This window comes from Stegostoma tigrinum, chromosome 16 (assembly GCF_030684315.1).
Source record: "Stegostoma tigrinum isolate sSteTig4 chromosome 16, sSteTig4.hap1, whole genome shotgun sequence".
NCBI lineage: Eukaryota > Metazoa > Chordata > Chondrichthyes > Orectolobiformes > Stegostomatidae > Stegostoma > Stegostoma tigrinum.
In genome coordinates this window covers 1,351,143-1,423,231 of record NC_081369.1, presented here as the reverse complement: position 1 = coordinate 1,423,231, position 72,089 = coordinate 1,351,143, and positions in this window count along the sequence as shown.

Below are 72,089 nucleotides of genomic sequence, written 5' to 3'. Positions count from 1 at the left end.
AAATGTTTTTACATTAGTGATTACTGTTTGCAGAATAGCTTGAAACCTTCACTCCACTTTGGAAGAATATGGGCTTATTAATGGTAGACAGAATGACTTTAAGAGGGGTGGACAGCATACTTCACACATTTGATTGAATTCCTTGAGGAAGTAAAAAAGACAACTGTTAAAGCCAGGGCAACAGATGTTGTCTGCAAGGACTTCAGCAAGGCCTTTATCAAAGTGCCCCATGCAAGGCTGTTCCAAAAGGTGAAGGGATATGGGATCCATTAGCTCATAACATGATCAGTAGGTGAGGAAAATATAAGTATGCTGATTAACAATTTTGTGGGTGTAACAAAGATATGGAGAGCCACAGATAGTGAAGAAGATTGTCAGAGGATCGAGCAGATAAAAATCGGCTGAAGACTGGAGAAGAGAAATGGCAGATGGCATTTAATTGGACAAATGCAAGGTAATGTATTTTGGAAGCTTTAATGCATGAAGAAAGTCTACAGCAAATGGCACAATACTTATAAGCATTAATATTTCGAGGGATTAAGACAGACAGGTGCACAATTCCCTAAAAGTGGCAACAGGTGTGGATAGGGTAGTTGAGAAGTCATATAGCTTCCTTGCATTCATCGGGCAGAGCACGGAGTAGAAAACTTGGTAAGCCATGTTGCAGCTGCAGAAAACCCTCATTAGGCCATACATGGAACATAGAACATTGCAAACAGTCTGGTCACCACACTACCATACAGCATGGACATAAATCCTTCAGTACCAACTCTCCCATGCTGAATAACACTTCCAGACTAAATTGGTCCCACTTGCCTGCATTGGGCCACTATCCCTCTCAACCTTTCCTAATCATGTAAATATTCAAATATATTTTAAATGTTATAACAGTACCTGAATCCACAACTTCATCTGCCAGTTCCTTTCACATACAAACCACCCTGTGAGTGAAAAAGTTGTCCCCTGTGTTCCTTTTCCATCTTTCTTCTCTCACCTTGAAAAATATGCCCTCTCCCTTTGAATTCCCCGAACATACACACGAGGCCTTTTCTGTTCATATTATCTCTGCCCCTCATGACTTTAAACACCTGTATAAGTACAAACTTCAACCTCCTAATCTGGACATGACCCAACCTGTCTTTGGAGACAGCACAGAAAAGCTTTACCAGGATATTGTGTAGTTTGGAGGACATTAGTTATGAGGAGAAATTAGACAAAACTTGTTTTCAGTTGAACATTGGAGGCTGACGGGGTCACCTGATGGAAGTTTAAGCACTGTTGAAAACATTCCTACACTGTTTATCTGAAAGTTTGAATATTGGGATCCTGCAGAAAAGTAAACAACTTAAATCACTGACTGTGCTGAGACAACAATTTGACGTTTAGTTATTGTATAAACCTCGTGATAGAGGAATTAACCTGATAACCCTCTCACAAAAAGAAGACCCAAGTGACTATACAAAGAGCAAGTTCAGTCCAGGAGATAGTAAGGACTGCAGATGTTGGAAGTCAGAGTTGGGAAAATGTGGAACTGGAAGAGCTCAGCAGGTCAGGCAGCATCAGACTCTTTTCTGATTTAAATGCACTTTTTCCATTATTTTATCCTGAATAAAGGAGTGGATTGCTAACTCAGATAAGTTCCTAGGATCAATATATAACTTCCTTGCACCATTTCTCCCATTCATTTAACGTATGCAAACCATTAATGTTCAATTGGTTAAGGCCTCCAAACAAATATTGGTAAAATAAACACTAAACCCTTTGCAGGGACACTCACATATTCACACTCACTTGGTTCAATACTTTTTCCTACAAATAAATTCGAAAGTTGATTAGTCTGCAAGAATTGAAACAAACTGTGTGTCCAGAAACCATTTCCAGCAACAATCTGGAGCAAAATACATTCAATCTGAAAGATCTCATAGAAGCAGACAGTGAGCAGGAAGTTGAAATCAGCAGCAGAGGTATTGACTGCAGTTAAAAGAAATTTGTGCTGATCTTTTCAGCAACTCAGCATAATTCTGATTTTGAGAATGATATTCACTCAGCCGGGATGACAATAAGACAGTAAAGTTGATTCGGAAGGGTCTTCTGCTTCAAACCAATGTCTTGTTCTCATCAAAGAGGGAAAGCAGCCACAGTGTATGTCACAGTGATAACAGCTATTGGTTAAGGGATAATATTTTACAGGATCGACCAGGGCCCCATTGGCTGAGAAAATCTTCAAAAAATTCTGTCTAACCTTTCCAATTGATTCAGCTCAGGGTTGAAAAAGTAGAAAATACTGCAAACACTTTGCAAAGTCATTGAGCTGAAATCTGAACTACATCTCCCTCAACAGAATACAACTTCCCTCAACTGTGATTTTAAACATAAAACAACATAGAATATAGAACATAGAACAGTACAGCACAGTACAGATCCTTCCACCCACAAAGTTGTGCCAAACTATTATCCTATAAAGATCAATTTATCCTGCATACCATACATTTTACTGTCCTCCATGTGTCTTTCCAAGAGTTGCTTAAAAGTCTCTCAAGTATTTGACACCACTACCACAGCCGGCAGCACTTTCCACATGCCCACCACTCTCTGCGTGAAGACCTACATCTGACATCTCCCCTCTACCTTCCTCCAATCACCTTAAAATTATGTCTCTTCATAATAGTCATTTACACACTTGGAAAAAGTCTCCAACTATCCAATCTATCGATGCCTGTCATCAGCTTGTAGGCCTCTATCACGTCATCTCTCATCCTTCTTCGCTCCAATGAAAAAAAGATTGAGCTACCTCAACCTTTCCTCAAGTACACATGCCCTCCAGTCCAGGGATCATCCTGATAAATCTCCTCTGCACCCTCTCTAAAGCTTCCACATCTTTCCTATAATGAGGTGACCAGAACTGCACATAATATTCCAAGTGTGGTCTAACCAGAGTTTTATCGAGCTGCATTTTTCACCTCACAGCTCTTCAGCTCAATTCTCCTGCCAACAAAAGCCAACAGACCATATGCCTTCTTTACAACCCTGTCAACTTATGTAGCAAATTTGAGGGATCTATGATCATCGACCTAAAGATCCCTCTGTTACTCCACACTGCTGAGAATCCTGCCATTAACCCCGTATTCTGCTTTCAAATTCAACCTTCCAAAATGAATAATTTCATACTCTTTTGGGTTCAATTCCATCTGCCACTACTTTGCCCAACTCTGCATCCTGTCAATGTCCAATTGCAAACTACAACGGCCCTCCACTTTGTCCACAACTCCTCAACTCCACCAACCTGCACGTCATCGGCAAGCATACTAACACAGCCTCCCACTTCCTCACCAAGTCATTTATAAAGATCACAAACAGCAGAGGTCTCAGAACAGATCCATGCGGAACAGCACTGGTCACCAAACTCAGGCTAAATACTTTCCATCCACTACCACCCTGTGTCTTCCACTGGGCAGCCAGTTTTTTAAACAGACAGCCAAATGTGCCTGAATCCCATGCCTCATTTTGAGTAGTTTCTGTTTTTACTTCAGAATTCCAGCATCTTCCACATTTCACTCTTGTTGTAGGCTCAGAGCTTTTTGCTTTGTGAGTTCAAACAAATGTTCAAGAGTTAATTCGATGAACGAAGTTTGTGAATTAAAACCATTCACAGTGTTCGTCTAAACTGATGTGACAGTCTAAAAGCAAATTAATGAAACAAGTTATGATCAAAAACGCTCATGAAAAATATATAAAACATATAAAATCAAAAGTGTTCTTGTCATCATTTCTCTTGATCACTACTCGGCTCTTTTGTTCTCCGTTTAATGTTTCATTTGTACATCCTGGTTCGGTAACACAGTTTGATCTAATTTTTTTTGTGAATCCTAACTTTTTCCATGATAATCTCTGAAAGTTTATTCATTTAAAGAACTCCTCCTGTCAGTTCCCCTGTTTTATGGCGCATGCAATCTCTCCATTTTCTTCTGTCACGGTCACTTCTTTAAACGAGTTCAATTGTTCACTTATTCTTCACGAGCTCACTTGCTCCTTTTGGTAGTGGTAATAATGACAAAAAGAAATAAATGAACCATCTCATGGGTGATGCTGCTGGGGTTGTAAAGGTGTATCCAAACAAAAAAATCATTCACACCACAACTCTGTTACTCATGACCTCAGTGAGCCCAATCCTCCAGTACATTTGTTAGTTTCTCTCCACCATTCAACTCTTCTATTTCGGAATTAATGTTTATCCTGATGCTATATGACTCTTTCAGACACTTTTGTTAAAAGAACTGTAATTAATTTTACTTATCCACATGGATAAGGAGAACCACCAATTCGACTGGGGCAACACCAAAATCCTCAGACAAGCTACCCAGGGACAGGCACGGGAATTCCGAGACGCCTGGTGCTCCACGAAGAAAGGCATCAATAAACACATAGAACTCGACCCCGTATACACTCGACTACGGAGGAAAATCGGAAGTGAGGCCATCCAGCTCAACGGGCCCCAGAACTTAAAAACCAGGTGGGAAAACAGACTGGCGCTTCACCGGAGCCTGCACTGATGTTATTATCCAGCAGGGTAACAAAACGTCTGCAGAACAACAAACCAGCTCGGCGAGCCAACCAACCACAGCATCCACAACCCAAGTTCCAAATCTATGCCAGAACATTAGTAACTGTAACTAATATCAATGATCGTACAGCCAAAGTGTATCCCTGCAGGACATGTTTTGTGTGTATAAATGACAATCATAGTTCCAGATAACCTTGGATTGCTTTTGAATCAGCTCTAACTGCTTTCCTCTGAGTGCGAAGTATCTGTTCTATCCATTTCCAACACTCGCTGATGTTGAATTCATTTACTGCCCTGTACTTGGGGCGATTGGAGTGCCCAGTAAGTTACTCATACCTGTTTGGCATTGTGCAATCAGACAAATGTTTCTGCTTTGACTCAGCTTTAATGCATAATTCAGGTGCAAATTGTGCTCAAAACTCAGTCAGAATACAAGATTGCGTCTTGTCACGTTTTCTTGCAAAATTACGTGTTTCTGCTTCGAGCACAAAATCTATCATGAGGCAATATTATGTTGAATTTAACAATATACTGCCCTTGGCAAATTAACTATTAACCATTGTGAGATATTCAAGGCAATTCAATCAAAATATTTTGTTTTAACCAAGTTAACATTGCGCTTATTATAAAATATAATTATTGGAACAATGATTGACTCATTTCATGCCTGTGTACAACCCTGCTTTAAATAGCTGTAAATGATTTAAAATTATTTGATAAAACTATTTACCAGTTAAGCTGACATTGATAACAGTGATGCATCACTGGTTGTGTGAGCACAGAGAACGGTGAATGAATGGTCAATGCAGTTTATCAGTTTTACCTCATTCTCTGCCTTGCTCTTGACTTCCTTGTCTATATGACTTGCTCCTCCTCTCAGCTGTACCAGCCTCAGATTTATCTCTTTGGGTCCCAAACCTCTCTTCCTGCTTCCCAGTTTAAAGTCTCCACAATTGCCCCGCTTACCTGGATCTCATGCTACGTTCGTTTCACGACTTCCAAAGAATGAAGAAAGGAAGCATGGAAAAATTATCCCTCATGGCTAACAGACAAGGGTGGGACATAAAATGTATTCTGAAGAATAAGCAGGAGCTCAGAAAGCAGTATCTTGTCATTCAAGAGATATGAACATGTTGCGGGTGACAAACCAACTAGTCCTGATGACAAGCAGGATGGAGGTCCATTCATAGAAATGGCAGCCTAAGTGACCAGGACAGACATGATGAAATGAACACAATTTGTAAGGCTGACATTAACGAGCTGAATCCATTCTGGAGGTGATTGTGTGTCACAAGTACTACACCCATATGGTCAGGATAGTGCTTTGGTATATCCTTATCTGACGGGCATTCCATCTCAAAGGGCAGGCTATCAAGAAAAAATATTGATCAGGATCAAAACCTAGATTTTTTTTGTTCATGTTCACCATTTTATTTTCTAACATGCATGAATAACACAGAATTTGTGCTTTGTGTCCTGCTCCTTTGCTTAACCTTTCTTTCTACGCTCAATACCAGTTGTATATTATTCATCAGTCTGTGTAGAATGAAAAATATGAACGCACATGTCGCAAAGTGTGAAGCTGGATGAACACAGCAGGCCAAGCAGCATCTCAGGAGCACAAAAGCTGATGTTTCAGGCCTCGACCCTTCATCAGAGAGGGGGATGGGGAGAGGGTTCTGGAATAAATAAGGAGAGAGGGGGAGGTGGACTGAACATGGAGAGAAAAGAAGATAGGTGGAGAGGAGAGTATAGGTGGGGAGGAAGGGAGGGGACAGGTCAGTCCAGGGAAGACGGACAGGTCAAGGAGGCGGGATGAGGTAGGAGGTAGGAAATGGAGGTGCGGCTTGAGGTGGGAGGAAGAGATGGGTGAGAGGAAGAACAGGCTAGGGAAGCGGAAACAGGCTGGGCTGGTTTTGGGATGCAGTGGGGGGAGGGGACGAGCTGGGCTGTTTTTGTGATGCAGTGGGGGAAGAGGAGATTTTGAAGCTTGTGAAGTCCACATTGATACTATTGTTGCCGTTTCTTTACTATTCAAATGGATTGTTGTTCTCTTTTTGACCTAGGAGTTAGCCTGGCAAGGTTCAAATTGGAATGGCTTAGACACAGAGGTTGTTCGGTCAGCAAAAGGCCAATTTGAACCAATTCTGATATAACTTTCTCAATCATTGAAGCGATCCAAAGAAACAGTCTAAGAAGAAAAAGCTCCTCAGCTTTTGATGGCTGAGCCCTTGATTAATTTGCAAGTGTACAGTGATGCAAGACAGTCAAGGTATTTTGTTAAGGACTGCACACTTCCTTCACCTAGTTGCCCCCGGTCCACACCTCACCACCTCACCAACCCCCACACCCGACCCCAATCCTGAAGACTCTATTACCTCTGAGTGGTCGAATCAGGTTGCAGCAGACAGTAAATTTTCTAACAGAAGGGTCACCTGTGATTCAAACCCAAACAGAAACAGTGCAGCGTCTTGGCAGAAGAATCAGGCAATGTTCATCACCATATTAGATAACTGTCACATTGTCTGCCTGGAGATACTGACTAACGCCACAATTTGTCTGATACTGTAAAATGTCTTTTTTTTTATTCGTTCCCAGTATCAGGGCAACTCTGGCTAGGCCAATATTCATTGCTCATCCCTAATTACACAAAGGACAAACATATTGCTCTGGATCTGGACTCACACATTGGTCAAAGCAGGTAAGGTGGCAGTTTCCTTCCCTAAAAGATCTTAGTGAACCAGATAGATTTTTGCGACAATCGACAATGAAATAATAATCAGCATTTGACTCTTAATTTCAGATATTCATTGAAGTCAAATTCCACCATCTACCTCAACATTACCTGGGTCTCTTGAATTAATGGTTCAATGACTATACCATGAAGCCATTGCCCCCTCACTCACCTTTTAAGTTTGTTAACATGCCAAGTGAACATACCCAGCTCCAGCTCTCTACAAATAAAAGCATAGTACTGTGGCCACTGGAAATCTGAAGATAAAAACAAAGCACTGCAGAAACTCAGAGATAAGAAAATGTGGAGCTGGATGAACACAGCAGGCCAAGTAGCATCTGAGGAGCACAAAAGCTGACATTTCAGGCCAGGTTTGGCAGCATCTATGGAGAGGGAACAGAGCTCACGCTTTCAGTCTGATATGACTTTTCTTCAGAATGAAGTTCGATAAGCCCATTCACCCTTAATATGACACCCATATCTATAACTATGTGTTGAAGGGGATGTATAAGGTAGCATATTAGATACAGGCCATCAGGAACAATTCAACAAAAGAAAATGTGAATTATTTTACAAATTTGCATAAAATGTGCACATCACATAGGTACAGATTTCATGCAAATGGAAAGAGGTGTGCAATTTTTCATTTGTGTGAAACTTCTCATTGTACTGTCCTGTGACATTCATAATCCAAATCAGAAACCAGGCCAAATAAGGAATGATTCAAACAGGCCTTCAAAATCCCTGTTCCTTCAAAGTCACTTAAATGGAAATCATAAAAAGGGATTTGGGTATATTCGGATTCCATGAAGTAGGGGAATGGTTGTGAGGGATTTGCTCCATCTGGACTCCTCAAGGTTTTCTGGTACTGGGTTTGGAACCCATTCACGGATTAGAGTTGCTCAGACCATTCTCCAGGTCAGACATTTTCACACATGCGGAATCAGGCAATTTCTTGATTAGAAGTGTTTGTTAAAAGGGCGTTAAGAAAAGGACTGTTGATGAAACATTTCCTTGTTGATACCATTGACATTCAGTCAAAGTTGTGGAAATTGCCGAGCTGCGATGGGTTGCCCTCAAAGAAGAAGCCTCTCTTCCAAAACAGCACAAAGGGAAAGAAACATAAAGGCCTGAGGTTCAACCATTGCTGAGATGGGTGATTCATGCAATCACCCAAACAGAGAACAAAAATAAACCAGCTCACCTGACAATGTCCTTCCTTTCCAGTTGACAGTACGGTCCTGAGTATTCCCACTTCACACATCCCGGGGAAACTCCTGAATGGACCTTGGTTACACAAAATACTCTTAAGCTCCTGTTTCAAATTTGAGAAACGGATTCTTGTTGTGAAAGTCTAAGTTCTATATGTGACCAGTGATTCTAGTGTCAGATACAGGGCTACTGTTTGAGGATACAGTCACAGCGGTGTGACAACTGATCTTCCATTGTTTGGGAACAGGTTCTGGATATGAACAGTTTTTGGATAAGAGGACTGGCTAGCTATGAGGCCCCTTCCCTCTGGCTCAGCATTCAAAAGGATCACAGCAATTTTCAGAGTATGCAAAGTGTGGAAGACTTCTGGTTTATCCTTAACATTAATGTAGCTCAGTGTTGGCAGCTCACACTGGGAGCCAGAACTTGAGACTTGGGCACATAAGGAGGCTGACACTACTGTGCCATGCAGAGAGACTGTGGCAACGTCTTTGACTCATTACTGAGAGTTTACAGCACCAAACAGGCAGTTCTGAGGACTGCTGGAGTGACAGTAACAAGGGAGTACAGGAGCATTTAAGCAATGATAATGAGGGACTACTGCACTGTTGAAGAAGTGATGCTGAGGGAGCGCAGTATTTTTAAACAAGTGTTGAGGGGAACTGTGTCAGGAAAGAGAAAGGAAAACACTGAAGGAAACCTGTATGACTAAGGCAGTGCTGTCCTGTTGTATGGAAAGTTCCTCAAATGGACAGAATTTACAGTAGATTCTCAAACTATGCAACATACTGATCAAGGTGTAGAGCTAGAAGGGAAAAACTGACAAAGGGTGTCAGGGAGAGAAAAACAGAAACAGAAAAAAAAGAGGAAAATCAGGAGACAGAGTTCACTAAAATGACAGTGAGAGAGACAGAGAGTGAGAGGATGAGGGGAGGAGGGATACGTAGAGTGAGAGAGGAGACAATAACAGGGAAGGAGTGAAGGGCAGAAAGAGCAACAAGCCTGAGTGTCAGGGAGACAAAGAAACATGAATGGACAGAGGGGGATGAGAGAGAAAGCTATTTTTCTTCCTGTTGCATAAAGTAAAAGGCTGAGCAAATCAGAATCGGAATAATCTAAAATCTCTCATCGTCGTAAAGTCACTGCAGTTCCTGAAAATTCAGTCGTTCTGAGAAAGGGTCATTGGTGCAAAACGTTAACTCTGATTTTTTTCTTCACAGATGCTGCCAACCCTGCTGAGCTTTTCCAGCAACTTCTGCTTTAGTTCCTAATTCACAGCATCAACAGTTCTTTTGGTTTTTATGTAGCTCAAATTATTGTTTGTATTCCATCAGATATTTAACATTGTGAAAATGATTAATTCATGAGTGAAAAACAGCTGGATAGTTACAGAGTTCCACAGTTGGGAGAACTAACTTTGAGCAGAGAGACCTACAAATTAAAGAGATGCAATGAGTGTAAGAATTAGATGCTAATTATCTTATGCCAACGGAGAACAGAAATAGAAGTAAAACAGGAAATGAAGTATTATCTGTTCTTAGTCCTCATTAAATAAGAAACCAATTAAGCCAACACTTTGGAGGCAAGAGTAAAAACCAAATCAACAATGTTATGTTGGTAAATCTACCCGAAAGATCAATTTATTAAACTGAACAGTACATGAGACTAAGGTAAGTTTTTGAGATAAATTTCATTGAAGAGATTAAAATAAAATCTATTTCATGAACATTATATTAAAAATGTTAAGTAAAGAAAAAAAATAAAGAATGGGAACAAAAACAGTGCGTTGGAAAAACAGAATAAGGGGTATCTGATCAGTGCCACTATTCTGGATGATCATACCCGGAGGAAATGCCAATTCTGCTCAGTCACTGAGCTGATAAATAAAGGGATTACACAAATCGTCCATATGAGAATTTGACAACGTATGACACATACAGCTGCAGCAAGAGGGGAGTTTGACTGATAGTCATCAAGGTTCGGGTAGTCCAGTGGAAGCCTAAACTTAACATATCCATGTTGTTTTTCTTTTGTTCAGTTGGAAGTTTGTGACACATTCAATAACATTAGTGTGACTGCAGACTTCAGTATTTTTCAACAACAGATGCTCTGCTTACAACGTTAGGGATAGACAATAGCTTCAGGCTTTTTTAACCCTGTGTCATTAATCCAAAGACCCAGGTCATGTTCTGAGGATAATGGTTCAAATCTGACGCACAGCAGATCGTGGACTTTGAATTGAATGAAAATCTGGAATTGAGAGTGTGATGAAGATGTTAAATCCATTGTCAATTGTTCGAAAAATCCATCCAGTCCACTAATGTCCTTTATGGAATGAAACTGCCATCCTTATCTGGCTTGGTTTCAGTGCAACTCAGAGCTACCGGAAGGTGACTGACTCTTAACTAGTTTCTGGACAATAAGGGATGGGCAATAAATGCTGGAAGATTTGAGTCGATTTGGAGCTCGGGTTGTTCACATTGTGGTTGGTTGGTTCGCCGAGCTGGTTCATTGTTTTTCCACAGACGTTTTATTGCTCTGCTGGGTAACATCATCAGTGCAGCCTCCAATGAAGTGCTGTTGTGTTTTCCTGCCTGTTATTTAAACTCTGGTGTCCGTTGAGCTGGATTACCGCACATCCGGTTTTCCTTTGCAGTGGAGTGTATATGGGGTCGAGTTCAATGTGTTTGTTGATGGCTTTCTTCATGGAGTACCAGGCTTCTTGGAATTGCCATTCTATTCTCTGCTTTGCTTGTCCCCAGATCTTGGTGTTATCCCAGTCAAATTGGTGGTTCTCCTTATCCATGAGTGTAGAGATGATAGAGTATTGGTCGTGTCTGTTGGCAGCCAATTGACCTTTGTGCACCCTTGTTGTTAATTTCCTGCTTCTTTGTCCAACATAGTGTTTGTCAGTCTCTACAAGGAATCTTGTGTATGACATTGGCCCTGTCCCTACTGGATAGTGGGTCTTTGGTCCAGGTAAGCAGTTGGTGAAGGGTTGATGTGGGTTTGTGTGCTACTCTGATGCCCAGTGGTCATAGGAGTCTTATGGTCAGTTCTGACGTGTTCCTGATGTAAAGTAGAGTGATTACCGTGTCGGGGTGTGTAGTATCTTCTTGGTGTCAGTCATGTAATAGGCACCTTCTGACATTAATGCTGGCCTGGCCAGTGGCGCCTTCATCCCAGGAATGAATAAACTAAAAAGTGTTATTTCAAAGTTTTTTTTTTCTCAGTCATTTTTTGACCAGAAGAATGACAGACACAATTTCCAGCCAAAAGGAACAGTTGCTAAATCGAGACAATTTCAAATGACTACCAATGGAACAGGATAATATTCTCTCAGAAGGTAATGCAGCTTTGAAGGTCTTGGAAAAAAATTCAAGACAGGTCATTGAACATTTTTAGAATGTAGGTAGATAGATTTTTGTTCGGCAAATGAATCAACGGGTATCAAGGAAACATGGAGATATGGAACTCAAAACCGACAGAGATCAGTCGAGATCTGATTGAATGGTGGAGCAGGTTGGATGGATGTAATGGTTTAATTTTACACCTATTTTGAATGCTCATATGATTTCCAGTTCACGTTGTCGCTGTGGAAAATTATTGTCTTGTGAAATTTCCATGTACTTTTCCTTGGCAACATCAACAATGCTATTTGGTCCTTTCAATCTGTTCTGGCTCCGTGCTCAAGCTCTGAAATTAACCCACCATTATGCTATTTCTACTTAGCCCTGAAAAAGACAGTGGTAGCTTGTGGTAGCTGATCACAGTGGGGATAGAGGCCATGCTCTTGGATTAAAGTTCAATTCCCAAAGCAGCAACTGGCATTTCAATTCAGTTCACCAAACATTGCCATGAAAGCCTTCAGCTGGACTGTGGTGAATCTGTGGAACACTTTTCTAGTGAAGGCTGTGGAAGCCAAAACACTGACTGTATTTAAGTCAAAGATAGTGAGGGTCTTGCTTATTCAGGTGGTCAAACTTTACAGAGATATGTCTCTCAATCCCATTCTCCTACCCTACCAGCCATGTTCAAATGGTGGAACAGACTCGATGAAACAGATAGCTGAATTATGCTCCACTATCTTATGATTCTATGGACTTATTAGCCATGGAAGGAATGTTTGTCATGTGGTCAAACAAGCTGATTGTCATTCTACATACCCTTCTCATGTCCCGAATAGCATATGGTAAGAGTAGCTGGAACGGCTGGTCAGCAATCCCACAGAAGAAAATTGTATCACATTGCAATGACTTGCCAATTAATGGGGATTAATCTGGGAGAAATCCATGGCCCATTCTGAAAAGAAGGATGGCAGAAAAGACAGATATCAGTCAATATTTTCTGTCACAGCTTTCATGACACATTGTTCAGATTATGGTTTTTGTATTGTCTCAGACATTTAATGTTGTAAAAATGATTAACTCAAGCAAACAACAGCTTGACAGCAATGGAGCTCGAGCACAGATGGCCTGGAAACAACAGACGTGAAGAAGAGTTTACCACTTGTAGGAGAGACCAGGACCTGAAGGTACAGCCTCAGTGAAGGGATGACCACTCAGAACTGCAATGAGGAGGAATAATTTCAACCAGAGGGTGATGAATCTGTGGAACTGAATTCTACAGAAACCAGTGGTGTCAAAGGCATTGATAGTGTTGAAGACAGAGATAAATTTTCCTTTTAATTGGTAAGCGGATTAAAATTTGCAAGTAGCAGACAGGGGAATGGAGTTGAGGAAAAGTATCATCCATGACAAATGATGGAGCAGATGCAATCAGCTAACTGGCCTAATTTTGCTCCTGTATCTAATGAAATATTTGCACTTCAGAAGGGTGATATTTGTCATTTAAAATAGTGTGGTGCATCGTCATGGAATTGAGCAATGTTATTGGGTTATGGGTGGATTTTTCTTGTGTGTATTGAAAATGGCAGGACAGTTTCAGATATAATATTTAAGCTAGTATGGCATGAGATAAGTTGTAACAATAATGACTATCTGATCATTCTTCATTTGTGTTTGTAATATCAGCAAAGCTGTTTTGATTGCTCTGCGCTTTCAGATACATAGCCTTAAGATTTCCTTTCATTATTTTGGAAGGTCTAGCCTTATCTGTTGTTGCATTCTCAGATTTGTAGTTTTATCTCCCCCTGTCACGGACTGTTTCTAATTTCTCACTCAGTGTTATTCTCTGGTGTCTTGTCTCTGTCTTTGATTTCCCATCACTCTCCAAGTTGCTTTCATTGGCTCACTGTTTGGTCTAAAGCCCTCTGCCCTGGCCTAACTATGTGGTTCATGGATTCACCATTGTTCAGCTCAAAATCATACCCGTGACATGGCCCTTCTTTCACTCGTACTGGTGCCAGTGCTCCATGAACCAGAACATATTTATATTTGGGCCTTGCCTTCACTTCATTAATCCGAATGTATGTGGCTCAGGTAATATTCCAACAATTGTAAATTTGGCCACCAGACCATCTGAAACTATTTCCGTTTAACACTGCTGCAGTGGTGGTTGTCCTGGATCACACTGGTGTCCAGGGGATCTCATATAATAACAACATGCCTCATGTCTTACAAACCTCAATAGAATGCAGTGAAGTAATTTATTAATGCCTCTTTTCAGTACTTAGTAGCATTATAACTCAAAACATTGCATGCAATAAGCTTTACTCCTTTTGAATGGGATAAACATACAAATTATCATGATCAAACACGACTATCAGTCAGCATTACTATTGCTCAAACCTTATTTTGATAACTTTTATTCATCTATTCAAAGAGATTCTGGAGATCAACGAGCAAAATATCCATCATCAAATTGTAACTTTGCTTTCCGAAGATGTCAGACGTTGATTTCTCTCAGAACATGTCTGCTGTGCTCCTGGATAGCTCCAAGAAGCAATGCTGACTGGCATTGGTTTTCCAATCATTTCATCCTCAACTGGCATTAACTGCCTCCATCTTGCTTATCTATAGTCCGGAACCTTTCGAACATGTAAAAAATAATTATATGAGCACTTGCTATGGCCAAATGCTGGAAAATAGGATCATGATAAATTGCTGTTTTGGAATGGCACAGGCACAGTGGAATGAAGGGTCTTTCGCTGTGCTGTGGATGTCGATAACAGTATGGGTCCTCTCTGTGCTTATTCAATTGACTGAATGCTTGTGTAATCCTTCAACTCACTATTCTAACAAATACAATCTGTGTCCAGATCTCTTTGCACACTATGGATGGCATGGTGGCTCAGTGGTAAGCACTGCAGCCTCACAGCGCCAGGCACCCGGGTTTGATTCCAGCCTCGGGTAACTGTCTGTGCGGAGTTTGCTCATTCTCCCGGTGTCTGCGTGGGTTTCCTCCGGGTGCTCCGGTTTCGTCCCACAGTCCAAAGGTGTGCAGGTTAGGTGGATTGGCCATGCTAAATTGCCTGTAGTGTTCAGGGGAGTGTGGGTATAGGGGGATGGGTCTGGGTGGGATGCTCCAAAGGACAGTGTGGACTTGTTGGGCTGAAGGGCCTGTTTCCACACTGTGGGGAATCTAATCTATTTAACTGATACTGACTTCCTTTCGGTCCTAATCTCACTTGCTTCCCTCAGTGGTATTGACTGCCTCTGGATCTTCATGTCACTTGCTGCCAAACCCCACTGTCTCTTTGAAGCTTCCAACAAGTTGTATTAAACATTTTTTCCAGAAGATCAACATGAATTCTGATAATGACAAGATGACAAGAAAGTAGTGCTCATAGTTTGATAGCTTTGACAATCAAACTGAAATGATATTTGACAACTGTTTTTAACTGCTCTCGGAACTGACTCTGGGTCACTGTGTAGATGCAAGTGTTTGTGCAGGTACTGAGGAGCTGGAGCAGGTATCCAATTGCAGTCACAGTGGGCGAAGGTGGAGATGAACCATACACAAATGTAATTTGCTGATGGATGAAACATGTAACATTGGTCATCCATAACAGGATAAAACTGCCTGAGATAGAAAAGAGTAAAATGATGGACTTTCTGCGCCTTTCCATCTCTGGATCACCAGGACCCTCCCTCTCAGTTTCCATCCAGAGTCTCCTTCGGGCTTTACTTGCCATGAAGATGTGTCTGACTGTCAGGATGTTAAAGAGAATGATCAGAAGAAATGGGACTAACGGAGTTTGGAAGCAACGGAGAATTACAAATACAGTCCAGAAGATTGAAGTGTAATAATCTGCTTTTTTGATGCAAAACCACTCCAGGTTATTGAAGGTGTATTTAGCTCTGTATTTGAAGAACCAGGGAATGCTTTCCAAACAGCCCAACACACTCACTGTCCCATTATCCACGAGTGCTGTTTTCTCACTGCAGTATTTTGTCCTTAGCTTCTTACAAAAACAGCCACAAATCGATCAAAGGTGAAAGCAACCATCAGCCATACTGAACACACTGTGGAAGCAAATATCAGCACTTCGACCAAACTACACACAAAAGTAATGTCCAGGAAAGAAACTGAAAGTAAATGATAAACCATCTCAACACGACATCGGTGATGACAACCAGAAGATCTGCTGTGGCCATGGCCACCAAGGAATGATTGACACATTTGGAGACCCCATAGGTTCTGCGAGATAGAATTGTAATTGCCATCAAATTAACTATTAAATAAAAGGTGAAATTTACTGCACAAATACAATGTGTCTGTGCCAGAACATAAAGTGCAAAATTTGCACAAATGTTATCTGAAAATCCCTATTTGTGGCATATGCTTTCTTGGTCGGAAAAATGTAAGTGATTATAGCTAATTTTTGAAAAAAAGACAGACAACTCTTTTGAAATTGCACATCGCAGTATTTCAGACATCAAACAGACGAAGATCAGAATGTCTGTTGGATCCAATTTAATTCCATTATCAGGAAATACCACATTTTGTCCTGAGGTATTTTTTGTTGGCCAAAGAATTATTTCTGGTATGTCGATGCGAGTTGCAGTTTGGGACCTTGTTGAGTTTGTTGGATAACAGATCCAGAGATTGAAAATGCCACTGGAAATTCCTGTATGCCTGGGAACATCTGAAAGGCCTCTTTTATCTTGGAGAGTTTAGGTGGTCCTGCTGCAATTAAGTAAATAGTAACTGAAGAAAAATTAGACTATTGAGAATCGAATCTGATTCCTGCGCAAACTAAACATCTGAATTCACAAATTACAACAAACAAAAAACTGTTCCATCTCCAAATGCACGCACATGTGCACACACAATCTCCCCCGAACCCCAGAGAAAGCTGTGAGCCTGAGTCTACCTGTACTCTCAACTCAAGGATCCAGCACACCTACTACTTCAAGACACAGCTCCTGCAGCATCCGAGTCCAGATTCCCACCCTCACCCTGCTCCCTTCTCCGATATCTCCCATACTTTCCCCAGAAGTGCATTAGGACGCCAGTACCAATATTCCCCACACATACTTGAGACTGAACAAAGTCCGATCACTTGAGCTTCCAAGCTCTTGATCCAGACTGACACCATGTCACCAGTTGCATGGGGTCCAGGGTGTACTCGTGAGATGGATTGAAAACTGGCCAGGCGACAGGAGACAGAGAGTTGTAGTGGAAGGGAGTTTCTCAAAATGGAGAACTGTGACCAGTGGTGTTCCACAGGGGTCTGTGTTGGGGCCACTGTTGTTTGTGATATATATAAATGATCTGGAGGAAGGTACAGATGGCCTGATGAACAAGTTTGCAGATAACACTAAGATTGGTGGAGAAGCAAATATTGAAGAACACTGTTGGAGAATGCGGCAGAATAGAGATAGATTGGAGAGGTGGGTGGAGAAATGGCAGATGGAGTTCAATCCAGGCAAATGCGAGGTGATGCATTTTGGAAGGCCCAAGTCAAGAGCGAACTGTATGGCAAATGAAAAAGCCCTGGGGAAAATTGATGCACAGAGAGATCTGGGTGTTCAGGTCCATTGTACCCTGAGGGTGGCAATGCAGGTCGACAGAGTGGTCAAGAAGGCAAATGGAATGCTTTCATTCATCGGACAGGGTATTGAGTAGAAGAGTTGGCAGGTCATGTAACAGTTGTATAGAACTTTGGTTCAACCACATTAAAAACACTGCATCCAGTTCTGGTAACAAGAGAACATAGAACATTACAGCACAGGAAAGCCCTTCGGCCCTCAATGTTGTGCCGACCTGCCAGACCGATCTGAAGCCCATCTAACCGACACTATTCCATGTACGTCCATATGCTTGTCCAATGACGACTTAAGTGTACTTAAAAGTTGGCGAATCTACTACCATTGCAGGCAAAGCGTTCCATACCCTTACTACTCTCTGAGTAAAGAAACTACCTCTGACATCTGTCCTATATCTTTCACCCCTCAATTTAAAGCTATGCCCCCTCGTGCTCGCTGTCACCATCCAAGGAAAAAGGCTCTCCCGATCCACCCTCTCTAACCCTCCGATTATATTATATGTTTCAATTAAGTCACCTCTCAACCTACTTCTCTCTAATGAAAACAGCCTCAAGTCTCTCAGTCTTTCCTCATAAGACCTTCCCTCCATACCAGGCAACATCCTAGTAAATCTCCTCTGCACCCTTTCCAAAGCTTCTTCATCCTTCTTGTAATGCGGTGACCAGAACTAGACGCAATACTCCAAGCGCGGCCGCACCAGAGTTTTGTGTAAAAAGCTAAGTGCATTAGGACGCCAGTAAAAAGTAAAAGCTAAAACACTGTATGCCTTCTGAACAACCCTGTCAATCTGGGTGGTAACTTTCAAGGATCTGTGTACATGGACACCGAGATCTCTCTGCTCATCTACACTACCAAGAATCTTACCATTAGCCCAGTACTTTGCCTTCCGGTTACTCCTACCAAAGTGCATCACCTCACACTTGTCTGTATTCAACTCCATTTGTCACGTCTCAGCCCAGTTCTGCAGCTTATCCATGTCTCTCTGTAACCTACAACATCCTTCATCACTATCCACAACTCCACCGACATTAGTGTCGTCTGCAAATTTACTAACCCATCCTTCTGCGCCCTCATCCAGGTCGTTTCTAAAAATGATGAACAGCAGTGGACCCAACACCGACCCTTGCGGTACACCACTAGTAACTGCTCTCCAGGATGAACATTTCCCATCAACTACCACCCTCTGTCTTCTTTCAGCAGGCCAATTTCCGATCCAAACTGCTATATCTCCCACAATTCCATTCCTCTGCATTTTGTACAATAGCCTATTGTGGGGAACCTTATCGAACGCCTTGCTGAAATCCATATACACCACATCAACCGGTTTACTCTCATCTACCTGTTTGGTTACCTTCTCAAAGAACTCAATAAGGTTTTTGAGGCACGACCTACCCTTCACAAAACCGTGCTGACTATCCCCAATCAAATTATTCTTTTCCGGATGTTTATAAATCCTATCCCTTATAACCTTTTCCAACACTTTAACAATAACTGAAGTAAGGCTCACAGGTCTATAATTACCAGGGTTGTCCCTACTCCCGTTCTTGAACAGGGGAACCACATTTGCTATCCTCCGGTCTTCTGGCACCATTCCTGTAGACAATGACGAGTTAAAGATCAATGCCAAAGGCTCGGCAGTATCCTCCCTGGCTTCCCAGAGGATCCTAGGATAAATCCCATCTGGCCCAGGGGACTTATCTATTTTCACACTCTGTAGGATTTCTAATACCTCTTCCTTGTGAACCTCAACTCAACCTAGTCTAGTAGCCTGTATCTCAGTATTCTATTTGACAATATTGTCATTTTCTAAAGTAAATACTGTCAAAAAATATTCATTTAGTGCTTCCCCTATCTCCTCTGACGCCACACACAACGTCCCACTACAATCCTTGATTGACCCTAATCTTACTCTCGTCATTCTTTTATTCCTTAAATACCTATAGAAAGCCTGAGGCTTTACCCTGATCCTATCCACCAACAACTTCTCATGTCTCCTCCTGGCTCTTCTGAGATTTCTCTTTAGGTCTTTCCTGGAAACCTCATAGCCCTCAAGTGCCCTAACTGAGCCTTCACATCTCATCCTGACATAAGCCTTCTTCTTCCTCTTGACCAGAGACTCCACTTCCTGCATAAACCACGGCTCCCGCGCTCTACAGCTTCCACCCTGCCTGACAGGCACATACTGATCTGGGACACACAGGAGATTTTCCTTGAATAAGCTCCACATTTCTAATGTGCCCATCCCTGCAGTTTCCTTCCCCATCCTATGCTCCCTAAATCTTGCCTAATCTCATCATAATTGCCTTTCCCCCAGCTATAAATCTTGCCCAGTGGTATACACCTATCCCTTTCCATCACTAAAGTAAACATAACAGAATTGTGATCGCTATCACCAAAGTGCTCACCTACCTCCAAATCTAACACTTGGCCGGGCTCATTACCCAGTACCAAATCTAATGTGCCTTGTTGACCTGTCTATGTTCTGTGTCAGGAAGCCCTCCTGCTCACACTGGACAAAAACTGACCCATCTATAGGACTCGAACTGTAATGTTTCCAGTCAACATTTGGAAAGTTGAAGTCCCCCATGACAACTACCCTGTCTCTCTCACTCCTATCGAGAATCATCTTTGCTATCCTTTCCTCTACATATCTGGAACTATTCAGAGGCCTATAGAAAACTCCCAACAGGGAACCCTCTCCTCTCCTGTTTCTAACCTCAGCCCATACTACCTCAGTTGATGAGTCCCCAAACATCCTTTCTGCAACTATCATACTGTCTTTGACCAACAATGCCACACCTCCCCCTCTTTTACCATCTTCTCTGTTCTTCCTGAAACATCTAAATCCCGGAACCTGCAACAACCATTCCTGTCCCTGCTCGATCCATGTCTCTGAAATGGCCACAACATCGAAGTCCCAGGTACCTACCCACTCTGCAAGTTCACCCACCTTATTCTGGATGCTCCTGGCGTTGAAGTAGACACACTTCAAATCAACTTCTCGCTTGCCGGTGCCATCTTGCGTACCTGAAACTTTATTTTGGACCTCCCAAATCTCAACCTTTTCTATAGTCAAACTACAATTTTGCTTCCCATCCCCTGCTGTATTAGTTTAAATGCACCCAAATAGCCTCAGCAAATTTCCCCCCCACCCCAAGGATATCGGTACCCCTCTGGTTCAGGTGAAGACCATCTTGCTTGTAGAGGTCCCACCCACCCCAGAAAGAGCCCCAATTATCCAAGGATCCAAAACCCTCCCTCCTGCACCATCCCTGTAGCCATGTGTTCAACTCCTCTCTCTCCCTATTCCTTGCATCACTCGCACGTGGCCCGGGCAACAAACCAGAGACAACAACTCTGTTTGTCCTAGCTCTCAGCTTCCATCCTAGCTCCCTGAATTTCTGCCTTAAATCCCTATCTCTCTTCCTACCTATGTTGTTGGTGCCTATGTGAACCAGGACTTAGGCTGCTCCCCCTCCCCCTTAAGGATCCCAAAAACACGATCAGAGACATCGCGAACCCTGGCACCTGGGAGGCAACACACCAACCGTGACTCTCTCTCGTCCCCACAGAACCTCCTATCTGTCTCCCTAACTATGGAGTCCCCAGTGACTACTGCTCTGCTCCTCTTCTCCCTTCCCTTCTGAGCAGCAGGGACAGACTCTGTGCCAGAGACCTGTGCCCCACTGCTTTCCCCTGGTAAGTCGTCCCCCACAACAGTATTCAAAACGGTATACTTATTGTTGAGGGGAATGGCCACATTACCAAAAGGATGTGGATGCATTAGAGAGGGCGCAGAGGAGGTTCACCAGGATGTTGCCTGGTCTGGAGGGCACGAGCTATGAAGCGTGGATGAGTGGATGAGGATTATTTACATTAGAAAGACGGAGGTTGAGTGGGGACCTGATTGAGGTCGACAAAATCATGAGATCTGGACAGGGTGAATAACAGGAAGCTTTTTCCCAGAGTGGGCGTGTCAATTACTAGGGTCACGATTTCCAAGTGAGAGGGGAAAAGTTTAAGGGAGATATGCGTGGAAAGATATTTAGGCAGAGGTTGGTCGGTGCCCGGAATGCGTTGCCAGCAGAGGTGGTAGAGGTGGGCACTATCGCTTCATTTAAGATGTATCTAGACAGACACATGAATGGGCAGCGAGCAGAGGGATATAGATCCTTGGAAAATAGGCAACAGGTTTAGAAAGAGGATCTGGGTTGGCGCAGGCTTGGAGGGCCGAAGGATCTGTTCCCGTGTTGTGATTTTCTTTGTTCTTTTTTCTATTTTCTATTCCATCAGCACCTGACACCATCTGCCTTGCTGTCTTAAACAACTCTTTCCAGCTATCAGTCATGACCCTCTCACCTCAGCTCTCAGCACCTAATGCGGCTGGCATACCCCTTACCTTGTACCCATCTAGCACCCTACCTATCTCAAAGTTACCTCCCGAGCACCCTGCCCTGTACGTAACTTGCATTTGACTTACTTGGTGCCTTTCCCCTGCACCTACTTAAAATTTGTACCTCCCTGCGAATCTACCCCCTCCTCTCCTGATATCCACCTTTTGTATGTTCTGCAGTTTGAATCTGCTTTCTATTTCAACTTAGTTTGGTCAGAAAGTGACCTGTATATGATTTTTTTTTTCTTTTAATCTTTAACATGGTGAGAGCGTCGCCGGTTAGGCAGCATTTGTTGCCTAATCACAATTGCCCAGAGGGCAGTTCAGGGTCAACAACATTGCTGTGGGTCTGGAGTCACATATGGGCCAGACCAGATAATGATGGCAGTTTCCAGCCCGAAACAGCATTCGTGAGCCAGATATGTATTTCTGAAAATTGACAATGGATTTCTGATCATCATTAGGTTCTTGATTCCAGATTTTTCAAAATTGAATTCAAATTCCACCAGCTGCTGTGGTGGGATTCAAGCCTGAGTCCCCAGAATATTATCTGGGTCTCTGGATTAACAGTTTAGTGATAATAGCACTAGCACATCGCCTCCCCTGTTATTTTGTGTTATAATATTCCATACATGGTAACAAACTCCTTGCATCAGTGTTTTTACATTTCCACCACGCAAAACTGACAAACACAAGTTGCTTTTTCGAGTTTTCCTTCAGAACATCCAAGCATAATCCGAAGGAATATCTATGCAAACGATGACGAATGCTCAGTTTGAAACCACTGGCCTCTCTTTTTAATTTGACAATGATATCTTTCAGTATTTCAGTTTGTCCTAATTTGGATTGCTCAACAGCAATGGATAATTTCCTTCTGGATCTTTTAAATATTTGCAATTATTTATGACAATTTCAACACCATTTTTGATTGTGTGATAAGGTCACAGCATGGATTGTAGTTTCTCGGACTAATATCACAATCTATTGACTAAGGGTGGAACAAACTTAACCTATCTTTTGGGTTGAGAGTCAGTTGGCTGGACGGCTTGTTTTCAATGCTGTGTAATGCAAAGTGTACCCACCAGTCCTCTGGTGCTAACTATATATCTCAGGAAGGTTGGGAACATTTGTTCATTTACACAGCAGTCACCATCATGTTCCTCTCACATACCTGGATCTATTTGAGCTGATCCTGGTGATGAATAAACTTGAAGTGAACCAGCATATCTGACATCAGTTCTTTGTCAGTGCTTTTCACTTGTTGTAAATTAGTAAACCTTCCTCACTTCTTCAATCGATTCTGCTACAGCCAAGACAAGGAAACCAAGGGCCTTTATAACAGCCTTCTCAATTTTCTTCCCATCCTCAAGATATATTTCATATTTATGTCCTTACTTTCCAGAGTGATTTTAAGATTCTACAATTTGCTTCCAAGTAGTTGATTCTATATTTTCTTCCTGAGACCACTTGAATTGAAATAATTCACACAGAACATTGGTCTCAATCCTAATTACAATCAGTTTGAGACCTGCCCCAGCCTGAAAGGAAACCAACCATATAGCAGAGATAGTAGGAACTGCCAACGCTGGAGAATCTGAGATAACAAGGTGTACAGCTGGATGAAGACAGCAGACCAAGCAGCATCAGAGGAGCAGAAAAGCTGATGTTTCAGGTCTGCACCCTTCTTCAGAAAAATTTCCCAGACCCGAAAGTCCTGCTCCTCTGATGCTGCTTGGTCTGCTGTGTTCATCCAGCTCTATACCTTGTTGTCATCAATCATACAGCAGTACATTCACCTTTCTCTGTGCTCACACAACCATTGATGCTTCACTGTCATCAATGTCCGATTAACCCGTAAATAGTTTTGTCAAACAATTTTAAATCATTTTCAGTTATTTAAAGCAGGACTGTACACAGGCAATTGTAGTTCCAACAATCATATTTTCTAAGAAGCACAATGTTAGCTCAGTTAAAACAAAATATTATGCTTTGATAGTCTTGAATATCTCATGACGGTCAGTAGTTCATTTACCAATTTACCATTGTTAAATTCAGCACAATATTGGTTCGTGATAGATTTTGCGCTCAAAACAGAAACAAGTAACTTTGCAAGAAAACATGACAAGATGCAGTCTTATATTCTTACTGAGATTTGAGCAAAATTTGCGGCTGAATTACATGTTAAAGCTGAGTCAAAGTAGAAACCTTTGTCTGATTGCACAATGCCAAACAGGTATTAGTAATTTACTGGGCACTCCAATAGCCCCAAGTACAGGGCAGTAAAAGAACTCAACATCAGCGAGTGTTGGTAACAGATTGAATGGATACTTCATATTCAGAGGAAAGCAGTTATAGCTGATCCAAAAGCAATCCAAGCTTACCTGGAACTACGATCATCATTTATACATACAAAAGAGATCCTCCAGGGCTACAAATTGGGTAGATGATCAATGGTATTAGTTCCAGTTCTTTTAACAAACATATCTGAAAGAGACATATAGTATCAGAATAAATATTAATACCGAAATACAAGAGTTAAATGATGGAGAGAAACAAACAAACACACTTCAGTGTTCGGCACACTGAGGCCATGAGTAGCAGAGTTGTGGTGTAAAAGATAGTGATGTTTTATCTCTTGGTTGAACCTTTACAACCCGAAAAGCATCTCACATCAGATAGATCGTTTATTTCTTATTGTCATTATCACCACTACCAAAATGAATGATGAGCCAGTGAAGAGTAAGTGAACAATTGAACTCACTCAAAGAAGAGGCAGTGGCAGAAAAAAAGTGAAGATTTTCCATGAACCAGAAAACAGGGTAACTGACAGATGGAGTTCTTTGAATGAATAAAAATTTCGAGATTATCATGAAAAAGTTAGGATTAATGCTAAAAAAAATCAGATCTCAATACATTACAGAATCAAATCTAACACAGGATGTACAAAAGGAACATTAAAAACTGAGTGCAAAAGATCAAGAGAAATGATCGTAAGAACACTTGGTTTTGTATGTTTGATTTAAGAGTTCAGGAGTAATGGAGTAACTGGTAGTTTACAAGTTTAGTTACCTTGTTATTGACAAGGCATTCATGCTATAATATGAATTCATGAGAATTTTTGAACTTATTTTGTTTCTTTAATCGGCTTATAGGCTGTAACTTACCAGTTTCGACAAACCCTGGGAATGGCTTTAATTCAACAACTTTGTTCATCCAATTCACTCTTGGCCAATTGGTTGAAATCCCAAAGCAAAAAGCTCTGAAGCGACCTTAGAAGTGGAATACAGCAGATGCTGGAAATCTGAAGTTAAAAAAAACTACTCAAAATCTCAGTTGAGTGAAGTTATAGTCTGTTGACGGAGAAGTAGTTTAAATTTCAGCTGAACAATTTTTCAATGTGCTTCCAGTATTTTCTATTTTAATTCATCCTGACTCTAATCAATTGGAAAGATTGGGCAGAATTTTTTGAAGATTTTCTGAGCCAACAGAGCCTTGGTAGATACTGTAAAATGTTATCCTTTAACCAATAGCTGTTTTCACTGTGGCATACATGCTGCTTTCCCTCTTTGATGAGAACAAGACATTGGTTTGAAGCAGAAGTCCCTTCTGAATCAACTTTACTGTCTTATTGTCATCCCAGCTGAAGTGAATATCATTCTCAGAATCAGAATTATGTTGAGTTGCTGAAAAGATCAGCACAAATTTCTTTCACCAGCAGTCGATACCTCTGCTGCTGACTTCACAACTTCCTGCTCATTATCTGCTTCCATTAGATCTTTCAGACTGAGTGTATTTTGCCCAGATTGTTCCTGTTCCTGTTGCTGGATACACTGTTTGTTTCAGTTATTGTACTTGAATAAACCCTTGAATTTCTGTGCAGGAAAAAATATTGAATTGCGAGTGTGAATATGTGAATGTCCTTGCTCTGGATTCATTATTCATTTTACCGCTACTGTTCTGGAGGCCCTGCTGTGCTCAGCATTTGTGATTTTGATATGAGGAGGTTGTATATTGATACTAGAAACTTATCTGAGTTGTCAATCCACTCCTTTATTCAGGACAGCGATGCTACATTCTGCAATAACTGAGATGATGATTGTAGAAATACCATTTGAAGCAGAATGTAAATGTTATAACCATTATATTTTAAAATCACAAAATCTGGATTGACAAAAAAGGGTTCACTGAAATTTCTGCTTTTCCTTCCAATTCATTGTTACATCAAGAATTTTACCCAGAGGTATGAATTCTTATCTTAATTTACAAAGTGAAGTGCCTCAGAAATTTTAAGCCTGACCCCAGTGACTCAACAGTAAACGAATCACATAATGGAGGTTTTTGTATGCCATTGTGTAAACCTACATGATATTTATACTGTCCAAACAGTGAAGAGGAGATCACATACTTCTAATCGCTCCCAGCTCTAGCAACAGTAAGCAGATGGTATCATAGAGAAATGTACTGCATTGCAGAAATCAGTTCCGTATCTGGGGGTGAAATGTACATCAGTGCTTTATTCTGTCTGTCTGTAAACAATAATTGAAGCATTGAACACAGTAAATATTAACAAGTTGGATGTGGATCAGTGCAGAATTTAGTTGGCACAGTTTTAATGTTGGGGGCTGCACTTTCAGGAAGAAAATGTGAGAAGAAATTGCATTTGGAAGGTAATGCATCTTTGCAAGTTTCAGGAGGCAATGGAAGAGGGATCACTGAATATTTTCAGAAAGGAGGAAGATAGATTCTTCTTAGGCAAATGAATCAAGTGTTGTCAAGGATGCACCGAGGTATGGAATTCAAAACAGCAACAGATCAGTCATGATCCACTGAATGGCAGAGCAGGCTTGAGGGGTGGAATGGTTTATTTTTGCACTTACTTTGTATGGCCCTATGATTTTCAGTTCATGTCACCCCTGTGAAAAATCATTGTCCAGTGAAATGTCCATGTACTTTTCATTGGCAACATAAACAAGGCTATTTGGCCCTTTGGCTCTGTTCTGGTTTTTTAGTCTAGCGATGCAATTAATCCGACATCATGCTGTTTCCACCCAGCCATTTCAATGGACAGCAGTAGATTCGGGAGGGGGAAATTGGGATACAGCGCTAGAAGCCATGCTCGTGGACGCAGGTTCGAACCCCAACACAGAAAGTGGCATTTGAATTCAATTCACAAAATATTACCTTTAAGGCTTTCAGCTGGACTATGGTGAATCTGTGGAATTCTTTGCCACAGAAGTCAGGTCGTCAAATTTGACACGGATAAGGCAGGAAAATGGGATTGAGCAACATATCAGCCATGATAGAATGGTGGAACAGACTTGATGGGCCAATTGGCTGAATTGTTACTCTAATATCTTATGGTCTTATGGACTTATTCGCCATGGAAGTCATGTTTGTAACGTGGACAGACGAGCTGATTGTCAATCTGCAAATCCTCCTCGTAAGACTGACAGCACGCAGTAAATTTGGCTGAATCTCCGAGTCAGCCACCTCTCAAAAGAAAATTGCAAACTGTTTCAGGGATTTTCCAATAAATGGGGATCATTCCAGGAGAAATCCATGGCCCAACACTCAAAACAAGGGTGTCAGAAAAGACAGACAGAGGCATATATCAGTCATAAATAAGTCATTTCTTTTACAAGTTTTCACTGCAATATGGTCTGTGAAAGTTCTCATGACCAGTTGTTCACATTGTAGATTCTGCGCTGTCTCGGACATTTAACATTGTGAAAATGATTAATTCAAGAGCAAACAACAGATTGATAGCCACAGTTACAGTTCTTTCAACAAACACGAGAGAAATAGAGCATCAGAATAAACATGAATTCTGAAAGAGAAGAGTTGAATGATGAAGGCAAATAAGGATAACTTGAGGATTGGGTACACTGAGGTCATGAGGTAACACAATGTGGTGGTGTGAAAAACAGTAGTCCCATTTTGTTGCTGGTTAAACCTCTGCAACCCCAACACAATCTCAAATATCAAATGGTTCATTTATTTCTTATTGTCATGACCAAAATGAACAAGTGAGCAAGTTAAGAAAACAAGAATAATTAAACTCTTTCAAAGTGTCAGTTGCAGAACAAGCAGGTAATATTCCACGAAGCAGAAAACAGGGTCATTAAAAGGTGGAGCTCTTCGAATAAACATTTAGAGATTATCATGAAAAAGTTCAGATTCACGTTAAAAAAACATTCTAACTATGCTACAGAACTCAGTTTAACACGGGAAGTACAAAAAAAATGTTAAACTGAGAGCCAACGACACAAATATAGATCAAGAGAAATGATCATCAGAACACTTTTGATTTTATACATTCAATTTAAGTTTTCAGGAGTCACGGAGAAGCTGCTGGTGTGCAATTTTATTTGCCTCATTTGGACAAGGTTTTCAAGCCTTAGTAAGAATTCATCACAACTTCCAAACAAACTTTGTTTAGTTCATGGCCTTACAGCCTTCACTTGCCAGTTTACACAAACATTAGGAATGGCAGAACTTTATCCATCCAGTTAACTCTCAGGCATTTTGTTGACCTCCCAAAGCAACAAGCCTTGCAAGAGCTGAAAAGCTGAAGTACGAACAAAAGCTCCTCAAAATCACTTTTGAAGCTAGTTCTGATCTGTGGAAGGAGAAACAGCTAAGAATGCAGCTTAGTGACTTGTCAAAATGTTTCCAACATTCTCTGTTTTCTCCATTAGCCCTGACCCGAATCAATTGGACAGAATTTTTGAAGGTTTTCTAAACGAATGGAGCCCGAGTAGAAGCTGTAACATATTATCCTTTAACTAATCATTATCACTGTGGCATAAGTGATGCTTTCCCTTTTTGATGAGAACAAGACACTGGGTTGATGCACAATGCCCTTCTGAACCAACTTTACTGCTTCATTGTCACCCCGCCCAGAGTGAAGAGCGTTATCAAAATCAGAATCACATTGACTTGCTGGAAAGATCAGTACAATTTTTTTACACCATCAATCTATACCTCTGCTGCTGAATTCTCAGCTTCTGGACCATTAAGTGCTTCCATTAGATCTTTCAGATTGGCTGTATTTTGCTCCAGATTGTTTCTGGAAATAGTTTATGTACACACTATTTATTTCAATTCCTGCACTCTGATGAACCTTGGAACTTAGTTGCAGCAAAGTGTCTTGAGTTATGTCAATGTGAATGCCCCTGGCATGATTAAGCATGTATTTTCCCACGATAGTGAATGAGCCCCCAATCTGTTATGAAGGGGAGTTTAACCCCCTTCTGAGAACTAAACCTGAAACACCCAAAGGGGAGCACTTTGCTCTAGAGACTGTAAAAGGAATGTGAAAAGTGGTGTAGAGATAGTGGGAAATGTTGGAAAATCTGTGATAACGAGGTATAGAGCAGGATGAACACAGCAGGCCAAGCAGCTTTAGAGGAGCATGTAAGCTGATGTTTTGGGTCTGGTCCAACTTTTAAAGAGCTACACGATGATTCCCTCTCCCCGACCCCTAGCATTTTGCAAACATCAAATTCGAACTTACTGCCTCCTCGTACACAAGTACTACCCAACTTCACAACAGTGGTCTGAACAGACAACAAGAATATAGGCAGAAGAAAGATAAATGTTCTGCATTGTAAGAACAAGAAACTAGGCACCAAATTATAAAATGTGACAGTTAATAAATTCTGGAATGTTACTTCAGTCACATACAAATTGGAACAAGGCAAATAGGATTAAAGAAGTGAATGCAGGGCCCAACTACTGTGTAATATGGTTCATGGAGCACGTCAACCAGTATTGGGAAAGAAGGGGCTAAACCACAGGGATGGTCTGCAGCTGAACAATGGTGGGACCTGTGCTGCCTTGAGCCACATCATTCAGGAAGTGGAGAGGGTGAGAAACACTCCAGAGGACAGACAGACAGAAACTCACCGCCAGGATACATGAACACCAACTCGCAGAAAAACAGCACAACCAACTCTCCCTCGTTTCAATACTCTCCAACACAGAGTGGTATCAATTTGAGTGGGACAAAGTTATAGTCTGAGGACAAGCAAGACAAAGACAAGAATGAGAATTCATAGAGACATGGCTTTAAACCACTGATTCAATTAACAAACATGCTGAAATCGACCCCATCTACCGACCACTGCGGTACAAAACCAGAAAGAAGACTGCCCACCATGACAGACTGTACCATATAAATTCAGAGCGGGACAGAACAACAGCGCTTCGACGGAGGCTACGCAGCACAGACGATGTCACCGAGAAGAGAGACAAAAGATTTGCATGAAAACCAGTCACATCAGTGAACCAACCAAGGACTACAACCCCAACCTGAGCTACAGATCCTCATGAACATATTAAAGAGCTTTAAACCAAACAGTGAGGCAAGGAAAGCAACTTGGAGAGATATTGCAAATCAAAGAACAGAGAGAAGGCAGCAGAAAATAGCATTAAATGGGATAATTATACGTTGACCATAACAGGATGAGATAAATGTACAAGTTTAAGAGTACATCAACAGCTTGACATTCTCAAACAATGGAAGGCAATCTACAGGCTCTGTATCTGAAAGCACATACCTTTCAAAAACAGATGAGCTGATATTACAAAACAAGGTATGACCAGCTCATTATTATTATAACTGTTGTACTATCTCAAAAACATTCCAGCCACATTCAATACTCATCCATCCATAATCCCATTAAAGTGACAATCTCATGACATGCATCACACTATTTTAAATGGCGAATCTCACCCTTACCTGGGGTAATTATACAAAAAGGTACAGGAGTATTATGGTGCCATTTGGCCCCCATCAAGTTTGCTCCATCATTTGATAAAGTATGATATGTTTCTCAACTCCTCTACCTTGCCCACGACCTGTAACTTATAATTCTCTTCCCAATAAAAGAAGCCATCTCTCTCTTAAAGACACTCAATGGCTTGGAATCCATATCCTTCTGTGGAAATGAGTTTCACAAATACACCACCCTCTGGCTGAAGAAATTCCTCATCTCAGTTCTGAATGGCCATCCCTTCACTCAGCAACTTCCGTTTTTGTTTCAGATTTCACCGCAGTTCTTGGTTTTTCTTTATTTTGAAGCTTACGGCTTTGGCAATCGCCACGAGTATAGTATATATGATGAGAGTCAGAAAGTTAAACTCACGGTTGAATGAGTCAAAGACACTATACTATGGGAGTTTAAGAGAGAGGTAGGTGAATTACAAGCATAAGCTGAGTTGAAATGGCCAACAATTAAGGAAAACGTATTGATAAATGGAGTAGCTGAGGACAGAAATGCACGAACTGAAGGTAGAACGGGGTGAAGATATTTTGAGGAAGGATTTGAGGTACACAGTATTGAATAAATAAGATGTGTGTGTGCCTACAGAAGGAACAAAAGGAATAAGATTTACTCAGATGTGAGACCGTGTGATGCAGACCACCCAGGCATGGAGGTACTTTGGGGAAGTACACAGCCTTTCATAAGCAGGATCAGGCGACCCATATCTTTGTTGTCCACCTCGTGCCAGGGTGAGGGACATATCGTACCAATTAGAAAGAACATCAAAGAGGGAAAGGGGAGATCAGTTATTGCAATCTGCATGGGGGCCAATAAATATAGGGAAGAAAATGCAAGATATTCTGTTTAGAAAGCAATAGAAATGCAGGAACAAGAGCAGGCCATTCAGCTCTTCTCGCTTGAGCTATCATTCTAGACTAAAGCTGATCAATGACATTTTCTCACACGATCTCCATTTCAATGCGTGCCGTTCATTTCCTGAAATTCATTGATTTCTGACTTGCGCACGCTTACTGACTGAGCTTCCATAATCCTCTGGGATAGAGAATTCCAAAGATTCACCAGCCTTTGGGTGAAGAAATTCCTCCGAGAAATTTTAAATAGCCTGCCACTTGAGGCAGAATCCAGGGGAAACATCCTATCTCCGTTCACCGAATATACCCAAACGATAATTTTGTACAAAAGCTCATGGGGTGGGATTATTAGCAGTGGCATGCGTAAATTGTTGGCAAAATAAACAGATTTCAGAGGTAACCTTTTTTTAAATTCATACATTCACAGGATGTATGCATTGCTGACTTCCGAGGGATATTTTGTGCTTTGGTAAGAGGACAGCAATAGATTTACTAGAATGGCCACAATCTCATTGAAGGACAATTGGAATTGAAAGACTAAAGAGTCTACATTTTATTTGTTCTTTGATTGTGGAAATGTTAGCAATTGTCCATTCCAAAAGTATCCTTCAGAAAATCGTTATGAACCATTTTGCTGAGCTGTTGCAGTCCATGTGGTGCATCTGCAAGTACAGCCACTGTACTATTGGGGAGTGAAGACCAGAATGTTTAACCAAAGTTTAGTTCAGTGCAGTTTTAGTTGCTGACACTTAAAATTTTAAAAAAGGGTATTTTTCTGGCTGGTCCACTGATATTCATATTCAGTCTTGATCCTGAGTGGGATATCGAGAATGGTATTCAGCTGAATTCTTAATTCTGGGAGATAGCCCTTTAGTCCTGAAACAGGTCAGGAGAATGGTAAGAAAGTTGGGTGAAAGGAATTCAGAACTCAGTTCGGGACTGGGCACAAGGGATGTCTTTGGGCACAGGGTGGGGTGTGTGCTGGCAGGAAAATGATATCCAAGCCACAGCTAACTCGGCTACGAGTTATTTGAATGGTGCAGCAAACGTGTAGCTAGGGCTGAATGGCCTCCTTCCAAATGCTGTGTACGTTGTGCTCACCAGCAGCCAGCACTTCACACCATTCCCAGCACATTTTCTCTCCCTGCAGCCCAAGTCATTCCCCCGTTCACCCACTCAGCTGCTGTTTCTCTCTTTCTCCCACTTTTGTCTTGCCACCCCCCCACCAACCATTCCCAACACCCTTCCTTCCAACCAGTTTTCCCTCCCTGTCTGGCTCACTTTCTCTCTCCTCAAACGTCTTCTCTACCCTCTGCCAGCCCCCTTCCTCCACCCTCAAACCCTTATCCGCATGGACTTCCCTCCCCATCCGCCCCACTTCCACCCTGTCTCCTCCATATTCCTTGTTGTCTCTGACTCTCTCTACCTCCTTCCCCAATCCTCTCCACTCATCACCCCACAGCCTCTTCTCCCCTCGAATCCAACCACACGTTCCTCCATCTCCCATCCATCCCCAGTCCCCTACCTCCTCTCTCCTCATTCCCACTACCGCTCCCACTCCTCCCTGATTCTCTCCTCCTGTCATCATCCTCTCCATTCCCCCACTTCTTTCCCTCTCACTCTACCTGTCTGGAACACTCTTCCCGCTTTTATTGTTGCTTTACCCAGCCTTTCCCAGCCCTTATTCTCTCACTAGTAGCCCCTTTATCCTTGCCCACTCTTTCATTTTCCCCACCATTTCAGTCTCCGCTCTCTCAATCTCCCCGCCTCCATTTTGTCATTCACCAACTTCGTTCTCCCATGCTCCTGTCAATCCTCTTTCCTTCCTCCCCTGCCCCCTGTTCTACCTGCACTCCAGAGGTCACTTACTCTTCATGCCCTCCTGCCTCCCAAGTGTCTTTCTCTGGACTGTGCCCACTTTGTTTCAAACCTTGCACCCTCAGTCACTTGCTGTCCCTCCCCAGCTCATTTTCTCTTCCTGCTTCCTTTACCACAGCCCTGTTTCTCTTCCATCATCTTCCTACTCTCTCCCTGGCCCCCCATCTCCCCCTCCTCACACTGCTTCTCACCTTTCTCCCCTTTAATCTCCTCTTCCTTCACTTCTTCCTCTCCTCCCGAGCTTTTCACTCCCTACTTGGCTCCTGCAAACCATGCCATGTTTCGTGCTCCCTCTCATTGAAGCACTGAGCCCACCCCGACATGTTCGTGGTGGTGGACAGCTACTGGAAAGCACAGAGAGTTCATGAGAACAGCGTCTCCCCTTGTGCCCCTTCCAGTGCAGTTGGGGGCTCAAGAGAACAGTAACCCTCCCCACACCACAGGTGTTATGGGAGCATGGACACACCCACAGCCAAGCCGTGTGGTGATGGAGGAAACCATGGAGACTGTGGCAAGGTTACGGGAGAAAGGTCACATCTCTGCTGCTCTAATTTCCTTGATATACAGTGGTCACTGATTCTTAATACTGATCGGTCTTATCAAGATTAGATTAGATTAGATTAGGATTTATTCATTTGTCACATGCAATAAGTATAGGAATACATAAGTACAGCCAAAAGTGCACAAAGTTGCCATTCATTGGTTTGCAAAAACCAGATCTACGAGATATAACAGAGCCAAAAGTTAAGCACGAAAGAAAGAAGAGTCCAGATTTCAGAGTCCCACGTCCCATCTCCACAATGATGCAGGCACTACTCCAGGTGCTAGAATACCCGGGGGGCTGCCGTTGCCACTGCCATGAGATAGGCCTGCTCTCACTGCCACTGCCTCACCGGCCCGCTATTGACGCTGACTGCCACTGCCTCACCAGCCCGCTCTTGCTGCCTCACCAGTCCACTCTTGATCCACCGCTGTCAATCTGGCTCACACTCAATCTGCCATTGCTTCAGGAGAGGGCCCCCATGTTCAGCTCCCGCCAGGCAGCTCCCAGCAACAAGTCATTAGACTCAACCTCACACTATCCAATTATACTGAATGTGCCATGTGTTGGCCCACTCCATCAGCGTGTCTGAATCACACCGCAACATCGCTGCATCCTCCTCACAGCTTGCCTTTCTACCCAGGTTTGTATCGACTGCAAATTTTGAGATATTACATTTAGTTCCCTTATCTAAATCATTAACACATATTGCAAGTAGCTGGGGTCGTAATAATGATCCCCCCAGTATCCCACTAATCACTGCCTGCCATTCAGAAAAAGACTCATCTCTCCTTCTCTTTGCTTCCGGCCTACGAATCAATTTTCTAGCCAACGCAAACACACTAACACAATCCCATGAATTTCAATTTTAGCATTTTTAATCTCTGCTTTGAGCTGCTATTTTTTTTCAATCAGGTTTTCAAGGTTTAAAGGGATAAGGCTGGAAATTGTAGTCTTGTCAGGTCAGCCATGGTTCCTTTGAATGGTGGAGCAGTACTGATGGGCCAAAACAATTCTGTTCCTACATCTTATAATTCTGTGCCCTTCATTTTGTTGCATTTTTCCTGTGAAGTTCAAGTCAACTTGAGGTACGACACCTGATTTACCTAAACTGCACTCAGTTCAGTATTTATACATAGAACATAGAACAGTACAGCACAGAACAGGCCCTTCAGCCCACAATGTTGTGCCGACCATTGATCCTCATGTATGCACCCTCAAATTTCTGTGACCATATACATGTCCAGCAGTCTCTTAAATGACCCCAATGACCTTGCTTCCACAACTGCTGCTGGCAACACATTCCATGCTCTCACAACTCTCTGCGTAAAGAACCTGCCTCTGACATCCCCTCTATACTTTCCACCAACCAGCTTAAAACTATGACCCCTCATGCTAGCCATTTCTGCCCTGGGAAATAGTCTCTGGCTATCAACTCTATCTATGCCTCTCATTATCTTGTATACCTCAATTAGGTCCCCTCTCCTCCTCCTTTTCTCCAATGAAAAGAGACCGAGCTCAGTCAACCTCTCTTCATAAGATAAGCCCTCCAGTCCAGGCAGCATCCTGGTAAACCTCGTCTGAACCCTCTCCAAAGCATCCACATCTTTCCTATAATAGGGCGCCCAGAACTGGACGCAGTATTCCAAGTGCGGTCTAACCAAAGTTTTATAGAGCTGCAACAAGATCTCACGACTCTTAAACTCAATCCCCCTGTTAATGAAAGCCAAAACACCATATGCTTTCTTAACAACCCTGTCCACTTGGGTGGCCATTTTAAGGGATCTATGTATCTGCACACCAAGATCCCTCTGTTCCTCCACGCTGCCAAGAATCCTATCCTTAATCCTGTACTCAGCTTTCAAATTCGACCTTCCAAAATGCATCACCTCGCATTTATCCAGGTTGAACTCCATCTGCCACCTCTCAGCCCATCTCTGCATCCTGTCAATGTCCCGCTGCAGCCTACAACAGCCCTCTACACTGTCAACGACACCTCCGACCTTTGTGTCGTCTGCAAACTTGCTGACCCATCCTTCAATTCCCTCGTCCAAGTCATTAATAAAAATTACAAACAGTAGAGGCCCAAGGACAGAGCCCTGTGGAACTCCACTCACCACCGACTTCCAGGCAGAATATTTTCCTTCTACTACCACTCGCTGTCTTCTGTTGGCCAGCCAATTCTGTATCCAAGCAGCTAAGTTCCCCTGTATCCCATTCCTCCTGACCTTCTGAATGAGCCTACCATGGGGAACCTTATCAAATGCCTTACTGAAGTCCATATACACCACATCCACAGCTCGACCCTCATCAACTTTTCTAGTCACATCCTCAAAAAACTCGATAAGGTTTGTAAGGCATGACCTACCCCTCACAAAGCCGTGTTGACTGTATTTGATCAAGCCATGCTCTTCCACATGGTCATAAATCTTATCCCTCAGAATCCTTTCTAACACCTTGCAGACGACAGACGTGAGACTTACCGGTCGATAATTGCCGGGGATTTCCCTATTTCCTTTCTTGAAGAGAGGAATAACATTTGCCTCTCTCCAGTCCTCAGGTACGACTCCAGTGGAGAGCGAGGATGCAAAGATCTTCGCAAGTGGCGAAGCAATTGCATTTCTCGCTTCCCAAAGCAGCCGAGGACAAATCTGATCCGGGCCTGGCGACTTGTCAATCTTAATGTTTGACAAAATTTTCAGCACATCAGCTTCGTCTATCTCTATCCATTCCAGCATGCACACCTCCTCTTCAAATGTTTCATTCACTACAAAGTTGGTTTCTTTCGTAAAGACAGAAGCAAAAAACTCATTTAGGGCTTCCCCTACCTCCTCAGGTTCCACACACAAGTTCCCTATGCTATCCCTGATCGGCCCTACTCTTTCTTTGATCATTCTCTTATTCCTCACGTAAGTGTAAAATGCCTTTGTGTTTTCCCGGATTCCTTCTGCCAAGCCTTTCTCGTGCCCCCTCCTAGCTCTCCTCAGACCATTTTTGAGCTCCTTCCTTGCCTGCATGTAATCCTCTCTCACTGAACTTGACCCTAGCTTCCTCCACCTTATGTAAACTACCTTCTTCCTTTTCACTAGAAGCTCCACCGCTCTCGTCATCCAAGGTTCCTTAATCTTATCCCTTCTTGCCTGTCTCAGAGGGACATATTTCCTCATCACTCCCAACAACTGTTCCTTAAACCGTCTCCACATGTCTATAGTTCCCTTACCATGGAACAACTGCTCCCAGTCCATGCTTCCTAACTCATGTCTAATCGCATCATAGTTTCCTCTTCCCCAATTAAATATCCTCCCATTCTGCCTAATCCTCTCCTTCTCCATAGCTATGTAGAATGTGAGGCAGTTATGGTCACTATCACCAAAATGCTCTCCCACCACAAGATCTGATACCTGCCCCGGCTCGTTTCCGAGCACCAAGTCTAGAATGGCCTCTCCCCTCGTCGGCCTGTCAACGTACTGCGTTAGGAAACCCTCCTGAACACACCTTACAAAAACAGCTCCATTCAAATCTTCTGCTCGAAGGAGGTTCCAATCAATATTAGGAAAGTTAAAGTCACCCATTACAACAACCCTACTGCGTGCACACTTCTCCAAAATCTGTCGACCTATGCTTTCTTCATGCTTTAATTCAACAACTTCAGAGCATCAACTCTTCACATTTTGATTATTTACTTTTCTGGAAAGCTCTGGCCTTAATTCATAAATTCACGTATTTTCATTCAGACAGATCAGTTTTTTTTTCTGCCATTCCCACTGCTTGTATTTTCTTGAATGACAATTTTGTATTTTAACCTCTCCTGGCTCCCACCCAATCCCAAATTCTCTTCTGGTTTGTTCTCCACTGTTTCAATGGCATTAAACCCTTGTAATGCTACATATATTCGTTCGGTTGTAAAGAATAGTCAGATTTGACTTGAAACATTAATTCTGTTTTTCTCCCCACAAGTATCTGCTGCATATTTCTTATTCCAGTTCACTCTTGGCTGGTCTCCTGACTTGTGCTCTCCTTAAAACAGGACTACTCCAAAAGATCGTTGCACATGCCTCAATCATCACAATGCCACTAAGTCAACATAGAAAACAGGAGGAGGCCATTCAGCTCTTCGAGCCTGCTCTGCCATTCAATATGATCACAGACAATCATTACTCAATACCCTGTTCCCACTTTCTTACCATTAGCTTTGATTCCTTTATCACTAGGAACTACCAGCAACTCCTTAAAAACATACAATGCTTTGGCCTCAATTGTTTAATAAGATAGAGAATTCCACAGGTTCACCACTCGCTGGGTGAGGAAATTTCTCCTCATCTCAGTCCAAAATAGTTTGTTCCATATCCTCCAGTCGTCGGGAACATCCTTTCTGTACTTAGTCGTGTTCGAATTTTATGCGTTTCTATAAGATCCATCTTTATTCTTCTAATCCACAGTGAATACTGTCGTAACCAATCCAGTTCTTATCATATATCAGTCCTATCATCTCACGAATCATCCTGGTAAACCTTTATTGCACTCCGTCCAGAGTCAAAACAGAAGAAAGTACAGAATTAAATAGATGTTTTGGGGTTTTGGTTTCAACAGTGTGGGATTCAGGTGGCCAGGATCACCACTGGTGTGCACTGCATAGAAAGGGCACACAAGTGGTTAGATCCAGAGGAATAAACCTATCAAAGGGATTTGTGAACCTTGGAGGCCATAACAAAGATAAAGCTGAGTTGAGACCATGAAATTATTTCAACTGAATGATAAAAATTTTGATTTGAGGGTATTGGTGAAATCAGAAGTAATATAGGGGGCGAGGTGTTTGATATGAAAGGGGAAGCAAGTTGGTCGATGTGATGAATATGTCGCAGTTCAGAGAAGATATTCCACAGTGCAGCACCTGGGAAACTGAAGAGTTTCCCTGATGGTGAAATTGGAGATGAACAGGAGGACAGAGTTGGAACTGCATCAGTATATTGGAGAGCAGTCAGGCTGATGGAGCTTACAGAAATAGGAAGGGACAATGTCATAGAGGCCTCAGAAACACCAAGGAAAATATTCAAATCAAGGTTTTACTGGAAACCAATATTGGCAAACGGATGCAGGAAGAATGGTAACTCATGTGAGCCAAGGGATGGAGAATAGGAAACACAGCAGGGAAACTTTAGAAACATGGATGAAACATGCTGTTAAAATGTCTGCAAAACAACCTACCCGCTTGGCCCGCAATTCAACAGCCCCAGAGATGAAAATTTCCGCAGAAGAGAGGCAGTGGCAAGTCAAAGATGATGTTGTTTTGGAGGAAAATGTGAACGGTTTTTGCCATTGCCCATGTCTGGGATAAGATACTCAATTCCAGATCAAAGGAAGGGCTGAGGTTATGGATATTAAACACATGCACAAGGAAGTGGGAAGGTCCTTGATGGAGAATCAAAGGAGTGAGAAGGTTGAAGAGACTGTAGCAGGGTCTTGGGATGACAGCTTCAGCCATCTCAGCAGAATTAATTTTGTTTTGCTTTAAAAGTTAACAATACAACTTAAAAACGCAATGCATGCAATCCATATATTAGAGAATAAAGAACAAAGAAAATTACAGCACAGGAACAGGACCTTCAGCCCTCCAAGCCAGTGCTAATCCAGATCCTCTATCTAAGCCTGTTGCCTATTTTCCAAGGATCTGTATCCCTCTGCTCCCTGCCCGTTCAAATATCGGTCTAGGTATATCTTAAATGAAGCTATCAGGCCCGCCTCTACAATCTCTGCTGGCAACGCATTCCAGGCACCCACCACCCTCTGTGTAAAGAACTTTCTGCGCATACCTCCCATACACATTTCCCCTCTCACTTTGAAATCATGACCGCTAGTAAATGAGACCCCCACCCTGTCTGTACCTTTCATGATTTTGTAGCCCTCAATCAGGACACCCCTCAACCTCCGTCTTTCTAATGTAAATAATGCTAATCTACTCAACCTCTCTTCATGGCTACTGCCCTCCATGCTGGGCAATATCCTGGTGAACCTTCTCTGCACCATTTCCAAAGCATCCACATCCTGTTCATAATGTGGTGACCAGAACTGTATGCAGTTTTCCAAATGTGGTTGAACCAAAGTCCAAAACAATTGTAACATGACCTGCCAACTCTTGGACTCAACGCCCAGTCCAATGAATGAAAGCACGTCATATGCCTTCTTGACCACTCAATCCATCTTCAGGGGACAATGGACCTGAATACCCAGATCACTTTGTGCATTAATTTTCCCCAGGGCTTTTCCATTTAGCACATAGTTCACTCTTGAATTGGATCTTCCAAAATACATCATCTCGCATTTGCCTGGATTGAACTCTATCTGCCATTTCTCCACCCAACTCTCCAATCAATCTATATTCTGCTGCATTCCCCAGCAGTCCCCTTCACAATATAATACTCCACCAATCTTAGTGTCATCTGCAAAATTACTAATCAGACAATCAATACCTTCCTCCAGATCATTTATGTCTATCACAAACAACAGTAGTCCCAACACAGATCCCTGTGGAACACCACTGGTCACAGTTTTCCATTTTGAGAAACTCCTTTCTACTCCAGCTCTGTATCTCCTGTTGCCCAGCCAGTTCTCTATCCATCCAGCTCATACACCCTGGACCCCATGCGACTTCACTTTCTCCATCAGCCTACCATTGGGAACCTTATCAAATGCCTTATTAAATCCATGTATTTGAGATCTACAGCCCTTCCCTCATCTGTCAACTTTGTCACTTCCTCAACAAATTATATCAAGTTGGTAAACATGACCTTCCCTGCACAAAACCATGTTGCCTATCAGTAATAAACCTATTTTCATCCAAAAGAAAAGCTATTTGATTATATTTGCCTGACGTTGACTGGAACTGCAGATACTATATTTACTGGTCTAAATGTTTGTTTGAATTGTGGATATATATCCACAGTGTTTCTTTTTTCAAGATACAAATAAAATGAGGTGATTAAGAGCAATCAGTGCTGAGAACCAAATCCCATGTACAACCAGCATGTTGATGGATGAATGGAATGAATGAGATTAGGAAACTGACCTCTTCCACAGTAACATTCAACACTGGAGCCCCCCACAAGGATTTGTCCTCAGCCCCAGACTGTACTCATTGTACGCCTACAACTGTTGTTAAATTCCAAATGATGCTATCTAAAAATTCACTGACGACAGCACCGTAGAGAGACAGAGGTCTAACAACGATGAGCCAAAGCACAGAAGGAAGATAGAGGGTTTGGTGATGTGGTGCAATGAAAACAATCTGTCTCTCAGCATCGGCAAAACTAAAGAATTGATATTAACTTCATAAATAAAGGATGCCATCCATCTCCATCAAGGGAACTGAGGTTGAGAGAGTGAAAAGCATCTAGTTCCTGAGAGTCGACAACCGATAACTTGCGCTGACCTTCACATGTAAATGCCACAGTTAAGAAGGCACAACAACGCCTCTTCTTCCTCAGGTGGATCAGGAAACTTGACATGTCCAGAAGGCCCCTCACCAACTTCTGCAGACGCACCATTGAAAGCATACTGTCCAGATGCATAACAACCTGGCAACGCAACTGCTGTGCCCAGGAGCGTAAGAAACTACAGAGGGTGGTGTACACAGCTCATACCATCGCGGAAGCCAGCCTTCCATCCACAGACTCCATTTACACAGCTCACTGCCATGAAAAGGCTGCCAACATCATCATACACCCATCACACGCTGCTAATGACCTCCTACAACCTCTTCTGTCAGGCAGAAGATACAGAAGCTTAAATATATGCACAAGCAGGTTCAGGAACAGCTTCTTTCCAGCTGTTCCCAGACTCTTGAATGGACTATGGCCTCAAAGAATCTATCATGCAATGTATCATGTATATCTTTAAGTTTCTTTGATCTGAACATCCTTTGCTTGCTGTGATCTGCCTGTACCATTCGTAAACAAACTTTTCACTATATTTCAGTCCACGAAACAATAAAAATCAATCGTTATGGTATAACTAACTTTTGTGCTTTCCTGGCATTTCACATAAACCAGCCAATATCAAGTTTGGAACTGTTTACATCTGACCTACCATCAAGGTTTTTGATTTTTACATCAGGAAGTGTATATATATTGTTTTTTTATATATATATAATATATATATATATATATCTTTCACTCATTCTTAAAAATAGCCTGAGTTTTGCCCCTTGTCCTTCACAATTTGTGTCTGTTGTGCAGCTATTCTCTAAAGTGCTTCTATTTGCACCTGGACAAGATCTAGAGTTATTTCTCAGCTTAAGGATTGCTCCCTCCCATTTTCATTCTCAAACATGCTCAAGCATTGAAACTATTTTCGAAAATATAGCTTTTCAGTGTCTCCACAACTGCCCTCTGGGTTCACAAGACTGATTTAACATTTCCAAAACTGACAAGTTTTCATAACATCAGAGAATGTACAGCACAGAAGCAAACCATTCGATGTGTCATGTCAACGTCTGCTTTATGAAACAATGATCAAATTTTGCTCGTGCTATGTTCTTTCCCTGCAATCGTCCGACGTGCTGTCAAATATTCATCCAATTCTCCTGCATTCTTCAATGCTTCCATTACCCCTTTTCATGCAGCTCCTTCAATATTGCAGCAACTAGCTGTATAAAAAATGCATTCATGCTGCCTCTAACTCTTTGGTCAATCCCTTTTAACCTGTTTCCTCTGGTGACCAAAACCCCTTCCAATGGTAAGTAAAATCCGAAAGAACCGGTGATGCTGTAAATCAGGAACAAAAACAAAATTGCTGGAAAAGCTGACCAGGACTGGCAGCATCTGTGAAGGAAAAAACAGAGTTAACATTCTGGGTCCCGTGACCCTTCCTCAGAACTGATACGTGGAGACAGTTTCTCTTTTATTTAATTCATCAAAATCCGATCAACACTTCACTCAAACTTATCTGCTGTAATGAGATCCATCTTCACTGCTGTTCCAGTCTCCCTAAGTTATTGGTACTGTCCCAATAACTCTCCCTTACACTACTTCCAAAGTTTTCAAATGATTTGTAAAATCTGGTGCACAGAATACTTTTCAGGTCGGACATTACATGAGTTTTGTTTGTATTTGCTCACAGAACGTAAGCATCACTGGCTCGGCCAGCATGTACTGCTCATACCCAATTGTCCCAAAAGCCCATTAGCAGTCAACCATGTTGCTTTTTGTCTGGATTCACACGTAGGCAAGAGCACCTAAGGGCAGTAGATTTGTCGGATTAGATGAGATTTTACAACAATCGACAATGATTGTATTTTTTCCATTTTTTTTCCTGACTCCTTCCTTGTTGACTTCAGATTTCACCATTTGCGATTGTGGGATTTGAAGCCACTTCCTCAGAACATCATTCTTGGGTTCTGGATTAGTAGTTAAGTGATATTATCACTACAGCTCCAGCTCCACTATGGTTAGCAAAATATTCTGGCATGTACACTCTTACCCTCTATTAAAAGGGTTACTTGACTTTATTACGAACTTCTCAACTTGCCCTATCATCTGCAAACACTCATTCACATACGTTTTCAAGTCACGACTCATATTGCCAGCTTTAATAATATTTTAATGTCTTATATTGTATATAGCCATTCTTTCTGCCAAAACTAATCACATTACACTTGACTGCATTATTTCATTGACACTGTTTGCCCATTTCTGCACACCATCTATGAAGCACTGAAATCTGACATTAATCTCTTAATTCTTACATTTCCAACCTGAGTGAAGCCTGCAAACCATGAAATTAAGATAACGAGGTGTAGAGCTGGATGACCACAGCAGGCCAAGTCGCATCTTAGGAGCAGGAAGGCTGATGTTTCAGGCCTAGACACTTCATCAGAAATGGGGGAGGGGAAGGGGGTTGAGAAATAAATAGGGAGAGAGGGGGAGGCAGATCGAAGATACATAAAGGAGAAGATAGGTGGAGAGGAGACAGGCAAGTCAAAGAGGTGGGGATGGAGGCAGTGAAGGTGAGTGTCATTGGGGAGGCAGGGAGGAGATAGCTCAGTCTCGGGAGGACAAACAGGTCAAGGGGGCTGGATGAGGTTAGTAGGTTGGAAATGGAGGTACGGCTTGAAGTGGAGTGAGGGGATAGGTGAGAGGAAGAACAAGGTGGTGGGGGGATGAGGCGGCTGGTTCTAGGATGCAGTAGGGGTAGGGGAGATTTTGAAGCTTGTGAAATCCACATTGATATGCAATTGTTTATTGTGAATTGAGCGTCAGTGTTCTGCAAAGCAATCCACAAGCCTCCAAGATCATGGAGAGAATACTTGGAAAATGAAGATATCAGATTTATTGACATATTAAAAGGGCATTTCAAGGTCAGCAGCATTGGCAAGTTTTCTGTTCAGCAACATGATCTTTTTCAGTACAGTTCACCAAAATGGTCAAAATATTGCAAAGCACAAATTATGTTCAGTGAAAAGACAACTTCTGCGAAACAAAACTGGACATTTTCCCAGATTCATTTAATCACCAATGAACTTCTCAGCCTGGTCAAGTTATAATTAATTATTTGAAATAGTCTTACACATGGCTTGTACCACCACATCAGAAACTGTTTGTTGTCTTACGAAAACTATACAACATTACAACTTACAACTACATCAAGGAATACCATAAATATACACATGTGTACATTTTGAGAATATCATATTAGAATATCAGATTGTGACAGGTGACAGCAGAGTTTGTTTTCAGAGATATTGAACTGATTTGAACAAACGCTTGATACACTGTTCACAATCAGCACAGCCTCAAACATCATTTGCACCTAGATGATGGATAAGATGAATTGAAATTCGTAGCTTACTGGAAAATGCGAAAGCCCCAAACACAGGATAGTAAATGACCTCAACATCTGCAAGAGTGGGTAGTGCAGTGACAGGATATTTCACGTTCTGCATAAAGCAAAGCCTGCAACAGATACCTCGAGCTGGGACCAACTCAGGGAGTATTTATGCTTGCAAAGCACATCCTCCAGGGACACAATTTGGTTGAATGATCCTTGATGTTACATACAGTAATTTGATGAAACAGCTCTGAGAGGCAAAGGGGTTTTTTAAAAAAATGTGTAGAAATTGTAGCGGTAACACAGGGAAGGGGTTCCAGACTAAAATGCATGCATAAATTGTGTCAGAACAAAAATTAGGAGCAGGAGAAGCCCATTCCTCACCCCTCAGGCCAGCTCCATTTTTTGGTAAGATCACAGCTGATCTGAACATGGTCCCAAAATTCCCTTTTGCAATTTGTACACTGACACCCAATAGCTGTTTTCAATTCCAATCCGCCTGATCTAGAATGAACTGCACTCAAAGGGCCCACTTACACTGATTTCAGGGGAAGGTAATTCCACACATTAATGACCTTGTGAGAGAGAGGGAGGGAGAAAGATCTCCTGAGCTTCATCTTAAACATAAGACCTCTTCTTCCTAATCCAGGACAACACAGTGTGGAGCTGAAGGAACACAGCAGGCCAGGCAGCTCAGAGGAGCAGGAAAGTTGTTGTTTCAGGTCAGACCCTTCTTCAGAAGGGCCCCAACCAGAAAAAGTCAACTTTCCTGCTCCTCTGATGCTGCGTGACCTGAAATGTTCCTCCAGCTCCACACTGTGTTGTCTCTAGCTCTAGTATCAGCAGTTCTTACTATCTTTTCTTCCTAATCTGTCTTTTCCAGCTTTAGTCTCTCCCATAATGTGAAATATTCTCTCAGGATATTTCAATAAGATCACCTTTCGGTCACCTGCTCAGAGGTGGTCCCAGCAATGCAATGCACAACTGCATCAAAATTTCATACTTTTGTCTTCCATTCAACTGGCAATAAACAACAATGTACTACTGGCTTTCATAGTAATTAAGTAATCGTGTTAATCTTCATCAAGATGGAGGTTTCTGCTGACTAATTCTCTGGGTGCCTCAAACTTATCAGAGGAAATAGCAATAGTGTGAGGTGAGCTGTCTATGCTAAATGGTGGAGTGTTACTGAAAGGGATGACAGTGCATAGGCAATGGCAAGCATTTAAAGATCACATTGAGGAGCTGGAATAATCATTCAGCACTGTCTGGCACAAAAATAAAATGAGAAAGGTAGTCTGACCATGGCTAACAAGGGAGATTAGGAATGAAGCGTCACCGAGACTTGATCAGAAGTCACGCAACACCAGGGTTTATTTGAAAACACAAGCTTTCGGAGTCTGACTACTTCCTCATGTGTGAGTGAGAGAGGCAGTATCAGACACTGAATTTATAAGTAAACGATTAAAGGGCCACACCACTGATGAGGATAAACTAAACAAACCGAAGATTCTATTAAATCTTTAATCAGTTAGAAGGTTTAATTGATTACTACGGATATGTCAATCCCCAAATATCTTTCAAGTCACTGCCGTGAGATGACAAAAGGTTTTATTAGTGTGAAGAAGAGGTGATATTTTAGGTTGGACAATGCATGTTCGGTGTGAGGCTTTGTTCAGAATCTGTTTGTGATCTGGTTTGGAGACAGACTGGTTTTATTTCTAAAGGAGGAATTTACACCACCTTGTCTGGAAATTGTGTGCCTTTTGCGCAAAATAGAATGTATCTGCACATTCAAATTCACCCCAAAGACGTACGTGTGTGTGTGTGTGAGTGAGAGAGAGAGAGAGAGAGAACAACGGCCTTGTTAACGTTTGGCAGTAGTCTGAAAACACACACACACACACACACACGTATCTCTGGGGTGAATTTGTATGTGCGGATGCAGTCTATTTTGTTGAAAAAACACACACCTTATAGTCAGTCAATGTGATGTTTTATAAGTTCCTACTTTAGAAATAAAACCAGTCTGACTACAAACTGTAACAGGAACAGATTCTAAAAGAGGCCTCATGCCTGACATGGAATAGTAAGGTGTAGACCGGGATGAACATGGCAGGCCAAGCAGCAGCAGAGGAGCAAGAAAGCTGACATTTTGGGCCGAGACCCGCCTTCATTTTAATGTATCTGTTATATGTACCTGTGGCACTCCAGTAATTGTCTGCTGACCATAAAACGGTTTACTTTCCCTCCTGTTTGGTCCCTGTCTACAATTTAAGCCTCCATCTCTGTTAATATTTCTTCCATGTGCCATTAATTTGAATTTTGTGCAGTGAGATATGATGTGACATCTTATGACGCACATTTGAAAATAAATAGGCCTGCAGTGCATTTTTTTCTAATTTAAAAAAAGCATGTTTAATAAGAATGCAGGACAGCAAGGCCATAAATCAATCCCTGCACATTAATTCCAAATTTCATATCACGCACAGACATTGCGACCAATCTATCTGCACTGAACCGTCCTCAGTGTTTGAATAAAGTCACAATGCAAAAACTCTTCCAATGAGTTTTGGGAACTTGTTTTTAGAAAAGTATAGCAGTCACTTTCACAGTCCTTCATTGGAAACAGCCCTTCTGCCATTGTAATCCACAAATAAAATACAGGAAAATGAAAAGATGCAGTCCTGACATGAGCCTACTCTTATAAGATGAAACACCATTTCAAACATACTTTACTTTACAAGAAATGTGACACAAAACATCAAATCACAGGACTGACACCCTCTTCTCCTTTGTTCCCCTGTTAAAAATCATGGGATGTGCATGATAATTTATTGCCCTACCCTGGTTGCCCTTGGGAAGCTGTGGTGGTGAGCTGCCTTCGAGAAGTGCTGCAGTCCATTTGCTGCAGGGAGACGCCTTTAAGGAGAGAATTCTGGATTTGGATCTGCAACACTGAAGGAATGGCAATGTAGGAGTGGCATGAAAGTGAACTTGCAGTTTGTGCTGGTTCCCACACAGCAGCTGTCCTTGTGCTTCTAGATGGTAGTGGTCGTAGGTTTGGAAGCTGCTATCGAAGGAGTCTTAGTAATTTTCTGCAGTGCATCTTATAGATGGTACACATTGTTGTTACTGTGCACCTGTGCTGGAGGGAGTGGATATTTGAGGATGTGGTGTCAACCAAGTGAGCTGCTTTGTCCTAGTGTCAAACTTCATCAGTGTAGTTTTCACTGCAACCATCCAAGCAAATGGGGAACATTCCAGGATTAGACTTTGTAGATCATGGAGAGACTTTGGGGACTCACTTTCGTGACTTTGGGGAGTGGCTTGCACGGAAGATGCAGGTCGAAGACTTCTCAAGGGGAAGAGTGAGTAGCCAAAAATTGTGAACGTTGGTCCGGATGACATGGGTCGAAATAGGGATGAGATTTTGTGGAATGATTATATAGAGCTATGAACAATGTTAAAAGCAAGGGCCTCAAAGGAGGTAATCTCTGGATTACTTCCAATGACACGTGCTCATGAGGTGAAGAACAGGAAGATATGGCAGATGAATGTGTGGTGAAAGAATTGGTTCAGGGGGCAGGTATTCAGATTCCAGGATCATTGGGATCTTTTATGGTGCAGAGGTGACCTGTTCAAGAGGGATGGGTTGCACCGGAACTGGGTTGGGGGGGGGGGGGGGGCGGAACCAATATCCTGGGGGGCAACATTGCTGGTGCTGCAGAGAGAGTTCAAACTAGATTGGCAGGGGTTGGGGCCATAAACAGCAGGGAGGCAAGTGTGAGGGTGGAAGGGGACACAGTAATCAGAAATAGCAAAGTGACAAAACAGGACAGGGAGTGAAGAATGCCAGTTGGATTAAATTGCATCTGTTTCAATGTAACAGGGTTGACAAGTAATGCTGATGAACTCAGGATGTGGATAGGTGCATGGGGCAAGGATATTACAGCCATTTCAGAAACATGGCTAAGGGAGGGACAGGACTGGCAGCTTAATGTGCCAGGGTACAGATGCTTTCAGCAGGACAGATGTGGAGGAAAGAGGGGAGGAAAGAGGGGGAGAGGAGTTGCAGTTTTGATTCAGGGGAGAATCATTGCAGTCGTCAGATGAAATACCTGAGGGATCATCCAATGCAGCTGTGTGGGTCGAGCTAAGAGATAGGGTGATGGTGACATTACTAGGGTTGTTCTACAGATCGCCAAAAATTCAACGGGAATGAGAGAAACAAATATGAAGGGAGACTGGGCAGACTTGCAGGAGCAAAAAGGTTGTCACAGTTGGGGGCGTTGAATTTTCCTAACGTAGACTGGTACTGCCATTGAGTTAAGGGCTTAGATGGGGTGAAATTTGTTAAATATGTTCAGGAACATTTCCTTAAGCAGTATATAGAGGGGTTTTACTTGGAAAAGTGCAAAACTCGACCGACTCTTGATAAATAGGGCAGAACAGGTGACTGAGGCGACAGTGGGGGAGCACTTTGGGACCAGTGACCGTAGTTCTCTTAATTTTAAAATACTTGTGGAAAAAGATAAAGCTGGTCCACAAGTTCAAGTTCTAAATTGGGGCAAGGTGAATTTTGATGGAATTAGACAGGAGCTGGCAGGATTTGATTAGAGTAGTTTGCAGGCAGAGGGACTTCAGACAAGTGGGAGGCCTTTAACAGTGTGATAGTCAGAGTTCAAGATCTTTGTGCTCCTGAGAGGGTGAAGGGCATGGTTGGCAGGGGTAGGGAACAGTGGATAACAAAAGATTTTGAGGTTTTGATCAGAAGTAAAAAGGAGGCATGGCTTAGGAACAGGCAGCTAGGATCAAGGGATTCCCTGGAGTTAGAAAGGGATGACAGGAGTTGACTGAAGAAGGAAATCAGGAGGGTGAAAAGGGGGCATGAGATTGCTTTGGCTGAGAATATCAGGGTAAATTCAAAGAGACTTTTTAAGTATGTTAAAGTAAAAAGAATAAGTAGAGAATGAACAGGAGCCCTCACCGACCAAAGTGGACATGTATGTGTGGAATCACAAGAGGTGGGCTAGGTCCTCAATATATACTTCTCCTCTGTGTTTACCATGGAGAAAGTCATTTAGACTTGGGAACTTGGGGACAGTCCATATCACGAGGCAGCAGGTGTTGGAAATATTAGAATGTACAAAGGTGGATAAATCACCTGGTCCTGATTACATATATCCAAGAACCCCGCAAGAGGCGAGGGAAGAAACTGTGGGGGCCCTCACTGAGAAATTTGCAACATTTTTAGCCCCAGGTGAAGTCCTGGAAGACCGCAGGGTAACAAATACTGTGCCTTATTCATGAAGGGCTGAAAGGAAAAACCCAGGAGTTATAGACCAGTAAGCAGAAGATTATGATGGGTAAGATATACAGGCATTTGGAAAGGAAGAGTTTGATTAGGAGTAATGAGCACGGCATTGTGTGTGGCAGATCATGCGTCACAAATCTGTTCGGGTTCTCTGAAAAAGTGACCAGGAAGATTGATGCGAGCAGGGCAGTAGATGTAGACTACATGGATTTCAGAAAGGCCTTTGATAAGGTTCCACATGGTCTTGATGGTAGGAGCCAGAGGATAATCCTGAAAGGATGCTCGTCTGACTGGAGGCTGTAACTAGTGCTGTGACTCAGGGATCAGTGCTGGGCCCGATGCTGTTTTTCTGTATCAATGATTTGGTTGAGAATGTACAAGGCATCATCACACTTGCAGATGGTACTAAAATAGGTGGTACTATGTACAGTGAGAAAGATTATCAGAAATTGCAGCAGGATCTTGATCAGCTGAGAAAGTGGGCTGAGAAATGGCAATTGGAGTTGAAGAAAGATAAGTGTGAAGTGTTGCATTTTGGAAAATCAAATCCAGGTAGCAGTTTGATTGTGAATGGTAGAGCCTTAATGAGTGTAGTGGAACAGAGGGACGTTGGAATTCAGGTGCACAGTTCTCTGAAAGTGGTGTCATAGGTAGACAGTGCCGTGAAGATACCCTTGATCAGTCAGGGTATTGAGTAAAGAAGTTGGCAAGTTATGATACAGTTGTATATGACGTTGGTGAGGCCGCACTGGGAGTATTCAGTCCAGTTCTGGTCACCTTGCTCCAGGAAGCATGTTATTAACCGAGAAAGACTGCAGAAGAAATTTTCAAGGACGTTGCCAGGGCACAAGGCACTGAGTTGTAGAGAGAGGTTGGACAAGCTGGGACATCTTTATCTTGAGTGTACGAGACTGAGGAAGGATCTTACAGAAGTGTGTAAGATCATGAGAGGCATGGATACAGTGAATGGACTCCGTCTTTTTCCCAGGGTTGGGGGAAATGAGGACGAGAGGACATTAGTTGAAGATAAGAGGGTAAAGAATACATGGGAACCGAAGGGGCAATGTTTTTACACAGAGGGTGGTACGCATATGGAATGAGCTGCCAGTGAAAGTGGTTGAGGCGGGTACATTAACAACATTTAAAAGGCATTTGGACAAGTACATGAATAGGGAAGATTTGGAAGGATATGGGCCAAGTGCAGGGAAATGAGGTTAGCATGGATGGACATTTTGGTCGGCTCGGACTAGTTTGGGCCAAAAAAATCTGTCTCTGTGCTGTAGGATTCCATGACTCTTTGACAGGGTTAGGACTTATTCTTGGTAAACAGTTGCTCTGTTAGTTGTCACATCAGCAGACATTTAGATTAGATTGTTAAAATAGATAGGTCAAGTATTATTGAAATAAAATTACTTCAAAACCACACAGTCCCCTAAAAATGTAGTCTTATTAAAATCTGACAATTCTCTCAAGGATAAAACTGCACTGAGATAGCAGGAACTGCAGATGCTGGAGAATCTGACATAACAGGGTGGAGAGCTGGATGAACTTTTCTGAAGAAGGATCTGGGCCCAAAACATCGGTCTTCCTGCTCCTGGAATGCTGCTTGGCCTGCTGTGTTCATCCAGCTCTGCATCATGTTATCTAAAAGTGTACTGACATCAATTCATCATTTTCTCACATTTAAACAGACCTACTTTCTTAAATTTGTGATAAACATCAAGAATTACCTTTAAACCATGTTAAAAAAATGTCAAGTTGAACTTTTTGATCTTTTACATCAGACTGAAGTATCAGTAGCCATCGTCTTCAAATTAGTACAGCACCGAAGGAACCCTTCTGTAACTCAGTTAAAATAAGCAAGACTTCAGCTGTGGAAGCTCATGATATCTGCTTCCAAAGGGTGCTTCCCCATCAGAAACAACAATATTTTTTGTCCGTAATTTACCAACTTTACAATTGCTTCACGGCTGCATCCTTGTTTTCCTGTGTGTATCTGTTTTCGACTCCTATTTAAAGTTATGCCCTACTCATTGTCTATTACTCTTGAAGGTAACTTGCCTTGCATAATTTTTAACAAGCTCTCTTTTATCTGTCACAAACCAAAATTTCAATTCTTAATGCTTCAGATCTTTCATGGTTTGTTTCCACCTCGTAGATATTCCTGCTTTTTCTGAATTGTTTGATTACCCAAAACAAGTATCTTTAACCTTGTGCTGTTCATGAAAAGGAAAGATTTGGAAGGATATGGGCCAAGTGCAGGGAAATGAGGAGGAAGCTAGGGTCAAGTTCAGCTAGAGAGGATTACATGCAAGCAAGGAAGGAGCTCAGAAATGGTCTGAGGAGAGCCAGGAGGGGGCACGAGAAAGGCTTGGCAGAAGGAATCCGGGAAAACACAAAGGCATTTTACACTTACGTGAGGAATAAGAGAATGATCAAAGAAAGAGTAGGGCCGATCAGGGATAGCATAGGGAACTTGTGTGTGGAGCCTGAGGAGGTAGGGGAAGCCCTAAATGAGTTTTTTGCTTCTGTCTTTACGAAAGAAACGAACTTTGTAGTGAATGAAACCTTTGAAGAGCAGGTATGCATGCTGGAATGGATAGAGATAGACGAAGCTGATGTGCTGAAAATTTTGTCAAACATGAAGATTGACAAGTCGCCAGGCCCGGACCAGATTTGTCCTCGGCTGCTTTGGGAAGCGAGAAATGCAATTGCTTCGCCACTTGCGAAGATCTTTGCATCCTCGCTGTCCACTGGAGTTGTACCTGAGGACTGGAGAGAGGCAAATGTAATTCCTCTCTTCAAGAAAGGAAATAGGGAAATCCCCGGCAATTATAGACCAGTAAGTCTCACGTCTGTTGTCTGCAAGGTGTTAGAAAGGATTCTGAGGGATAAGATTTATGACCATCTGGAAGAGCATGGCTTGATCAAATACAGTCAACACGGCTTTGTGAGGGGTAGGTCATGCCTTACAAACCTTATCAAGTTTTTTGAGGATGTGACTAGAAAAGTTGATGAGGGTCGAGCTGTGGATGTGGTGTATATGGACTTCAGTAAGGCATTTGATAAGGTTCCCCATGGTAGGCTCATTCAGAAGGTCAGGAGGAATGGGATACAGGGGAACTTAGCTGCTTGGATACAGAATTGGCTGGCCAACAGAAGACAGCGAGTGGTAGTAGAAGGAAAATATTCTGCCTGGAAGTCGGTGGTGAGTGGGGTTCCACAGGGCTCTGTCCTTGGGCCTCTACTGTTTGTAATTTTTATTAATGACCTGGATGAGGGGATTGAAGGATGGGTCAGCAAGTTTGCAGACGACACAAAGGTCGGAGGTGTCGTTGACAGTGTAGAGGGCTGTTGTAGGCTGCAGCGGGACATTGACAGGATGCAGAGATGGGCTGAGAGGTGGCAGATGGAGTTCAACCTGGATAAATGCGAGGTGATGCATTTTGGAAGGTCGAATTTGAAATCTGAGTACAGGATTAAGGATAGGATTCTTGGCAGTGTGGAGGAACAGAGGGATCTTGGTGTGCAGATACATAGATCCCTTAAAATGGCCACCCAAGTGGACAGGGTTGTTAAGAAAGCATATGGTGTTTTGGCTTTCATTAACAGGGGGATTGAGTTTAAGAGTCGTGAGATCTTGTTGCAGCTCTATAAAACTTTGGTTAGACCGCACTTGGAATACTGCGTCCAGTTCTGGGCGCCCTATTATAGGAAAGATGTGGATGCTTTGGAGAGGGTTCAGACGAGGTTTACCAGGATGCTGCCTGGACTGGAGGGCTTATCTTATGAAGAGAGGTTGACTGAGCTCGGTCTCTTTTCATTGGAGAAAAGGAGGAGGAGAGGGGACCTAATTGAGGTATACAAGATAATGAGAGGCATAGATAGAGTTGATAGCCAGAGACTATTTCCCAGGGCAGAAATGGCTAGCACGAGGGGTCATAGTTTTAAGCTGGTTGGTGGAAAGTATAGAGGGGATGTCAGAGGCAGGTTCTTTACGCAGAGAGTTGTGAGAGCATGGAATGCGTTGCCGGCAGCAGTTGTGGAAGCAAGGTCATTGGGATCATTTAAGAGACTGCTGGACATGTATATGGTCACAGAAATTTGAGGGTGCATACATGAGGATCAATGGTCGGCACAACATTGTGGGCTGAAGGGCCTGTTCTGTGCTGTACTGTTCTATGTTCTATGTTCCCTACTGTTATTGATAGAGAATTTATTTTTCCTAATTATGAAATCAGTTTCTCCAGAAAGTATGTCATTATGCTTTGATAATTCAAAAAAAAGTCTACTTTGTACACTACCCAGACCAATTGTCTTATGTTCTTGTCCAGTTCTTGAACATGTTTGTGGCATGGTGGCTCAGTGGGTAGCACTGCTGCCTGGCAGTGCCAGGGACCCTGGTTCGATTCCAGCCTCAGGTGACTGTCTGTGTGGAGACGGTACATTCTCCATGTGCCTGCATGTGTTTCCTCTGGGTGCTCTGGTTTCCTCCCACAGTTTAAAGATGTGCAGGCTGGGTGGATTGGCTGTGCTAAATTGCCCATCCAGTTCAGGGATGAGTAGATTCGGCAGATTATAGGGGGATGGGTCTGGGTAGGGTACTCTCAGTGTGGGCTTGTTGGGCCAAAGGGCCCATTTCCACGCTGTAGGGATCCTATGTTCTGTGTCACATTTGCAACTTATTCATCACTTTGTTCCACTATGTAAAGACAAGCCTTTCCTCCCTGGGATGAAATGGAAGCTTATCCACTTTGGTGGGAGATACGAAGTTGTAAAACATTCTTAAATGGTATGAGGTTGAAAAATGTTGAAAATCCAAAGAGACTGAGATATTCCTGTTCAAAAGTCACTGACAGCTGATATGGAGGTAGAGCAATAAGAGATAACACAGTGTGGAGCTGGAGGAGCGAGGCAGCATCAGAGGAGCAGGAAAGCTGATGTTTTGGGTTGGGACCTTTCTTCAGAAATGGGAGAGCGGGAAGGCAGCTCTGAAATAAATCCAGAGAGGAGGGATGGGGCTAGGGAAGGTAGGTGGGATGTTGATGGGTGAGTTCAAGTAGACAGTGGGAGGGATTGGTCAGTGAGATGGGAGGAGTGGATTGGTGGGAGAGAAGTCTGACAGGTTGTTTCAGGTCAAGCACGTACAGCAAGAGGTGTAGCAAGCAAAGTAAATGGCATGTTGGCCTGTACCACAAGAGTATTTCAGAACAGCAGCATTGAAGCTTTTCTATGTGTATCTGTGTTAAACTCCTACTTATACTTCGAGAACACAGAACATAGAAAAGTACAGCACAGTACAGGCCCTTCAGCCCACAATGTTGTGCCGTGCAATAATCCTCATCCAAAAATAAAATAACCTAACCTACACTCACCTCAATTCACTGCTGTCCATGTGCATGTCCAGCAGTCCCTGGAATGTCACTAATGACTCTGCCTCCACGACTACCACTGGCAAATTATTCCATGCACTCACAACTCTCTGGGTGAAGAACCTCCCTCTGGCGTCTCCTCCATACTTTCCTCCTAACACCTTAAAACTATGACCCCTCGTGGCAGTCATTCCGGCCCTGGGGAAAAGTCTCTGGCTATCGACTCTATCCATGCCTCTCATTACCTTGTACACCTCGATCAGGTCACTTCTCTTCCTCCTTTTCTCCAGAGAGAAAAATCCAAGCTGAGTCAACCTCTCCTCGTAAGACAAGCCCTCCAGTCCAGGCAGCATCCTGGTAAACCTCCTTTGCACCCTCTCCAAAGCCTCCACATCTTTCCTGTAAGAGGGCCACCAGAACTGGACACAATATTCCAAGTGTGGTCTCACCAGGGTCTTGTTGAGCTGCAGCAAAACCCCGCAGCTCTTAAACTCGATCCCCCTGTTAATGAAAGTCAAAACACCATATGCTTTCTGAACAACCTTATTAACTTGGGCGGCAACTTTGAGGGAGCTACGCACTTGAATACCAAGATCCCGCTGTTCCTCCACACTGCCAAGAACCCTGCCTTTAATCCTATATTCAGCATTTAAGTTCGACCTTCCAAAATGCATCACTTCACATTCATCCAGGTTGAACTCCATCTGCCATTTCTCAGCCCAGCTCTGCATACTGTCAATGACTCGCTGAAGCCTGCAGTAGCCATCGATACTGTCAACATTTGTCGTAATATGCACTCAACTAACGACTGAGAGTAGCGATCATCAATCAGCATTGATCAAGGCTAAGCATTTCCTTTATTTGAAAATTACACTGTGCTCTCAACCAAGCTTACTACATACACTTATCTTTAAAAAAATTTTTGAAAAATCGTAATTTTGGGAATTTGCTTTTTGGGAAAATGGAATGTCAGTGGCAAATTTGTAGTCGAGATGGAAATGAGAAGGGATTATTTCTTTCAGGGTATCATTATTCTGCATACATTTTTCCAACGAGAGATTGGTTATTGGGACATTAAATATATTTAAGACTGAGTTGGACAGATTTTTATTTTAGAAGCAAATCAATAAATATTGACTCATACAGGTATGCAGAGTTAAAGTCACTGCCAGATAGCAATAATCTTTGAAATATCAGAAAACAATGGAGGGATTGGAAGATCTGCTCCTACTCTTGTTTATCATCATTTTATGGTCGTTTACATTGAAATTCCTTACTTACAATAAACTGAGCATTGGTCATAGCCCAATGGCATTTATACCTCCACCAAAAGGATATTTGCAAGAGATATGCTAAGCCTGTTGACACTGATGCTGTCAACTGGGAAACATTTGTCAATAGCCATCCACATTGAAACATGGATAACACAATGTGGAGCTGGAGAAACACAATATTCCAGGCACATCAGAGGAACAGGAAAATTGATGTTTCCAGTCAGGACCTTTCTTCAGAAAACCAACTGGAAACAGCAACCTTCCAGTTCCTCTGGTGCTGTCTGGCCCACTGTGTTCCTCCAGCTCCATACTGTGTTATCTCTGACTCTGGCATCAGCAGTTCTTACTCTCTCACATTGAAACTTTTGACTGCTTTGAGGGGCATTGAAAGACACAATCAGAAAAGGAAATTTGAACTGGTTGATCAGGCAAAAAAAGAATCTTGAATCTTGTTTGTCAACTCCATTTCTCTGCTGAAAATGTTGTGGATTCTGACATGCCAGTGTGGGGCTCTGGAATAATATCAGGCAACCTTCAATAGAGTAAATCAAAAACAAAAGAACCGCGGATGTTGTGAATCAGCAACAAAAATAAAGTTACTGGAAAAGCTCAGCAAGTCTGGCAGAATCTGTGAAGAAGAAAAAAAAGAGTTAATGTTTCGGGTCCGAGTTCTGAGATAGGGTAACCGGACCCAAAACATTAACTCTGCTTTTTTCAACCTTTAATCGAGTGTAGGCCAACACACTGAAAACTCTCATCTCATGAAATGGATTGCTGCCACCTAGGAATGGTCTTACTGCAATATGGTGTTTGGGATCATTGCTGTTTCTCTTGATTTTTCTTACATTTGGTTTGGAACTGTGAGCAGAATTGAGTGTTGAACCTTGGATGTAGAGCTGCTACTTGTTTTTTTTTAAAAAGGAAATGATATACAAACAAACATTTGTTCATAGAAACTGGCCAGGAAAGTTAATTGCAGGTTGATAACGGTTCTAACAATGCTGCAGACATTTTGGCACCTGACTTATATTATGCAGAAGGTCTCGCATCTGTTTGGATGTGAAAAGGGTCTCAAAGGGAGGCTGGTATTGACCAGTCAAACAGAATGTTGATAAAAACAGAAAAAAAAACACAGGTTGAACTACTTTGGGCTGAGTTTTGGGCAGAAGAAATTGTGGCTGCATGCTTGGAAGCTATTCGACTTGTTGCTGAGTTTGTGGACTCATTGAAAATTACATGATAAGAGCTCCAGTACGTAAGTCAAAAGTAAGTTCCCAGTGGTCTGTGGAAGCAGGCAAATACTAACAGTTACTTCATTACTCCTGAACTCTTAAATTCAACACATTAAATCAGAAGAGTTGTTACAATCATTTCTCTTGATCATTACTTGTCACTTTTGCTTTCAGTTTTGATGTTTCTTTCATTCTTCTTGTGTTATTCATTCAAAGAGCTCCATCTTTAGTTACAGAGGAAAATAAAACTGCAGATGCTGGAATCCAAGGTAAACATACTGGAGGCTGGAAGAACACAGCAGGTTGGGCAGTATCTGGAGAAAAGAAGCCATCAACATTTCATGTATTACCCTTCCTCGGGACTGAAGGCCCTGACCAAAACGTTGATGCCTACTTTCTTCCAGATGCTGCCTGGCTTACTATGATCTTCCAGCCTCCGTTTCATCCATCTTTTAGGTATCCTGTATTTTGCTTTATGGAATATCTCCTTTCCGTTCTGCTACCGTCTCTACTTTGAATGGATTTAATTGTTCCTGACTCTTTACTGGCTCACTTGTTCATTTTGGTACTGGTGATAATGACAAGAAGAAATAAATGAACAGTTTGGTATTTCAGATGCTGTTGAAGCTACAGAAGTTGAACCAAAAACAAGCCACCACTCCACCATTCATGACCTCTGTGTGCCCAATCCTCAAGTTCTCCTTATTTCTCTCCATCATTCAACCCCTCAATTTCAGCATTAATGTTTATTCTGCTGCCATACGTTTCTCTCAGATTGGTTTGTTTGAAGAACTGTGACTAATATGAATGATCATCTCACCAAGTTATACCCCTGCAGGATGTACTTTGTATGTACAAATAACAATCACAGTTCCAGATAGGCTTGGACTAATCACTTTCCTCTGAGAATGAAGTATCCAATCAATCTGCCTCCAGTACTTAGTGATGTTGAATTCATTTATTACCCTGTTATTGGGGCTATTGGAGGAAGTTACTAATACCTGTGCAGCATTGTGAAATTAGCCAAACATTCCAGCATTGGCATCATGCACAACCCACCTACAAACTGCTCAACACTGTGATCGCAGATGAAACTGTCTTGTCATTTTTTAATGTAAATTATCTTGTTTCTCTCTTGAGCACAAAATCTGTCAAATGCCAGAATTATGTCCTTTTTCAGAATGTACTGTCCTTTGTAAATTAATGGTTGACCATCCTGTGATATTTAAGAGTAGAAAATTGTAATGTCTTGTTTCAACTACAGTTAACATTGTGCTCACCACAAAATATAGTTATTGGAATGTTAATTGATTCATTTTCTGCCTGTGAGCAACCTTATTTAAAAATATTGAAAATGCCTTAAAATAGTATTACAAAATGATTCACCAGTCAAGATGACATTCATGGAGCCGTGTAACAGTGTCTGTGTGAGCACTAAGAAAAATAAATGTACTGATGTATGATTGGTTTAGTTCAAGACTCGGGAAGGTGTAGAATGGCTTGTGATTAGAATTGAGATCACTGTCCTCACTGAATGAATTCAATTTAACTGTTCCGAGGCAGAAAATATAAGATCAGCTAATTGGAAACAAATTGTAGAATGTCAGAATCAACCCTGGAAGTTAGAACTGAACAGAAATCAAAACTATACTTTGAGGATGGGAAACAAATTGAAATGCCTGTGAAGAAGGCACTTGGTTTTCTTGGCTCGGTTTTAGCAGAATAGAGTGAATAAGTGAGAAAGGTTAACACCTACAAGTGAAAAACAATGATAATGAACTGAATTCAGATATGCTGGTTTACCTAAAGTTTATTAGTCGCCAGGATCAGTTCAAATGGGTTCAGAAATATCACTGAAATGAGAATGCTGACTGCTGAGTAAATGGTGAAACATTCACAATCTTCCTTCAACATTCTATTAGCACCACAGGGCAGACAGGTCCAGGGAGTTGAACCATTTCCATTGACATTACAATGGAATGAAAACCAGAACTCAAGCCAACACAGCTCACTGACTCTCAACCTCAGAGTTCGGTATGTTCCATCCTCATTCAATAGATTGTGATTTTAATCCAAGAAAGTACAATCTGTGTTGTTTGTTTATTAAGCAATCAAAAATGGGGGTGAAATTGTCATGAATACTTTCACATAAATAAAGAACACAGTAGTTAGAAATCCACTGTTGATCTGCAGTACACATCACAACAAACTGAAATGCATGTATTGCCGAATCAAAACAAGACATGATAGCTCCCAAACTGAGTATTCGGCATAGCCGGCATAGATACTCCTTCAGAGTATGGTCTGATGTTCTGTCGCAAAACTGGAAAAAGCAACATGTGTTTGACAGCTTTGAGTGGGGCAAATGAAAAATTGTTGATGCGAGAAGTTTTTTTTTAAACATGTATATAATATTTTAACACAAAATAATGTAGATACTGGAGACCACTTCCAACTAAACCAAATCAGACTACAAAAAAGTCACAAATGAAAACTGGAGAACAATACATTTAAGCCAATTTCCAGGTCAGTCAAAGTTTTAGGTCAGTAATTTAAGGCGATCAGTGGAAGGTATAAGGGAGATGTCAGAGGTAGGCTCTTCATATAGAGTGGTGAGCATGTGGAATGCGCTGCCGGTAGTGCTAGTCAAGTCAGATACTTTAGAGACTTTTAAATGACTCTTGGATAGGCACATGGAGGAGAGTAAAATGTAGGATGTGCAGGATAGCTTGATCTGTGTAGGGTAATAGGTCGGCAAATCATTGTGGGCTGAAGGGCCTGTACTATGCTGTACTCTTCTATGTTCTATGGTGTGGAGTTCGGGTGTCAAGTAATAAGGGGGCAAGTTGTGTACAGGGCAGGTTGGCTGGTGGGTAAAAAGCCTGGAGCACAGAGTTGGGTGGCTCGGAAAAGAGGGATCAAATGAGTGTGAGTTAGTTTTAAGGTAGTTAATTGTGAGTTAGGTACAGGGATAAGTGCCAAATGAGTAGAGCACAAGATGTGTATAGAGCAGAGTGCCAGGTAGGTAATGTGCGAGGCATATCAGGTGGCTAGAGCTTAGGTGGAGAGGCCAATGACCGATAGCTGGGAATGGTTGTTTAGGATGAAGAGGAAGGAGGTGTTAAGTGCTGCGAGAGTGGTGAGATGGTGTCGGGTCTGGACCAACGGCTTGTTGGCTCTTGTGGTAAGAGTTTTTTAAGTCTCAAGTATGTTGGCAACAGGGTAACAATGCGGGTCAGGGCCAGGGAAGGTATGGACGATATCAGAGAAGGTAGCAGGGGAAAAAGTGTTGGATCTCGAGGGATGTAGGAGCTGTGTTATGAGTGCTAGATTACAGAAATAAGGTGATAGGCGTAGACTCAGGTCCTCGGACTTCTCAGTTGTGTGTCTGTGTGTACATGTGCAGGTGAACTGTATGGGGATGCGTGAAGATGGAGCAGTTCTGTTTGTTCTAAGTTGTGAATATGGGTGATTAGTTTGCTCAGAGTTGGTTTAGGTATTTAATAGTCTAATTTTTCCTGAGGTACTATTCACTAAGCTGCAGCAGAACTCCTTAAATTTGCCAATAAAATTAACACATTTCGAGGGTTCATGGCACATGGGAAGTTCCACTGGAATTTGCAACCTTCACGTGTTGTTATTCTTGGGATTCCACAAGGTCCAAATTTTCAAATCCCACCGATGCTTTAAAAACAATCATATGGCCGGCAGAAAATCCAGAAAATTGAATATGGTGCTTTTAGATAATGGAGGTAAATTGGATCAAATGGACATTCTGATCTTCATCTGTTCTGTTTCTGAAACACTACAGAATGTGCACCTATTTTGAAAGATTTGCTTTACTCTATTTTTCAAATTAATATTAATTATTTATTTCATTTTGTTCAACCAAGAACACAAGTACAATAAAATTGCATTTTCATATATCGTGTGGACAATATTAACAGAAAAATGGTATGGGATTAGTGCATTATATCCGTGCAGTAGTTTTAACTTTTTCATTAACAGTTAACTTGTTGGTCATTGATGTTAAAATCTCTTGGAACATATTTATAAAAATAGGACAAAGTAATAGCAATAATAATGACCATTGAAATTTGCAAGGCATGAGGCATATTGTTAATGTGGCATGTGGGATCTCCCGGATACCAGTGAGATGCAGGATAATCAGGACTGCAATAAATGTTTAAAACTGCAATAGTTTCAGAACAGGCTTTACAGCTTGGTGGCCAATTATAATTGCTGGGACAGAGAGAGGTAGAAAGTTACCTCGGCACGTTTTGCCATGAGGTGGATACACTCCTGAAGACAGTGTCTAGTGCTTTGGTTTATCAGGGAAACAACAGTGTGGCTGCAACTGAGGCAGTTGAGTGTATTTGGAACAGGATTGTAAGAGACTCACCCTCAGCAATAATGCAACAGCTTTCAGTTAGTTTCAGACTGATTTGATGAAACTGAGAGGTGCTGTGTGTACGAGTGAATCTTGGTTGCAATGTTATTCAAGCATTCAAGTTGGGGTAGCAAATGTTAATGATGTGGCGGTCACAGACAACGTAGTCACAGTGGGGACGGGCTGTTGATGCAATAACCTGCAGCAAAGAGACTGTACTAAAAGCTCTCTTGCCTTTCCTGCCTCAGCGGTCAAGACATCTGCTCAGAGTTCACATCAGACACAGACTGGGAGGATGCGAAACCAGTCATTGAGGTCCCTGCAGATAATAAGCATGTACACAGAATAAAGAACAAGGTTCTGTGTTGTAAGAACAAGAAGGGAGGCATCAAATTATCAGAACCTCTCAATTAATGATTTCTGGAATACTTATCTGAGACCTACACTAATTGGAGCAAGACAATTCAGATGAAAGAAATAAATGCAGGGACCAAATTATGTGCAATATCAGTTTGTTCTGGATCTTGGAGCGCCAGCACCAGTATTGGGGAAAGAAGGGGCTATACCACAGGGCTACAACTGGACAATGGTGGGACCAGTGCTGCAGTGAGTCACCAAACAGTGAAGCAAGGAAAGCCATTTGGACAGATATTGCAAATTAAATAGCAGGGACAAGACAGCAGAGAATGGCATTAAATGAGAAATTATAAACAGACTATGACAGGAGGAGATAAAATTACATATCCATGAGGACATTAACAGATAAGGCTGGATGTTCCAAAACAGTGCAAGAAAATCTAAAGGCTTTGTGTCTAAAAGCACATGGAATACAAAATAGATGAGTTAATATATCAACACAAATAAAGTATGATCAGATAATCATTGTTCTTGCAATTACATTATAATGTATTCTTACAAATACATTATACTATCCCAAATGTCAGACTTTAAAACTATCTTGCCACATTCAACACAGAATCCAATGACAAAATGCTCAATTCCATGTTGATGCATCATGTTATTTTAAGTGATAAATATTACCTTTCTCCAGGGCAATGAGACCATAAGATACAGCAGCAGAATGAAGCCTGAAAAAAAATGAAAAAAAAAAATAAAAAGAAAAAAATTTCACAAACCAGGAGCCCCCCTCAGACCCATAGTGTCGCTACCTGGGACACCAACCTACAGATTAGCCAAGGAACTACACCAAAGACTAAAACACCAAGTCGAAGACTCCCGCCACTCCATCCGGTCCACCCAAGAATTCCTGAACATCAAAGACACCAAGATAGAAGAGGATGAAATAATGGTCTCCTTTGACGTAACAGCCCTGTTCACATCCATCAACATCAACCTGGCCAAAGAAACACTGACTACACTATAAGAAGAACCAAAGACACATACACCAGACACCACCAACCTCATCAGCAAGGACAACATCATCAAGCTAGTGGACCTATGCCTTCCCACCCACTTCACTTTCAATAACAAAATCTGCAGACAAACCAACGGTACACCCATGGGATCTCCAATATCAGGGTTCTTAGCAGAGGCAGTAATGCAGAGACTCGAACAAACAGCTCTGTCAATCATCCAACCCAAACTTTGGATCCGCTACTTGGATGGCACCTTTGTCATCACTAAACAAAACAAATTAGAGGAAACCTTCAAGACCATCAATAATACCCTTACTGGCAGAACATTCACAAAAGAGGAGGAAAACAACAAACTGCCATTCCTAGATGTAACAGTCGAGCGAACAGTCAATGGGGAACTTCAAACTAGCGTCTACAGGAAAACAACACATACGGACCAAATACTGAACTACAGAAGCAACCATCCCAACACCCACAAACGAAGCTGCATTAGAACATTATTTCAATGAGCCACTACACACTGCAGCACAGAGGAACTACGCAGAGCAGAGGAAAATCACCTATACAGTGTATTCAAAAAGAATGGGTACCCAATGAACACAGTCCGACGATTTCTCAACAACAAACCCAAACAAACAGACAAAACGGGCTCAGAAACCATAACCACTCTCCCCTGCATCAAAGACATTTCCGAAATGACTGCCAGACTACTCGGACCTCTTGGCATCAGGGTAGCCCACAAACCCACCAACACACTAAAACAGCAGCAAATGAACTTTAAAGACGCTATACAGACAACAAGCAAAACGAACGTCATCTACAAAATACCTTGCAAGAACTGTGACAAACGCTACATTGGACAAACTGGCAGAAAGCTAGCCACCAGGATGCATGAACATCAACTAGCCACAAAACGACATGACCCACTATCACTCGTATCCTTACATACAGATGAGGAAGGACACCACTTTGACTGGGACAACACATCCATCCTCGGACAAGCCAAACAGAGACACGCATGAGAATTCCTTGAAGCATGGCGTTCCAACTAGAACTCCATCAACAAACACATTGGCTCCAAATCAATCTACCATCCTCTGAGAAAAAGAACAGGAAATGACATCACCAACGCAGGAAATGACATCACCAACCCAAGGAAACCTAAACATATAAATAGAAAGCGGGACATAACACCAGCGCTTCATTGGAAGCTCACTGATGATGTTACCGAGAATGGTGACGAAACGTCTGAAAAGTAACCTTCCAGCTCAGCGAGCAAACTCACATCCAGAATGAAGCTTATTGGCCCAATGAAACTGTTCGATCATTCAATAACGGATAATATATTTAGAACAGAGAACATAGAAAAGTACAGCACAGTACAGGCCCTTCGGCCCACGATGTTGTGCCATCGATTAATCCTAATTTAAAAATAAGTTAACCTAACCTACATTCCCCTCAATTCACTGCTGTCCATGTGCACGTCCAGCAGTCGCTTAAATGTCACTAGTGACTCAGCTTCCACGACTACCACTGGTAAACTATTCCATGCGCTCACAACTCTCTGGGTGAAGAACCTCCCTCTGACGTCTCCTCTATACCTTCCTCCTAACACCTTAAAACTATGACCCCTTGTGGCAGTCAATCCGGCCCTGGGGAAAAGTCTCTGGCTATCGACTCTATCCATGCCTCTCATTACCTTGTACACCTCGATCAGGTCACCTCTCTTCCTCCTTCTCTCCAGAGAAAAAAGTCCAAGCTCAGTCAACCTCTCCTCGTAAGACAAGCCCTCCAGTCCAGGCAGCATCCTGGTAAACCTCCTTTGCACCTTCTCCAAAACCTCCACATCTTTCCTGTAAGAGGGCCACCAGAACTGGACACAACATTCCAAGTGTGATCTCACCAGGGTTTTGTAGAGCTGCAGCAAAACCTCGCGGCTCTTAAACTCGATCCCCAGTTAATGAAAACCAAAACACCATATGCTTTCTGAACAAACTTTATCCACTTGTGTAGCAACTTTGAGGGAGCTATGCACTTGAATACCAAGATCCCACTGTTCCTCCACACTGCCGAGAATCCTGCCTTCAATCCTATATTCAGCATTTAAGTTCAACCTTCCAAAATGCATCACTTCACATTTATCTAGGTTGAACTCCATCTGCCATTTCTCAGCCCAGCTCTGCAAACTGTCAATGTCTCACTGAAGCCTCGATAATATCAACGGCACCGCCTACCTTTGTGTCATCAGCAAGCATACTAACCCACCCCTCAACCTCCTCATCCAAGTCATTTATAAAATCTACAAAGAGCAGAGGCCCAAGAACAGAAACCTGTGGGACACCATTCGGCACTGATCTCCAGGCAGAATACTTACCATTTACAACCACTCTCTGCCTCCTGTCAGCCAACCAATTCTGAATCCAGACAGCCAAATCACCCTGTATCCCATACCTCCTCACTTTGCCAACGAGCCTGCTGTTGGGAACCTTATCAAATGCCTTGCTGAAGTCCACGTACTCCACATCCACTGCTCGACCCTCGTCAACCTGTCTCGTGACGTCCTCAAAGAACTCAACAAGATTTGTAAGGCATGACCTGCCCCTCACAAAGCCATGCTGATTCCCTTTAATCACACTATGCTTTTCCAAATATTCATAAATCCTATCCCTCAGAATTCTTTCCAAAACCTTGTTGACCACAGACGTAAGACTGACTGGTCTGTAATTTCCAGGGATTTCCCTATTCCCTTTCTTGAAAAGAGGAACAACATTTGCCTCCCTCCAATCTTCCGGTACGACTCCCGTGGAGAGTCAGGAAGCAAAGATCTTCGCCAGCGGCTTTGCAACCTCCTTTCTCGCTGGCCAGAGCAATCTAGGATAAATCTGGTCTGACCCTGGGGACTTATCAATCTTTATGTTTGCCAAAATTTCCAGCACATCAACTTCTACAATCTCGATCTGTTCAAGCCTGTTTCCCTGCTCCTCAAAGTACTCATTTACAACAAGGTCCCTTTCCTTAGTGAAAGCCGAAGCAAAAAACTCATTTAGGGCTTCCCCTGTCTGCTCAGACTCCACGCACAGGTTCCCTGCGCTATTCCTGATCAGCCCTACCTTCTCCCTGATCATTCTCTTATTCCTCACATATGAGTAAAATGCCTTCAGGTTCTCCCTAATCCTTCCTGCCAAGCCTTTTTCGTGCCGCCTCCTGACCCTCTTCAGTCCACTTTTGAGCTCCTTCCGAGCAAGCCTGTAATCCTCTAAAGCTGTGCTAGACCTTTGCTTCCTCCACTTTACGTAAGCTGCCTTTTCTCTTTTTGACGAGTAGCACCTCTGTTCCCGTCATCCAAGGCTCCTCAATCTTACCCCTTCTTACCTGTTTCAGAGGAACAAATTTATACATCACTCGCAACAACTGCTCCTTAAATGGTCTCCACATATCTGCTGTGCCCTTTCTGTGGAATAATTGCTTTCTGGTGGTTCACCCTCCCCCTTCAGAATTGTTTAGATCCAATCGGTGACATCCTGGACCCTGGCACCTGGGAGGCAACGTACCTTCCGTGAGTCCCGTTCTCAACCCTAATCTCCACCTACCATCTGTAACCTTTAACCTTCTTAGCAACAAAAAGAAAATGAGCCTTCTGTGGAAATGAGTACCATAGATTCATGACCCGCCTCATAACAGCTCTGAATCATCATCCCTTCACTCTGAGGTTGTTCCTTCAGGTCCTCGTCTCACCTCGAGTGAAAATGCCTTCTCCACACCAACTCTATTCAGGCTGACTGTGCTTCAGCTCTGGAGCTATCAAGCTGTTGTTTACTCATACATTAATCATTGTTACAACATTAAATGACTAAGACAACACAAACTACGATCTGAGCAATTGATCATGAGATCAGTGACAGGCAATATCAGTGAAAACTGGTAAATGGAATGACTTATTTATGACTGACATGTGCCTCTGTCTGTCTTTTCAGACATACTTGTTTCTGAGGGTTGGGCCATGAAATTCTACTGGAATGGTTACCATTTATTGGCAAATCATTGCAATGGTGCACAACTGTGTTCTGTGGGATGGCTGACCAGGAGATTCAGCCAAACTTCCCACGTGCTTTCAGGGGCATTCGGAGGATTTGCAGAATGACAATCAACTCATCTGGCCACATTACAAACATGCCTTCCGTGGCTAATAAGTCAAAGTTGACAGGGATAAGGCAGGAGAATAGGGTTGAGAAACATATCAGCCACAATCAAATGGTGGAACAGATTGGATGGGTGAAATGGCTGAATTATAATCTTATATCGTATGATTTATTGGACTAATTATAAGATTATAATTCAGCCATTTCACCCATCCAATCTGTTCCACCATTTGGCTGTGGCTGATATGTTTCTCAACCCTATTCTCCTGCCTCATCCCTGTCAACTTTGATTACCTGAATTATCTGCAAGAGCTAGATTGAACTATTTATTTAAAACATAAAATGTTTTGTCCACAACCACTTTCTGTGGTACTGAATTCTACAGATTTACTTTCTGGCAGGTGAAGAATTTTCTCTTCATCTCAGTCCTAAAACATTTATGTCTTATCCATAATATCTCTGGTTACTTACTGCCCCACCATTGGCATCATCCTTCCTAACCTAAGTTGCCGAGTCCTGCCAGAATTTTGTGGGTTTTGATGAGATCGTCCTCATTCTTCGAAACTCCACTGAATACAATCCTAACTAGCTCAACTCTCTTCATACACCAGACCTGCCATTCCAGGATTAATTTTCATAAACCTTTGCTGCAATCCTTCAAAGGCAAGAACATCCTCTCTCAGATAAAGAGACCAAAACTGTAAACAGTGTCCCAGATGTTGTTTCACCGATGTCCAATATAATTGTGGTGAGACATCTTATTCTTGTATTCAAATCCTCTCATTCTGAAGGTCTACATAGAGTTTGCCTCCTTTACTGCCTGTTGTACTGATGTGCTTCATTTCAGTGATTGGCACACGAGGAGTCATAGCGTTATACAACATGGAAACAGACCCTTCGGTCCAACTTGTCCATGCCGACCAGATATCCCAAACTAATCAAACCTAATTTTCCAGCTTATGGCCCACATCCCTCTGAGACCTTCCTATTCAGTTATACACATCTAAATGCCAACTAAATGTTGTAATTGCACCAGTCTCCAACACTTTGTCTGGCAGCTCATTCCATACATTCACCACCCTCTGCATTAAAAACTTACCCCTCAGGTCCCTTTTAAATCTTTCCCCTCTCACCTTAAACCTATACTCTCTAGTTTTGGACTCTCCTACCACGGGGAAAAGACTAAGACTGGTCATCTTGTCCAAGCCCCTCATAAGTTTATAAACCTCTATAAGGTCACTCCTCCGCCTCCAACACTGCAGGGAAAATAGCCACAGACTATTCAGCCTCGCCCTTCAACTCTGGCAACACCCTTGTAAATCTTTTCTAAACCCTTTCAAGTTTTACATCTATCCTATAGCAGGGAGACCAGAATTGAATGCAGTATTCCAAAAGTGGCCTGGGACAATGTCCTGTACAACCCCAACATGACCTCCCAGCTCCCATACTCAGTGCACTGACCAATAAAGGAAAGTATTTTTGGAAGTGACTGCAGTCCTCGTGGAGATGAAATCCCCGCAGTGGGTATCTTCGACTGTGTTTTATGGCATTACCATCATGCTAAACAGGACAGAGTTAGAATCCAGAAGCACAATTCTGGATATCAATCAGAAGTGATGGGTCACCAGCAGCTGCTGCAGCAGTAGAATTGCACTTCACCACAATCTGTAACCTCATATCCCTTACTCTACCACTACCATCAACACAAGCATGTCAGGCAACAACTGGGGAAAGAGAACAGGGTTAGAGTTTCAGGTTCATTACTTTTCACCAGAACTGAAGGCATTCCTTTGGAAATATATTTACCATCAAATAAGGACATCAACTCTGGGTTGAACATGAGGCACAGGGGTTATGCCAGGAGCGGCATCAGGTATACAGAAAAATGAAATCTCAACCTGATGAGATAACGAGAGGGCTAATTGCATGCTAACAGGAAATAGTAAGTTTCTGCAGACAGAACTAAATAATCTCATAATCAATGGGATCAGATCGAAGTTGTGCAGTTCTGCCACATTCAGACATGAAACGTGCTGGACAATTCAATCTACAGCCTGAGGAGAAAGGTCCACGAACAGCCCCATCCTCAATGCACGGTGAGCCCAGCTTCAGCACAAAATACAAGGCTGAGGAATTTTCATCTATTTTCAGCCAGAAATGCTAAATGGAAGACGCGTCTGAGCTTCCTGCTGAGGCCCCAAACATTATAGCTGCCAGGCTGCCACCAACTGATTCATATCATTTGGGAGTCCCTGACAAACACGTCCATCCTGGCATTCTCCACTGTCCGAGTGAGGCCAAAGAAAACTGGAGGAATAACACCTGATATTATGCTTGGGAGGTTACAGCTCAACAGCCTCAACATTGGCTTTACCTGCTTCAAACTCCCTCCATCTCCAGCCTTATCCCATGCCCAGGCCTTGCCCCTCCACCTCACCTCCTTGACCTGACGTAACCTGTCCATCTTCCTAATTGCCTGTTTGCTGCACCCTTCCCACTGACCAATCACAATAACCCCCTACTTGCATCCACTATCACCGCCTCTCCTACCCTTCCCCCAGTCCCCAGACCCCAGCCCCTACCTGTATTTATTTCTGGGCTCCTCTCCCCCTCCTAGTCCTGACAAAGGATTTCATCCTCAAACATTCACTTCCCTGTTTCACTGGTGCTTCTGATTTGATTAGATTCCCTACAGTGTGGAAACCGGCCCTTCAGCCCAACAAGTCCACACCACCCCTTGCAGCATCCCACCCAGGCCCATCCCGCTATAACCCACACACCCCTGAACACTACAGGCAATTTAGCATGGCCGATCCACCAGCCTACACATCTTTGGACTGTGGGAGGAAACCGAGCACCTGGAGGAAACGCACGCAGACGTGGGGAGAATGTGCAAACTCCACACAGACAGTTACCCGAGGCTGAAATCGAACCCGGGTCCCTGGCACTGTGAGGCTGCAGTGCTAACCACTGAGCCACCATACCATCTGACCTGCTCTGCTTTTCCAGTCTCACACTTCAGGACTTTACCCCGAGTGAATCTGTTCCATGATAGCCACAACACTGGTGCCTCACCCATAAAATAGAAATTTACCTCATTTCATTTTGTCCAAAATCAAATCAAGCTTTGCACCCACCCCAAACATCTCCTCTCATTTATCAGCAACATGTTGGAAAGTGTGACATGCCGAAGATTAAATTTCAGTTCGCCACGGTCCAGGTCTACAGTTGTTTCTCAGTCAGTTTTCTATCGATATGAACTCCACAAACTCCAACACAGCTCAATTGTCCACCAAATGTCCAATTAAGAGGCCACCTAATTATCCTTGTGTAAACATAAAACCATCACTTATTCCCTAGTTTGATTTGATCTCCTGCATTCTTGCCAAACTTTATCAGATAATAACAGAAGGTACTGTCACCAGTGCTATTAAGTGGCATTTACTTACCAATAACCTGTTCGACGCTGCCAGAATTGCTCAGCTTGTGACTCCATTAGAACCGTAGTACAGACTTGGCAAAGCAACCAAAATGTGAGCTGGAAGTGGCTGGTCTTGACATCAGGCAGCATTTGATTGAAAGTGGCATCACGGGACCCAAACAGAACTGAATTCAATGAGAATGAAGTGGAACATTCTCTTCTGCTGACACAAAGGAAGTTGTTTGTCAGTAGGGCTTAATTATTTCAACTCCGTAACATTGAGAGAGGAGTTCCTCAGTTTCTTCCAATTATTTTTACTTGTTTCCTCAATAAACCTCCATCCAAAATGTGGTTGGAAGTGGAAATGTTCACCGATGATTACAGGGTTTTGTCTCCCTCACAACACCTTAATTAGATATGCACAAAGTCTGTGTGAAAGAGATGCACGCAAGAATTCAACAATGTTTAGGCTTGGGCGAATGCTAGTGGTGCCGCAGTGGTTTATCCTGTCAGGAAATTTGCTGCCATGGCATGCCACACTCATCCTTCTTGTGTTATACTCACATAGACACTGTATCTCACGTACAACGGCTCTGCAACATTGGTCATCCAATGCCATGGTTGATTGCTGTTTCTGCTGCCCCATCCCAACTTTGCTCTCTGGAAGACATCTCACTTTTTTGATCAAATGTCAGAATTATAATTTCTTTTCACTTTTATTTGCGTTCTCCTTGCCTTACAATGAACAACATCTTCTGATGATAACAAAATGTGAGGCTGGATGAACACAGCAGGCCAAGCAGCATCTCAGGAGCACAAAAGCTGACGTTTCGG